Here is a 72,089-nt window from a genome sequence, read left to right on the forward strand (position 1 = left end):
AGAAGAGGGGAAGAAAGGGGAAAACAACGAAACTCGACCATAGCTCGAAATAAATGGGAATAGCTCGAATAAAATCAGAGTGTCTCAACAATCAACAACTTGAAAAGAATATTATCTCAACAGTACAAGAACTCAAAAGAAAGATAACTACTCAGCGGAAGCATTCGAGAGAAGGAATATGCCACGTGTGAAGGCATGACACATTCTGAACACTTATATTTCCTGCACATTTTTAAAACATATGCAGGGCTGAGTACCTGATGTACCCAGTGAACACGTGCCAAAATAATTCAACAAAATATTGTGTCAGCATTTAAAAGTGAACTCGGTGTTTTACAAAAGACCAAGTCACCAAAACATTTCTCGCTCAAAAGTATGGCTGAAGCCCATTTTTCTCTCTCCTCATACCATATCTGAACCTCATATGTGAAACGAGAACGTGGCCACATTCTCGATCACCGCACCGGCCAACTCGAAAGCTAGCGCACGATCCCCTCTGTTTACACTAGCTTGAATAGGGACTCACTCCCTAGACAAACCCGAATTCGATTAAACTCAAAACTTCTAGTAGGGACTCACTCCCCACTAGGGCGATTAGATAGTGGCACATCCTTAAAAACAAAATACGGCATGACACAACATATTTGAATTTTAAGCACATAACTCATACTTGAAAGATATTGCGTAAATTTAAAAGTTAGCCTACACAACAATGTAGGATAGAAAGGCCACCTCGTTCTCTTAATATTCTTAACTTGAAATTCTCACTCTGCCTTAACTCGCTTGCGAAAATAAACCCTGCAGAAAAATCTTGGTCTCTACTCACGGCTTTCTCCCTACTCCTCTATTTTCTCTCTCTCAGATTTGAATGTGATGAAACGTGAAATCGTGTGGAGAGTATATATATATAAAACGGATTGCTATTGTTGGGGGAAAGATATATCAAAAAGATCCGATTTTTAGTTGGAGATATTTAAGGCGGTGGGATAAGGATGAAGCCGTTTAGAATTGGGAGTGGAAGAAAGATTTGAAGGAAATTTGGGCTTCTCCCAGAATACACTCAAAAGGATTGGGCTCGGATGTATTACTAAAATAAACATAGATAGGCCCTAAATTTTATTCTTTGACCACTAATTTATATTTGAGAAAAAAATATAATTTCTAATTTCTCCTCAAGAATCGTTTATCATTCCTCGATAAAAGAAAACAAAGGTGCAAAAATTTCCCGGTGCTCAAACGACATCCCTTTAAGAACAAAAAGAAAGGTGGAAAAAGTCGGGGCGTTATAATCTACCCATCTTAACAAAAATTTCATCCCGAAATTTGGTTACGTCCTTCGAATAGCATTATTCTCCATCATCTTGTCTTTCCATTTCCAAGCAGCTTCCTCGTATTGATAAAACTAATAACTATAGTTAAAGGTTGTATCTTCATAATATTTTTGTAATGTCACAAATGTCATTCTCGTAGAATATTTTAATCATCCCCGTGCATGCTCTAAAGGTTCCCTCTGTCGTGTCGCCACTTTTAGCAAATTACGCAAGATTAGCCTATACAAATTTAAATCGCGAGTACGATCTCTCGTCGTTGCATGGTTACATCACTTGGCATCTCCTCTTGTCTCACACTCTTTCTCGTCTGAATTTTTTTTTCATTTTGAACTTCTTTTCTTCTTGAACTCCTTATCACACGCAACATCGTTTTGTATTCTCCTTGTTTTTAAGGTTCAGGGAAAATGATAGGAAATTGTAACTACCCATCTTAACTCGAGCTCAACTACAGATTTTAGTTAATCTTATCACTCAGGAAAGTGGGGTTGCAGCTGAAACTTCTTAACAAAATTCGAGCATGTTCATCCTAGCCTATCTCTTAGTTACTCTATGTTCGCACGCAAAGCTCATTGTCTCATACTTCACTTCCATCAACAATTTCATAATCTACCTCATACCTCAACATCTACAAACCATTACATAAAAACGTCATTCATATCTCACATAATTAAACATGCATAAACACATAACACCTCGCATCCTATGTCGCAGCACCTTCGCGTTTCTCGTCCGCTTCCACAATCCAAGCTCTTCGAAAGAAACAAAAGTTACTCGTTTTCTCTTGAAACTCAAAATATATTTGAAACTCACACATTTTCTCCAAACTCAAAAGCCTTTACTTTCAAACTTTAAAAGGTTTTGACTCGAAACAAACATCATCATAAAACTCTCAACTTATCTTAAAAAATATTGAACTGTCTCTCTCACTTTCAAACTCAAAATTCAAACTCAACCCAAACTCAAACTCAAACTCATCATTCCTCTTCAAAACTCGCTCTTTTCTTAAACATAGCAAATACTCTTCTCAGTTTGAAATCAGTCCCTCACGGAAAGATTTTACTTCCTCATTCTTACAAAAAATTTCTCTTCTTTCTTTCTCAAAAATTTTCTACTTCCTTTTCTCATTAAAATAAATTACCTCTTTCTCGGTTGAGCGTGGTGAGCCTTCAATACTAAAACTGTTTAGTCTAGTGAAACGAAACTAGACTAACGCTGAAAAAGACTCTCGGGTCCAGAGCGGAAAGAAAAATTGCTCTGATACCAATTTGTCACGACCGCATTTTCTAAGGATAGAAAACACGGTTGAATCGCGACTAGGGGAGGATTAAAGAAGAGGGGAAGAAAGGGGAAAACAACGAAACTCGACCATAGCTCGAAATAAATGGGAATAGCTCGAATAAAATCAGAGTGTCTCAACAATCAACAACTTGAAAAGAATATTATCTCAACAGTACAAGAACTCAAAAGAAAGATAACTACTCAGCGGAAGCATTCGAGAGAAGGAATATGCCACGTGTGAAGGCATGACACATTCTGAACACTTATATTTCCTGCACATTTTTAAAACATATGCAGGGCTGAGTACCTGATGTACCCAGTGAACACGTGCCAAAATAATTCAACAAAATATTGTGTCAGCATTTAAAAGTGAACTCGGTGTTTTACAAAAGACCAACTCACCAAAACATTTCTCGCTCAAAAGTATGGCTGAAGCCCATTTTTCTCTCTCCTCATACCATATCTGAACCTCATATGTGAAACGAGAACGTGGCCACATTCTCGATCACCGCACCGGCCAACTCGAAAGCTAGCGCACGATCCCCTCTGTTTACACTAGCTTGAATAGGGACTCACTCCCTAGACAAACCCGAATTCGATTAAACTCAAAACTTCTAGTAGGGACTCACTCCCCACTAGGGCGATCAGATAGTGGCACATCCTTAAAAACAAAATACGGCATGACACAACATATTTGAATTTTAAGCACATAACTCATACTTGAAAGATATTGCGTAAATTTAAAAGTTAGCCTACACAACAATGTAGGATAGAAAGGCCACCTCGTTCTCTTAATATTCTTAACTTGAAATTCTCACTCTGCCTTAACTCGCTTGCGAAAATAAACCCTGCAGAAAAATCTTGGTCTCTACTCACGGCTTTCTCCCTACTCCTCTATTTTCTCTCTCTCAGATTTGAATGTGATGAAACGTGAAATCGTGTGGAGAGTATATATATATAAAACGGATTGCTATTGTTGGGGGAAAGATATATCAAAAAGATCCGATTTTTAGTTGGAGATATTTAAGGCGGTGGGATAAGGATGAAGCCGTTTAGAATTGGGAGTGGAAGAAAGATTTGAAGGAAATTTGGGCTTCTCCCAGAATACACTCAAAAGGATTGGGCTCGGATGTATTACTAAAATAAACATAGATAGGCCCTAAATTTTATTCTTTGACCACTAATTTATATTTGAGAAAAAAATATAATTTCTAATTTCTCCTCAAGAATCGTTTATCATTCCTCGATAAAAGAAAACAAAGGTGCAAAAATTTCCCGGTGCTCAAACGACATCCCTTTAAGAACAAAAAGAAAGGTGGAAAAAGTCGGGGCGTTATAATCTACCCATCTTAACAAAAATTTCATCCCGAAATTTGGTTACGTCCTTCGAATAGCATTATTCTCCATCATCTTGTCTTTCCATTTCCAAGCAGCTTCCTCGTATTGATAAAACTAATAACTATAGTTAAAGGTTGTATCTTCATAATATTTTTGTAATGTCACAAATGTCATTCTCGTAGAATATTTTAATCATCCCCGTGCATGCTCTAAAGGTTCCCTCTGTCGTGTCGCCACTTTTAGCAAATTACGCAAGATTAGCCTATACAAATTTAAATCGCGAGTACGATCTCTCGTCGTTGCATGGTTACATCACTTGGCATCTCCTCTTGTCTCACACTCTTTCTCGTCTGAATTTTTTTTTCATTTTGAACTTCTTTTCTTCTTGAACTCCTTATCACACGCAACATCGTTTTGTATTCTCCTTGTTTTTAAGGTTCAGGGAAAATGATAGGAAATTGTAACTACCCATCTTAACTCGAGCTCAACTACAGATTTTAGTTAATCTTATCACTCAGGAAAGTGGGGTTGCAGCTGAAACTTCTTAACAAAATTCGAGCATGTTCATCCTAGCCTATCTCTTAGTTACTCTATGTTCGCACGCAAAGCTCATTGTCTCATACTTCACTTCCATCAACAATTTCATAATCTACCTCATACCTCAACATCTACAAACCATTACATAAAAACGTCATTCATATCTCACATAATTAAACATGCATAAACACATAACACCTCGCATCCTATGTCGCAGCACCTTCGCGTTTCTCGTCCGCTTCCACAATCCAAGCTCTTCGAAAGAAACAAAAGTTACTCGTTTTCTCTTGAAACTCAAAATATATTTGAAACTCACACATTTTCTCCAAACTCAAAAGCCTTTACTTTCAAACTTTAAAAGGTTTTGACTCGAAACAAACATCATCATAAAACTCTCAACTTATCTTAAAAAATATTGAACTGTCTCTCTCACTTTCAAACTCAAAATTCAAACTCAACCCAAACTCAAACTCAAACTCATCATTCCTCTTCAAAACTCGCTCTTTTCTTAAACATAGCAAATACTCTTCTCAGTTTGAAATCAGTCCCTCACGGAAAGATTTTACTTCCTCATTCTTACAAAAAATTTCTCTTCTTTCTTTCTCAAAAATTTTCTACTTCCTTTTCTCATTAAAATAAATTACCTCTTTCTCGGTTGAGCGTGGTGAGCCTTCAATACTAAAACTGTTTAGTCTAGTGAAACGAAACTAGACTAATGCTGAAAAAGACTCTCGGGTCCAGAGCGGAAAGAAAAATTGCTCTGATACCAATTTGTCACGACCGCATTTTCTAAGGATAGAAAACACGGTTGAATCGCGACTAGGGGAGGATTAAAGAAGAGGGGAAGAAAGGGGAAAACAACGAAACTCGACCATAGCTCGAAATAAATGGGAATAGCTCGAATAAAATCAGAGTGTCTCAACAATCAACAACTTGAAAAGAATATTATCTCAACAGTACAAGAACTCAAAAGAAAGATAACTACTCAGCGGAAGCATTCGAGAGAAGGAATATGCCACGTGTGAAGGCATGACACATTCTGAACACTTATATTTCCTGCACATTTTTAAAACATATGCAGGGCTGAGTACCTGATGTACCCAGTGAACACGTGCCAAAATAATTCAACAAAATATTGTGTCAGCATTTAAAAGTGAACTCGGTGTTTTACAAAAGACCAACTCACCAAAACATTTCTCGCTCAAAAGTATGGCTGAAGCCCATTTTTCTCTCTCCTCATACCATATCTGAACCTCATATGTGAAACGAGAACGTGGCCACATTCTCGATCACCGCACCGGCCAACTCGAAAGCTAGCGCACGATCCCCTCTGTTTACACTAGCTTGAATAGGGACTCACTCCCTAGACAAACCCGAATTCGATTAAACTCAAAACTTCTAGTAGGGACTCACTCCCCACTAGGGCGATCAGATAGTGGCACATCCTTAAAAACAAAATACGGCATGACACAACATATTTGAATTTTAAGCACATAACTCATACTTGAAAGATATTGCGTAAATTTAAAAGTTAGCCTACACAACAATGTAGGATAGAAAGGCCACCTCGTTCTCTTAATATTCTTAACTTGAAATTCTCACTCTGCCTTAACTCGCTTGCGAAAATAAACCCTGCAGAAAAATCTTGGTCTCTACTCACGGCTTTCTCCCTACTCCTCTATTTTCTCTCTCTCAGATTTGAATGTGATGAAACGTGAAATCGTGTGGAGAGTATATATATATAAAACGGATTGCTATTGTTGGGGGAAAGATATATCAAAAAGATCCGATTTTTAGTTGGAGATATTTAAGGCGGTGGGATAAGGATGAAGCCGTTTAGAATTGGGAGTGGAAGAAAGATTTGAAGGAAATTTGGGCTTCTCCCAGAATACACTCAAAAGGATTGGGCTCGGATGTATTACTAAAATAAACATAGATAGGCCCTAAATTTTATTCTTTGACCACTAATTTATATTTGAGAAAAAAATATAATTTCTAATTTCTCCTCAAGAATCGTTTATCATTCCTCGATAAAAGAAAACAAAGGTGCAAAAATTTCCCGGTGCTCAAACGACATCCCTTTAAGAACAAAAAGAAAGGTGGAAAAAGTCGGGGCGTTATAATCTACCCATCTTAACAAAAATTTCATCCCGAAATTTGGTTACGTCCTTCGAATAGCATTATTCTCCATCATCTTGTCTTTCCATTTCCAAGCAGCTTCCTCGTATTGATAAAACTAATAACTATAGTTAAAGGTTGTATCTTCATAATATTTTTGTAATGTCACAAATGTCATTCTCGTAGAATATTTTAATCATCCCCGTGCATGCTCTAAAGGTTCCCTCTGTCGTGTCGCCACTTTTAGCAAATTACGCAAGATTAGCCTATACAAATTTAAATCGCGAGTACGATCTCTCGTCGTTGCATGGTTACATCACTTGGCATCTCCTCTTGTCTCACACTCTTTCTCGTCTGAATTTTTTTTTCATTTTGAACTTCTTTTCTTCTTGAACTCCTTATCACACGCAACATCGTTTTGTATTCTCCTTGTTTTTAAGGTTCAGGGAAAATGATAGGAAATTGTAACTACCCATCTTAACTCGAGCTCAACTACAGATTTTAGTTAATCTTATCACTCAGGAAAGTGGGGTTGCAGCTGAAACTTCTTAACAAAATTCGAGCATGTTCATCCTAGCCTATCTCTTAGTTACTCTATGTTCGCACGCAAAGCTCATTGTCTCATACTTCACTTCCATCAACAATTTCATAATCTACCTCATACCTCAACATCTACAAACCATTACATAAAAACGTCATTCATATCTCACATAATTAAACATGCATAAACACATAACACCTCGCATCCTATGTCGCAGCACCTTCGCGTTTCTCGTCCGCTTCCACAATCCAAGCTCTTCGAAAGAAACAAAAGTTACTCGTTTTCTCTTGAAACTCAAAATATATTTGAAACTCACACATTTTCTCCAAACTCAAAAGCCTTTACTTTCAAACTTTAAAAGGTTTTGACTCGAAACAAACATCATCATAAAACTCTCAACTTATCTTAAAAAATATTGAACTGTCTCTCTCACTTTCAAACTCAAAATTCAAACTCAACCCAAACTCAAACTCAAACTCATCATTCCTCTTCAAAACTCGCTCTTTTCTTAAACATAGCAAATACTCTTCTCAGTTTGAAATCAGTCCCTCACGGAAAGATTTTACTTCCTCATTCTTACAAAAAATTTCTCTTCTTTCTTTCTCAAAAATTTTCTACTTCCTTTTCTCATTAAAATAAATTACCTCTTTCTCGGTTGAGCGTGGTGAGCCTTCAATACTAAAACTGTTTAGTCTAGTGAAACGAAACTAGACTAACGCTGAAAAAGACTCTCGGGTCCAGAGCGGAAAGAAAAATTGCTCTGATACCAATTTGTCACGACCGCATTTTCTAAGGATAGAAAACACGGTTGAATCGCGACTAGGGGAGGATTAAAGAAGAGGGGAAGAAAGGGGAAAACAACGAAACTCGACCATAGCTCGAAATAAATGGGAATAGCTCGAATAAAATCAGAGTGTCTCAACAATCAACAACTTGAAAAGAATATTATCTCAACAGTACAAGAACTCAAAAGAAAGATAACTACTCAGCGGAAGCATTCGAGAGAAGGAATATGCCACGTGTGAAGGCATGACACATTCTGAACACTTATATTTCCTGCACATTTTTAAAACATATGCAGGGCTGAGTACCTGATGTACCCAGTGAACACGTGCCAAAATAATTCAACAAAATATTGTGTCAGCATTTAAAAGTGAACTCGGTGTTTTACAAAAGACCAACTCACCAAAACATTTCTCGCTCAAAAGTATGGCTGAAGCCCATTTTTCTCTCTCCTCATACCATATCTGAACCTCATATGTGAAACGAGAACGTGGCCACATTCTCGATCACCGCACCGGCCAACTCGAAAGCTAGCGCACGATCCCCTCTGTTTACACTAGCTTGAATAGGGACTCACTCCCTAGACAAACCCGAATTCGATTAAACTCAAAACTTCTAGTAGGGACTCACTCCCCACTAGGGCGATCAGATAGTGGCACATCCTTAAAAACAAAATACGGCATGACACAACATATTTGAATTTTAAGCACATAACTCATACTTGAAAGATATTGCGTAAATTTAAAAGTTAGCCTACACAACAATGTAGGATAGAAAGGCCACCTCGTTCTCTTAATATTCTTAACTTGAAATTCTCACTCTGCCTTAACTCGCTTGCGAAAATAAACCCTGCAGAAAAATCTTGGTCTCTACTCACGGCTTTCTCCCTACTCCTCTATTTTCTCTCTCTCAGATTTGAATGTGATGAAACGTGAAATCGTGTGGAGAGTATATATATATAAAACGGATTGCTATTGTTGGGGGAAAGATATATCAAAAAGATCCGATTTTTAGTTGGAGATATTTAAGGCGGTGGGATAAGGATGAAGCCGTTTAGAATTGGGAGTGGAAGAAAGATTTGAAGGAAATTTGGGCTTCTCCCAGAATACACTCAAAAGGATTGGGCTCGGATGTATTACTAAAATAAACATAGATAGGCCCTAAATTTTATTCTTTGACCACTAATTTATATTTGAGAAAAAAATATAATTTCTAATTTCTCCTCAAGAATCGTTTATCATTCCTCGATAAAAGAAAACAAAGGTGCAAAAATTTCCCGGTGCTCAAACGACATCCCTTTAAGAACAAAAAGAAAGGTGGAAAAAGTCGGGGCGTTATAATCTACCCATCTTAACAAAAATTTCATCCCGAAATTTGGTTACGTCCTTCGAATAGCATTATTCTCCATCATCTTGTCTTTCCATTTCCAAGCAGCTTCCTCGTATTGATAAAACTAATAACTATAGTTAAAGGTTGTATCTTCATAATATTTTTGTAATGTCACAAATGTCATTCTCGTAGAATATTTTAATCATCCCCGTGCATGCTCTAAAGGTTCCCTCTGTCGTGTCGCCACTTTTAGCAAATTACGCAAGATTAGCCTATACAAATTTAAATCGCGAGTACGATCTCTCGTCGTTGCATGGTTACATCACTTGGCATCTCCTCTTGTCTCACACTCTTTCTCGTCTGAATTTTTTTTTCATTTTGAACTTCTTTTCTTCTTGAACTCCTTATCACACGCAACATCGTTTTTTATTCTCCTTGTTTTTAAGGTTCAGGGAAAATGATAGGAAATTGTAACTACCCATCTTAACTCGAGCTCAACTACAGATTTTAGTTAATCTTATCACTCAGGAAAGTGGGGTTGCAGCTGAAACTTCTTAACAAAATTCGAGCATGTTCATCCTAGCCTATCTCTTAGTTACTCTATGTTCGCACGCAAAGCTCATTGTCTCATACTTCACTTCCATCAACAATTTCATAATCTACCTCATACCTCAACATCTACAAACCATTACATAAAAACGTCATTCATATCTCACATAATTAAACATGCATAAACACATAACACCTCGCATCCTATGTCGCAGCACCTTCGCGTTTCTCGTCCGCTTCCACAATCCAAGCTCTTCGAAAGAAACAAAAGTTACTCGTTTTCTCTTGAAACTCAAAATATATTTGAAACTCACACATTTTCTCCAAACTCAAAAGCCTTTACTTTCAAACTTTAAAAGGTTTTGACTCGAAACAAACATCATCATAAAACTCTCAACTTATCTTAAAAAATATTGAACTGTCTCTCTCACTTTCAAACTCAAAATTCAAACTCAACCCAAACTCAAACTCAAACTCATCATTCCTCTTCAAAACTCGCTCTTTTCTTAAACATAGCAAATACTCTTCTCAGTTTGAAATCAGTCCCTCACGGAAAGATTTTACTTCCTCATTCTTACAAAAATTTTCTCTTCTTTCTTTCTCAAACATTTTCTACTTCCTTTTCTCATTAAAATAAATTACCTCTTTCTCGGTTGAGCGTGGTGAGCCTTCAATACTAAAACTGTTTAGTCTAGTGAAACGAAACTAGACTAACGCTGAAAAAGACTCTCGGGTCCAGAGCGGAAAGAAAAATTGCTCTGATACCAATTTGTCACGACCGCATTTTCTAAGGATAGAAAACAGGGTTGAATCGCGACTAGGGGAGGATTAAAGAAGAGGGGAAGAAAGGGGAAAACAATGAAACTCGACCATAGCTCGAAATAAATGGGAATAGCTCGAATAAAATCAGAGTGTCTCAACAATCAACAACTTGAAAAGAATATTATCTCAACAGTACAAGAACTCAAAAGAAAGATAACTACTCAGCGGAAGCATTCGAGAGAAGGAATATGCCACGTGTGAAGGCATGACACATTCTGAACACTTATATTTCCTGCACATTTTTAAAACATATGCAGGGCTGAGTACCTGATGTACCCAGTGAACACGTGCCAAAATAATTCAACAAAATATTGTGTCAGCATTTAAAAGTGAACTCGGTGTTTTACAAAAGACCAAGTCACCAAAACATTTCTCGCTCAAAAGTATGGCTGAAGCCCATTTTTCTCTCTCCTCATACCATATCTGAACCTCATATGTGAAACGAGAACGTGGCCACATTCTCGATCACCGCACCGGCCAACTCGAAAGCTAGCGCACGATCCCCTCTGTTTACACTAGCTTGTATAGGGACTCACTCCCTAGACAAACCCGAATTCGATTAAACTCAAAACTTCTAGTAGGGACTCACTCCCCACTAGGGCGATCAGATAGTGGCACATCCTTAAAAACAAAATACGGCATGACACAACATATTTGAATTTTAAGCACATAACTCATACTTGAAAGATATTGCGTAAATTTAAAAGTTAGCCTACACAACAATGTAGGATAGAAAGGCCACCTCGTTCTCTTAATATTCTTAACTTGAAAATTCTCACTCTGCCTTAACTCGCTTGCGAAAATAAACCCTGCAGAAAAATCTTGGTCTCTACTCACGGCTTTCTCCCTACTCCTCTATTTTCTCTCTCTCAGATTTGAATGTGATGAAACGTGAAATCGTGTGGAGAGTATATATATATAAAACGGATTGCTATTGTTGGGGGAAAGATATATCAAAAAGATCCGATTTTTAGTTGGAGATATTTAAGGCGGTGGGATAAGGATGAAGCCGTTTAGAATTGGGAGTGGAAGAAAGATTTGAAGGAAATTTGGGCTTCTCCCAGAATACACTCAAAAGGATTGGGCTCGGATGTATTACTAAAATAAACATAGATAGGCCCTAAATTTTATTCTTTGACCACTAATTTATATTTGAGAAAAAAATATAATTTCTAATTTCTCCTCAAGAATCGTTTATCATTCCTCGATAAAAGAAAACAAAGGTGCAAAAATTTCCCGGTGCTCAAACGACATCCCTTTAAGAACAAAAAGAAAGGTGGAAAAAGTCGGGGCGTTATAATCTACCCATCTTAACAAAAATTTCATCCCGAAATTTGGTTACGTCCTTCGAATAGCATTATTCTCCATCATCTTGTCTTTCCATTTCCAAGCAGCTTCCTCGTATTGATAAAACTAATAACTATAGTTAAAGGTTGTATCTTCATAATATTTTTGTAATGTCACAAATGTCATTCTCGTAGAATATTTTAATCATCCCCGTGCATGCTCTAAAGGTTCCCTCTGTCGTGTCGCCACTTTTAGCAAATTACGCAAGATTAGCCTATACAAATTTAAATCGCGAGTACGATCTCTCGTCGTTGCATGGTTACATCACTTGGCATCTCCTCTTGTCTCACACTCTTTCTCGTCTGAATTTTTTTTTCATTTTGAACTTCTTTTCTTCTTGAACTCCTTATCACACGCAACATCGTTTTTTATTCTCCTTGTTTTTAAGGTTCAGGGAAAATGATAGGAAATTGTAACTACCCATCTTAACTCGAGCTCAACTACAGATTTTAGTTAATCTTATCACTCAGGAAAGTGGGGTTGCAGCTGAAACTTCTTAACAAAATTCGAGCATGTTCATCCTAGCCTATCTCTTAGTTACTCTATGTTCGCACGCAAAGCTCATTGTCTCATACTTCACTTCCATCAACAATTTCATAATCTACCTCATACCTCAACATCTACAAACCATTACATAAAAACGTCATTCATATCTCACATAATTAAACATGCATAAACACATAACACCTCGCATCCTATGTCGCAGCACCTTCGCGTTTCTCGTCCGCTTCCACAATCCAAGCTCTTCGAAAGAAACAAAAGTTACTCGTTTTCTCTTGAAACTCAAAATATATTTGAAACTCACACATTTTCTCCAAACTCAAAAGCCTTTACTTTCAAACTTTAAAAGGTTTTGACTCGAAACAAACATCATCATAAAACTCTCAACTTATCTTAAAAAATATTGAACTGTCTCTCTCACTTTCAAACTCAAAATTCAAACTCAACCCAAACTCAAACTCAAACTCATCATTCCTCTTCAAAACTCGCTCTTTTCTTAAACATAGCAAATACTCTTCTCAGTTTGAAATCAGTCCCTCACGGAAAGATTTTACTTCCTCATTCTTACAAAAATTTTCTCTTCTTTCTTTCTCAAACATTTTCTACTTCCTTTTCTCATTAAAATAAATTACCTCTTTCTCGGTTGAGCGTGGTGAGCCTTCAATACTAAAACTGTTTAGTCTAGTGAAACGAAACTAGACTAACGCTGAAAAAGACTCTCGGGTCCAGAGCGGAAAGAAAAATTGCTCTGATACCAATTTGTCACGACCGCATTTTCTAAGGATAGAAAACACGGTTGAATCGCGACTAGGGGAGGATTAAAGAAGAGGGGAAGAAAGGGGAAAACAATGAAACTCGACCATAGCTCGAAATAAATGGGAATAGCTCGAATAAAATCAGAGTGTCTCAACAATCAACAACTTGAAAAGAATATTATCTCAACAGTACAAGAACTCAAAAGAAAGATAACTACTCAGCGGAAGCATTCGAGAGAAGGAATATGCCACGTGTGAAGGCATGACACATTCTGAACACTTATATTTCCTGCACATTTTTAAAACATATGCAGGGCTGAGTACCTGATGTACCCAGTGAACACGTGCCAAAATAATTCAACAAAATATTGTGTCAGCATTTAAAAGTGAACTCGGTGTTTTACAAAAGACCAACTCACCAAAACATTTCTCGCTCAAAAGTATGGCTGAAGCCCATTTTTCTCTCTCCTCATACCATATCTGAACCTCATATGTGAAACGAGAACGTGGCCACATTCTCGATCACCGCACCGGCCAACTCGAAAGCTAGCGCACGATCCCCTCTGTTTACACTAGCTTGTATAGGGACTCACTCCCTAGACAAACCCGAATTCGATTAAACTCAAAACTTCTAGTAGGGACTCACTCCCCACTAGGGCGATCAGATAGTGGCACATCCTTAAAAACAAAATACGGCATGACACAACATATTTGAATTTTAAGCACATAACTCATACTTGAAAGATATTGCGTAAATTTAAAAGTTAGCCTACACAACAATGTAGGATAGAAAGGCCACCTCGTTCTCTTAATATTCTTAACTTGAAAATTCTCACTCTGCCTTAACTCGCTTGCGAAAATAAACCCTGCAGAAAAATCTTGGTCTCTACTCACGGCTTTCTCCCTACTCCTCTATTTTCTCTCTCTCAGATTTGAATGTGATGAAACGTGAAATCGTGTGGAGAGTATATATATATAAAACGGATTGCTATTGTTGGGGGAAAGATATATCAAAAAGATCCGATTTTTAGTTGGAGATATTTAAGGCGGTGGGATAAGGATGAAGCCGTTTAGAATTGGGAGTGGAAGAAAGATTTGAAGGAAATTTGGGCTTCTCCCAGAATACACTCAAAAGGATTGGGCTCGGATGTATTACTAAAATAAACATAGATAGGCCCTAAATTTTATTCTTTGACCACTAATTTATATTTGAGAAAAAAATATAATTTCTAATTTCTCCTCAAGAATCGTTTATCATTCCTCGATAAAAGAAAACAAAGGTGCAAAAATTTCCCGGTGCTCAAACGACATCCCTTTAAGAACAAAAAGAAAGGTGGAAAAAGTCGGGGCGTTATAATCTACCCATCTTAACAAAAATTTCATCCCGAAATTTGGTTACGTCCTTCGAATAGCATTATTCTCCATCATCTTGTCTTTCCATTTCCAAGCAGCTTCCTCGTATTGATAAAACTAATAACTATAGTTAAAGGTTGTATCTTCATAATATTTTTGTAATGTCACAAATGTCATTCTCGTAGAATATTTTAATCATCCCCGTGCATGCTCTAAAGGTTCCCTCTGTCGTGTCGCCACTTTTAGCAAATTACGCAAGATTAGCCTATACAAATTTAAATCGCGAGTACGATCTCTCGTCGTTGCATGGTTACATCACTTGGCATCTCCTCTTGTCTCACACTCTTTCTCGTCTGAATTTTTTTTTCATTTTGAACTTCTTTTCTTCTTGAACTCCTTATCACACGCAACATCGTTTTGTATTCTCCTTGTTTTTAAGGTTCAGGGAAAATGATAGGAAATTGTAACTACCCATCTTAACTCGAGCTCAACTACAGATTTTAGTTAATCTTATCACTCAGGAAAGTGGGGTTGCAGCTGAAACTTCTTAACAAAATTCGAGCATGTTCATCCTAGCCTATCTCTTAGTTACTCTATGTTCGCACGCAAAGCTCATTGTCTCATACTTCACTTCCATCAACAATTTCATAATCTACCTCATACCTCAACATCTACAAACCATTACATAAAAACGTCATTCATATCTCACATAATTAAACATGCATAAACACATAACACCTCGCATCCTATGTCGCAGCACCTTCGCGTTTCTCGTCCGCTTCCACAATCCAAGCTCTTCGAAAGAAACAAAAGTTACTCGTTTTCTCTTGAAACTCAAAATATATTTGAAACTCACACATTTTCTCCAAACTCAAAAGCCTTTACTTTCAAACTTTAAAAGGTTTTGACTCGAAACAAACATCATCATAAAACTCTCAACTTATCTTAAAAAATATTGAACTGTCTCTCTCACTTTCAAACTCAAAATTCAAACTCAACCCAAACTCAAACTCAAACTCATCATTCCTCTTCAAAACTCGCTCTTTTCTTAAACATAGCAAATACTCTTCTCAGTTTGAAATCAGTCCCTCACGGAAAGATTTTACTTCCTCATTCTTACAAAAAATTTCTCTTCTTTCTTTCTCAAAAATTTTCTACTTCCTTTTCTCATTAAAATAAATTACCTCTTTCTCGGTTGAGCGTGGTGAGCCTTCAATACTAAAACTGTTTAGTCTAGTGAAACGAAACTAGACTAACGCTGAAAAAGACTCTCGGGTCCAGAGCGGAAAGAAAAATTGCTCTGATACCAATTTGTCACGACCGCATTTTCTAAGGATAGAAAACACGGTTGAATCGCGACTAGGGGAGGATTAAAGAAGAGGGGAAGAAAGGGGAAAACAACGAAACTCGACCATAGCTCGAAATAAATGGGAATAGCTCGAATAAAATCAGAGTGTCTCAACAATCAACAACTTGAAAAGAATATTATCTCAACAGTACAAGAACTCAAAAGAAAGATAACTACTCAGCGGAAGCATTCGAGAGAAGGAATATGCCACGTGTGAAGGCATGACACATTCTGAACACTTATATTTCCTGCACATTTTTAAAACATATGCAGGGCTGAGTACCTGATGTACCCAGTGAACACGTGCCAAAATAATTCAACAAAATATTGTGTCAGCATTTAAAAGTGAACTCGGTGTTTTACAAAAGACCAACTCACCAAAACATTTCTCGCTCAAAAGTATGGCTGAAGCCCATTTTTCTCTCTCCTCATACCATATCTGAACCTCATATGTGAAACGAGAACGTGGCCACATTCTCGATCACCGCACCGGCCAACTCGAAAGCTAGCGCACGATCCCCTCTGTTTACACTAGCTTGAATAGGGACTCACTCCCTAGACAAACCCGAATTCGATTAAACTCAAAACTTCTAGTAGGGACTCACTCCCCACTAGGGCGATCAGATAGTGGCACATCCTTAAAAACAAAATACGGCATGACACAACATATTTGAATTTTAAGCACATAACTCATACTTGAAAGATATTGCGTAAATTTAAAAGTTAGCCTACACAACAATGTAGGATAGAAAGGCCACCTCGTTCTCTTAATATTCTTAACTTGAAATTCTCACTCTGCCTTAACTCGCTTGCGAAAATAAACCCTGCAGAAAAATCTTGGTCTCTACTCACGGCTTTCTCCCTACTCCTCTATTTTCTCTCTCTCAGATTTGAATGTGATGAAACGTGAAATCGTGTGGAGAGTATATATATATAAAACGGATTGCTATTGTTGGGGGAAAGATATATCAAAAAGATCCGATTTTTAGTTGGAGATATTTAAGGCGGTGGGATAAGGATGAAGCCGTTTAGAATTGGGAGTGGAAGAAAGATTTGAAGGAAATTTGGGCTTCTCCCAGAATACACTCAAAAGGATTGGGCTCGGATGTATTACTAAAATAAACATAGATAGGCCCTAAATTTTATTCTTTGACCACTAATTTATATTTGAGAAAAAAATATAATTTCTAATTTCTCCTCAAGAATCGTTTATCATTCCTCGATAAAAGAAAACAAAGGTGCAAAAATTTCCCGGTGCTCAAACGACATCCCTTTAAGAACAAAAAGAAAGGTGGAAAAAGTCGGGGCGTTATAATCTACCCATCTTAACAAAAATTTCATCCCGAAATTTGGTTACGTCCTTCGAATAGCATTATTCTCCATCATCTTGTCTTTCCATTTCCAAGCAGCTTCCTCGTATTGATAAAACTAATAACTATAGTTAAAGGTTGTATCTTCATAATATTTTTGTAATGTCACAAATGTCATTCTCGTAGAATATTTTAATCATCCCCGTGCATGCTCTAAAGGTTCCCTCTGTCGTGTCGCCACTTTTAGCAAATTACGCAAGATTAGCCTATACAAATTTAAATCGCGAGTACGATCTCTCGTCGTTGCATGGTTACATCACTTGGCATCTCCTCTTGTCTCACACTCTTTCTCGTCTGAATTTTTTTTTCATTTTGAACTTCTTTTCTTCTTGAACTCCTTATCACACGCAACATCGTTTTTTATTCTCCTTGTTTTTAAGGTTCAGGGAAAATGATAGGAAATTGTAACTACCCATCTTAACTCGAGCTCAACTACAGATTTTAGTTAATCTTATCACTCAGGAAAGTGGGGTTGCAGCTGAAACTTCTTAACAAAATTCGAGCATGTTCATCCTAGCCTATCTCTTAGTTACTCTATGTTCGCACGCAAAGCTCATTGTCTCATACTTCACTTCCATCAACAATTTCATAATCTACCTCATACCTCAACATCTACAAACCATTACATAAAAACGTCATTCATATCTCACATAATTAAACATGCATAAACACATAACACCTCGCATCCTATGTCGCAGCACCTTCGCGTTTCTCGTCCGCTTCCACAATCCAAGCTCTTCGAAAGAAACAAAAGTTACTCGTTTTCTCTTGAAACTCAAAATATATTTGAAACTCACACATTTTCTCCAAACTCAAAAGCCTTTACTTTCAAACTTTAAAAGGTTTTGACTCGAAACAAACATCATCATAAAACTCTCAACTTATCTTAAAAAATATTGAACTGTCTCTCTCACTTTCAAACTCAAAATTCAAACTCAACCCAAACTCAAACTCAAACTCATCATTCCTCTTCAAAACTCGCTCTTTTCTTAAACATAGCAAATACTCTTCTCAGTTTGAAATCAGTCCCTCACGGAAAGATTTTACTTCCTCATTCTTACAAAAATTTTCTCTTCTTTCTTTCTCAAACATTTTCTACTTCCTTTTCTCATTAAAATAAATTACCTCTTTCTCGGTTGAGCGTGGTGAGCCTTCAATACTAAAACTGTTTAGTCTAGTGAAACGAAACTAGACTAACGCTGAAAAAGACTCTCGGGTCCAGAGCGGAAAGAAAAATTGCTCTGATACCAATTTGTCACGACCGCATTTTCTAAGGATAGAAAACAGGGTTGAATCGCGACTAGGGGAGGATTAAAGAAGAGGGGAAGAAAGGGGAAAACAATGAAACTCGACCATAGCTCGAAATAAATGGGAATAGCTCGAATAAAATCAGAGTGTCTCAACAATCAACAACTTGAAAAGAATATTATCTCAACAGTACAAGAACTCAAAAGAAAGATAACTACTCAGCGGAAGCATTCGAGAGAAGGAATATGCCACGTGTGAAGGCATGACACATTCTGAACACTTATATTTCCTGCACATTTTTAAAACATATGCAGGGCTGAGTACCTGATGTACCCAGTGAACACGTGCCAAAATAATTCAACAAAATATTGTGTCAGCATTTAAAAGTGAACTCGGTGTTTTACAAAAGACCAAGTCACCAAAACATTTCTCGCTCAAAAGTATGGCTGAAGCCCATTTTTCTCTCTCCTCATACCATATCTGAACCTCATATGTGAAACGAGAACGTGGCCACATTCTCGATCACCGCACCGGCCAACTCGAAAGCTAGCGCACGATCCCCTCTGTTTACACTAGCTTGTATAGGGACTCACTCCCTAGACAAACCCGAATTCGATTAAACTCAAAACTTCTAGTAGGGACTCACTCCCCACTAGGGCGATCAGATAGTGGCACATCCTTAAAAACAAAATACGGCATGACACAACATATTTGAATTTTAAGCACATAACTCATACTTGAAAGATATTGCGTAAATTTAAAAGTTAGCCTACACAACAATGTAGGATAGAAAGGCCACCTCGTTCTCTTAATATTCTTAACTTGAAAATTCTCACTCTGCCTTAACTCGCTTGCGAAAATAAACCCTGCAGAAAAATCTTGGTCTCTACTCACGGCTTTCTCCCTACTCCTCTATTTTCTCTCTCTCAGATTTGAATGTGATGAAACGTGAAATCGTGTGGAGAGTATATATATATAAAACGGATTGCTATTGTTGGGGGAAAGATATATCAAAAAGATCCGATTTTTAGTTGGAGATATTTAAGGCGGTGGGATAAGGATGAAGCCGTTTAGAATTGGGAGTGGAAGAAAGATTTGAAGGAAATTTGGGCTTCTCCCAGAATACACTCAAAAGGATTGGGCTCGGATGTATTACTAAAATAAACATAGATAGGCCCTAAATTTTATTCTTTGACCACTAATTTATATTTGAGAAAAAAATATAATTTCTAATTTCTCCTCAAGAATCGTTTATCATTCCTCGATAAAAGAAAACAAAGGTGCAAAAATTTCCCGGTGCTCAAACGACATCCCTTTAAGAACAAAAAGAAAGGTGGAAAAAGTCGGGGCGTTATAATCTACCCATCTTAACAAAAATTTCATCCCGAAATTTGGTTACGTCCTTCGAATAGCATTATTCTCCATCATCTTGTCTTTCCATTTCCAAGCAGCTTCCTCGTATTGATAAAACTAATAACTATAGTTAAAGGTTGTATCTTCATAATATTTTTGTAATGTCACAAATGTCATTCTCGTAGAATATTTTAATCATCCCCGTGCATGCTCTAAAGGTTCCCTCTGTCGTGTCGCCACTTTTAGCAAATTACGCAAGATTAGCCTATACAAATTTAAATCGCGAGTACGATCTCTCGTCGTTGCATGGTTACATCACTTGGCATCTCCTCTTGTCTCACACTCTTTCTCGTCTGAATTTTTTTTTCATTTTGAACTTCTTTTCTTCTTGAACTCCTTATCACACGCAACATCGTTTTTTATTCTCCTTGTTTTTAAGGTTCAGGGAAAATGATAGGAAATTGTAACTACCCATCTTAACTCGAGCTCAACTACAGATTTTAGTTAATCTTATCACTCAGGAAAGTGGGGTTGCAGCTGAAACTTCTTAACAAAATTCGAGCATGTTCATCCTAGCCTATCTCTTAGTTACTCTATGTTCGCACGCAAAGCTCATTGTCTCATACTTCACTTCCATCAACAATTTCATAATCTACCTCATACCTCAACATCTACAAACCATTACATAAAAACGTCATTCATATCTCACATAATTAAACATGCATAAACACATAACACCTCGCATCCTATGTCGCAGCACCTTCGCGTTTCTCGTCCGCTTCCACAATCCAAGCTCTTCGAAAGAAACAAAAGTTACTCGTTTTCTCTTGAAACTCAAAATATATTTGAAACTCACACATTTTCTCCAAACTCAAAAGCCTTTACTTTCAAACTTTAAAAGGTTTTGACTCGAAACAAACATCATCATAAAACTCTCAACTTATCTTAAAAAATATTGAACTGTCTCTCTCACTTTCAAACTCAAAATTCAAACTCAACCCAAACTCAAACTCAAACTCATCATTCCTCTTCAAAACTCGCTCTTTTCTTAAACATAGCAAATACTCTTCTCAGTTTGAAATCAGTCCCTCACGGAAAGATTTTACTTCCTCATTCTTACAAAAATTTTCTCTTCTTTCTTTCTCAAACATTTTCTACTTCCTTTTCTCATTAAAATAAATTACCTCTTTCTCGGTTGAGCGTGGTGAGCCTTCAATACTAAAACTGTTTAGTCTAGTGAAACGAAACTAGACTAACGCTGAAAAAGACTCTCGGGTCCAGAGCGGAAAGAAAAATTGCTCTGATACCAATTTGTCACGACCGCATTTTCTAAGGATAGAAAACACGGTTGAATCGCGACTAGGGGAGGATTAAAGAAGAGGGGAAGAAAGGGGAAAACAATGAAACTCGACCATAGCTCGAAATAAATGGGAATAGCTCGAATAAAATCAGAGTGTCTCAACAATCAACAACTTGAAAAGAATATTATCTCAACAGTACAAGAACTCAAAAGAAAGATAACTACTCAGCGGAAGCATTCGAGAGAAGGAATATGCCACGTGTGAAGGCATGACACATTCTGAACACTTATATTTCCTGCACATTTTTAAAACATATGCAGGGCTGAGTACCTGATGTACCCAGTGAACACGTGCCAAAATAATTCAACAAAATATTGTGTCAGCATTTAAAAGTGAACTCGGTGTTTTACAAAAGACCAACTCACCAAAACATTTCTCGCTCAAAAGTATGGCTGAAGCCCATTTTTCTCTCTCCTCATACCATATCTGAACCTCATATGTGAAACGAGAACGTGGCCACATTCTCGATCACCGCACCGGCCAACTCGAAAGCTAGCGCACGATCCCCTCTGTTTACACTAGCTTGTATAGGGACTCACTCCCTAGACAAACCCGAATTCGATTAAACTCAAAACTTCTAGTAGGGACTCACTCCCCACTAGGGCGATCAGATAGTGGCACATCCTTAAAAACAAAATACGGCATGACACAACATATTTGAATTTTAAGCACATAACTCATACTTGAAAGATATTGCGTAAATTTAAAAGTTAGCCTACACAACAATGTAGGATAGAAAGGCCACCTCGTTCTCTTAATATTCTTAACTTGAAAATTCTCACTCTGCCTTAACTCGCTTGCGAAAATAAACCCTGCAGAAAAATCTTGGTCTCTACTCACGGCTTTCTCCCTACTCCTCTATTTTCTCTCTCTCAGATTTGAATGTGATGAAACGTGAAATCGTGTGGAGAGTATATATATATAAAACGGATTGCTATTGTTGGGGGAAAGATATATCAAAAAGATCCGATTTTTAGTTGGAGATATTTAAGGCGGTGGGATAAGGATGAAGCCGTTTAGAATTGGGAGTGGAAGAAAGATTTGAAGGAAATTTGGGCTTCTCCCAGAATACACTCAAAAGGATTGGGCTCGGATGTATTACTAAAATAAACATAGATAGGCCCTAAATTTTATTCTTTGACCACTAATTTATATTTGAGAAAAAAATATAATTTCTAATTTCTCCTCAAGAATCGTTTATCATTCCTCGATAAAAGAAAACAAAGGTGCAAAAATTTCCCGGTGCTCAAACGACATCCCTTTAAGAACAAAAAGAAAGGTGGAAAAAGTCGGGGCGTTATAATCTACCCATCTTAACAAAAATTTCATCCCGAAATTTGGTTACGTCCTTCGAATAGCATTATTCTCCATCATCTTGTCTTTCCATTTCCAAGCAGCTTCCTCGTATTGATAAAACTAATAACTATAGTTAAAGGTTGTATCTTCATAATATTTTTGTAATGTCACAAATGTCATTCTCGTAGAATATTTTAATCATCCCCGTGCATGCTCTAAAGGTTCCCTCTGTCGTGTCGCCACTTTTAGCAAATTACGCAAGATTAGCCTATACAAATTTAAATCGCGAGTACGATCTCTCGTCGTTGCATGGTTACATCACTTGGCATCTCCTCTTGTCTCACACTCTTTCTCGTCTGAATTTTTTTTTCATTTTGAACTTCTTTTCTTCTTGAACTCCTTATCACACGCAACATCGTTTTTTATTCTCCTTGTTTTTAAGGTTCAGGGAAAATGATAGGAAATTGTAACTACCCATCTTAACTCGAGCTCAACTACAGATTTTAGTTAATCTTATCACTCAGGAAAGTGGGGTTGCAGCTGAAACTTCTTAACAAAATTCGAGCATGTTCATCCTAGCCTATCTCTTAGTTACTCTATGTTCGCACGCAAAGCTCATTGTCTCATACTTCACTTCCATCAACAATTTCATAATCTACCTCATACCTCAACATCTACAAACCATTACATAAAAACGTCATTCATATCTCACATAATTAAACATGCATAAACACATAACACCTCGCATCCTATGTCGCAGCACCTTCGCGTTTCTCGTCCGCTTCCACAATCCAAGCTCTTCGAAAGAAACAAAAGTTACTCGTTTTCTCTTGAAACTCAAAATATATTTGAAACTCACACATTTTCTCCAAACTCAAAAGCCTTTACTTTCAAACTTTAAAAGGTTTTGACTCGAAACAAACATCATCATAAAACTCTCAACTTATCTTAAAAAATATTGAACTGTCTCTCTCACTTTCAAACTCAAAATTCAAACTCAACCCAAACTCAAACTCAAACTCATCATTCCTCTTCAAAACTCGCTCTTTTCTTAAACATAGCAAATACTCTTCTCAGTTTGAAATCAGTCCCTCACGGAAAGATTTTACTTCCTCATTCTTACAAAAATTTTCTCTTCTTTCTTTCTCAAACATTTTCTACTTCCTTTTCTCATTAAAATAAATTACCTCTTTCTCGGTTGAGCGTGGTGAGCCTTCAATACTAAAACTGTTTAGTCTAGTGAAACGAAACTAGACTAACGCTGAAAAAGACTCTCGGGTCCAGAGCGGAAAGAAAAATTGCTCTGATACCAATTTGTCACGACCGCATTTTCTAAGGATAGAAAACAGGGTTGAATCGCGACTAGGGGAGGATTAAAGAAGAGGGGAAGAAAGGGGAAAACAATGAAACTCGACCATAGCTCGAAATAAATGGGAATAGCTCGAATAAAATCAGAGTGTCTCAACAATCAACAACTTGAAAAGAATATTATCTCAACAGTACAAGAACTCAAAAGAAAGATAACTACTCAGCGGAAGCATTCGAGAGAAGGAATATGCCACGTGTGAAGGCATGACACATTCTGAACACTTATATTTCCTGCACATTTTTAAAACATATGCAGGGCTGAGTACCTGATGTACCCAGTGAACACGTGCCAAAATAATTCAACAAAATATTGTGTCAGCATTTAAAAGTGAACTCGGTGTTTTACAAAAGACCAAGTCACCAAAACATTTCTCGCTCAAAAGTATGGCTGAAGCCCATTTTTCTCTCTCCTCATACCATATCTGAACCTCATATGTGAAACGAGAACGTGGCCACATTCTCGATCACCGCACCGGCCAACTCGAAAGCTAGCGCACGATCCCCTCTGTTTACACTAGCTTGTATAGGGACTCACTCCCTAGACAAACCCGAATTCGATTAAACTCAAAACTTCTAGTAGGGACTCACTCCCCACTAGGGCGATCAGATAGTGGCACATCCTTAAAAACAAAATACGGCATGACACAACATATTTGAATTTTAAGCACATAACTCATACTTGAAAGATATTGCGTAAATTTAAAAGTTAGCCTACACAACAATGTAGGATAGAAAGGCCACCTCGTTCTCTTAATATTCTTAACTTGAAAATTCTCACTCTGCCTTAACTCGCTTGCGAAAATAAACCCTGCAGAAAAATCTTGGTCTCTACTCACGGCTTTCTCCCTACTCCTCTATTTTCTCTCTCTCAGATTTGAATGTGATGAAACGTGAAATCGTGTGGAGAGTATATATATATAAAACGGATTGCTATTGTTGGGGGAAAGATATATCAAAAAGATCCGATTTTTAGTTGGAGATATTTAAGGCGGTGGGATAAGGATGAAGCCGTTTAGAATTGGGAGTGGAAGAAAGATTTGAAGGAAATTTGGGCTTCTCCCAGAATACACTCAAAAGGATTGGGCTCGGATGTATTACTAAAATAAACATAGATAGGCCCTAAATTTTATTCTTTGACCACTAATTTATATTTGAGAAAAAAATATAATTTCTAATTTCTCCTCAAGAATCGTTTATCATTCCTCGATAAAAGAAAACAAAGGTGCAAAAATTTCCCGGTGCTCAAACGACATCCCTTTAAGAACAAAAAGAAAGGTGGAAAAAGTCGGGGCGTTATAATCTACCCATCTTAACAAAAATTTCATCCCGAAATTTGGTTACGTCCTTCGAATAGCATTATTCTCCATCATCTTGTCTTTCCATTTCCAAGCAGCTTCCTCGTATTGATAAAACTAATAACTATAGTTAAAGGTTGTATCTTCATAATATTTTTGTAATGTCACAAATGTCATTCTCGTAGAATATTTTAATCATCCCCGTGCATGCTCTAAAGGTTCCCTCTGTCGTGTCGCCACTTTTAGCAAATTACGCAAGATTAGCCTATACAAATTTAAATCGCGAGTACGATCTCTCGTCGTTGCATGGTTACATCACTTGGCATCTCCTCTTGTCTCACACTCTTTCTCGTCTGAATTTTTTTTTCATTTTGAACTTCTTTTCTTCTTGAACTCCTTATCACACGCAACATCGTTTTTTATTCTCCTTGTTTTTAAGGTTCAGGGAAAATGATAGGAAATTGTAACTACCCATCTTAACTCGAGCTCAACTACAGATTTTAGTTAATCTTATCACTCAGGAAAGTGGGGTTGCAGCTGAAACTTCTTAACAAAATTCGAGCATGTTCATCCTAGCCTATCTCTTAGTTACTCTATGTTCGCACGCAAAGCTCATTGTCTCATACTTCACTTCCATCAACAATTTCATAATCTACCTCATACCTCAACATCTACAAACCATTACATAAAAACGTCATTCATATCTCACATAATTAAACATGCATAAACACATAACACCTCGCATCCTATGTCGCAGCACCTTCGCGTTTCTCGTCCGCTTCCACAATCCAAGCTCTTCGAAAGAAACAAAAGTTACTCGTTTTCTCTTGAAACTCAAAATATATTTGAAACTCACACATTTTCTCCAAACTCAAAAGCCTTTACTTTCAAACTTTAAAAGGTTTTGACTCGAAACAAACATCATCATAAAACTCTCAACTTATCTTAAAAAATATTGAACTGTCTCTCTCACTTTCAAACTCAAAATTCAAACTCAACCCAAACTCAAACTCAAACTCATCATTCCTCTTCAAAACTCGCTCTTTTCTTAAACATAGCAAATACTCTTCTCAGTTTGAAATCAGTCCCTCACGGAAAGATTTTACTTCCTCATTCTTACAAAAATTTTCTCTTCTTTCTTTCTCAAACATTTTCTACTTCCTTTTCTCATTAAAATAAATTACCTCTTTCTCGGTTGAGCGTGGTGAGCCTTCAATACTAAAACTGTTTAGTCTAGTGAAACGAAACTAGACTAACGCTGAAAAAGACTCTCGGGTCCAGAGCGGAAAGAAAAATTGCTCTGATACCAATTTGTCACGACCGCATTTTCTAAGGATAGAAAACAGGGTTGAATCGCGACTAGGGGAGGATTAAAGAAGAGGGGAAGAAAGGGGAAAACAATGAAACTCGACCATAGCTCGAAATAAATGGGAATAGCTCGAATAAAATCAGAGTGTCTCAACAATCAACAACTTGAAAAGAATATTATCTCAACAGTACAAGAACTCAAAAGAAAGATAACTACTCAGCGGAAGCATTCGAGAGAAGGAATATGCCACGTGTGAAGGCATGACACATTCTGAACACTTATATTTCCTGCACATTTTTAAAACATATGCAGGGCTGAGTACCTGATGTACCCAGTGAACACGTGCCAAAATAATTCAACAAAATATTGTGTCAGCATTTAAAAGTGAACTCGGTGTTTTACAAAAGACCAAGTCACCAAAACATTTCTCGCTCAAAAGTATGGCTGAAGCCCATTTTTCTCTCTCCTCATACCATATCTGAACCTCATATGTGAAACGAGAACGTGGCCACATTCTCGATCACCGCACCGGCCAACTCGAAAGCTAGCGCACGATCCCCTCTGTTTACACTAGCTTGTATAGGGACTCACTCCCTAGACAAACCCGAATTCGATTAAACTCAAAACTTCTAGTAGGGACTCACTCCCCACTAGGGCGATCAGATAGTGGCACATCCTTAAAAACAAAATACGGCATGACACAACATATTTGAATTTTAAGCACATAACTCATACTTGAAAGATATTGCGTAAATTTAAAAGTTAGCCTACACAACAATGTAGGATAGAAAGGCCACCTCGTTCTCTTAATATTCTTAACTTGAAAATTCTCACTCTGCCTTAACTCGCTTGCGAAAATAAACCCTGCAGAAAAATCTTGGTCTCTACTCACGGCTTTCTCCCTACTCCTCTATTTTCTCTCTCTCAGATTTGAATGTGATGAAACGTGAAATCGTGTGGAGAGTATATATATATAAAACGGATTGCTATTGTTGGGGGAAAGATATATCAAAAAGATCCGATTTTTAGTTGGAGATATTTAAGGCGGTGGGATAAGGATGAAGCCGTTTAGAATTGGGAGTGGAAGAAAGATTTGAAGGAAATTTGGGCTTCTCCCAGAATACACTCAAAAGGATTGGGCTCGGATGTATTACTAAAATAAACATAGATAGGCCCTAAATTTTATTCTTTGACCACTAATTTATATTTGAGAAAAAAATATAATTTCTAATTTCTCCTCAAGAATCGTTTATCATTCCTCGATAAAAGAAAACAAAGGTGCAAAAATTTCCCGGTGCTCAAACGACATCCCTTTAAGAACAAAAAGAAAGGTGGAAAAAGTCGGGGCGTTATAATCTACCCATCTTAACAAAAATTTCATCCCGAAATTTGGTTACGTCCTTCGAATAGCATTATTCTCCATCATCTTGTCTTTCCATTTCCAAGCAGCTTCCTCGTATTGATAAAACTAATAACTATAGTTAAAGGTTGTATCTTCATAATATTTTTGTAATGTCACAAATGTCATTCTCGTAGAATATTTTAATCATCCCCGTGCATGCTCTAAAGGTTCCCTCTGTCGTGTCGCCACTTTTAGCAAATTACGCAAGATTAGCCTATACAAATTTAAATCGCGAGTACGATCTCTCGTCGTTGCATGGTTACATCACTTGGCATCTCCTCTTGTCTCACACTCTTTCTCGTCTGAATTTTTTTTTCATTTTGAACTTCTTTTCTTCTTGAACTCCTTATCACACGCAACATCGTTTTGTATTCTCCTTGTTTTTAAGGTTCAGGGAAAATGATAGGAAATTGTAACTACCCATCTTAACTCGAGCTCAACTACAGATTTTAGTTAATCTTATCACTCAGGAAAGTGGGGTTGCAGCTGAAACTTCTTAACAAAATTCGAGCATGTTCATCCTAGCCTATCTCTTAGTTACTCTATGTTCGCACGCAAAGCTCATTGTCTCATACTTCACTTCCATCAACAATTTCATAATCTACCTCATACCTCAACATCTACAAACCATTACATAAAAACGTCATTCATATCTCACATAATTAAACATGCATAAACACATAACACCTCGCATCCTATGTCGCAGCACCTTCGCGTTTCTCGTCCGCTTCCACAATCCAAGCACTTCGAAAGAAACAAAAGTTACTCGTTTTCTCTTGAAACTCAAAATATATTTGAAACTCACACATTTTCTCCAAACTCAAAAGCCTTTACTTTCAAACTTTAAAAGGTTTTGACTCGAAACAAACATCATCATAAAACTCTCAACTTATCTTAAAAAATATTGAACTGTCTCTCTCACTTTCAAACTCAAAATTCAAACTCAACCCAAACTCAAACTCAAACTCAAACTCATCATTCCTCTTCAAAACTCGCTCTTTTCTTAAACATAGCAAATACTCTTCTCAGTTTGAAATCAGTCCCTCACGGAAAGATTTTACTTCCTCATTCTTACAAAAATTTTCTCTTCTTTCTTTCTCAAACATTTTCTACTTCCTTTTCTCATTAAAATAAATTACCTCTTTCTCGGTTGAGCGTGGTGAGCCTTCAATACTAAAACTGTTTAGTCTAGTGAAACGAAACTAGACTAACGCTGAAAAAGACTCTCGGGTCCAGAGCGGAAAGAAAAATTGCTCTGATACCAATTTGTCACGACCGCATTTTCTAAGGATAGAAAACACGGTTGAATCGCGACTAGGGGAGGATTAAAGAAGAGGGGAAGAAAGGGGAAAACAATGAAACTCGACCATAGCTCGAAATAAATGGGAATAGCTCGAATAAAATCAGAGTGTCTCAACAATCAACAACTTGAAAAGAATATTATCTCAACAGTACAAGAACTCAAAAGAAAGATAACTACTCAGCGGAAGCATTCGAGAGAAGGAATATGCCACGTGTGAAGGCATGACACATTCTGAACACTTATATTTCCTGCACATTTTTAAAACATATGCAGGGCTGAGTACCTGATGTACCCAGTGAACACGTGCCAAAATAATTCAACAAAATATTGTGTCAGCATTTAAAAGTGAACTCGGTGTTTTACAAAAGACCAACTCACCAAAACATTTCTCGCTCAAAAGTATGGCTGAAGCCCATTTTTCTCTCTCCTCATACCATATCTGAACCTCATATGTGAAATGAGAACGTGGCCACATTCTCGATCACCGCACCGGCCAACTCGAAAGCTAGCGCACGATCCCCTCTGTTTACACTAGCTTGAATAGGGACTCACTCCCTAGACAAACCCGAATTCGATTAAACTCAAAACTTCTAGTAGGGACTCACTCCCCACTAGGGCGATCAGATAGTGGCACATCCTTAAAAACAAAATACGGCATGACACAACATATTTGAATTTTAAGCACATAACTCATACTTGAAAGATATTGCGTAAATTTAAAAGTTAGCCTACACAACAATGTAGGATAGAAAGGCCACCTCGTTCTCTTAATATTCTTAACTTGAAAATTCTCACTCTGCCTTAACTCGCTTGCGAAAATAAACCCTGCAGAAAAATCTTGGTCTCTACTCACGGCTTTCTCCCTACTCCTCTATTTTCTCTCTCTCAGATTTGAATGTGATGAAACGTGAAATCGTGTGGAGAGTATATATATATAAAACGGATTGCTATTGTTGGGGGAAAGATATATCAAAAAGATCCGATTTTTAGTTGGAGATATTTAAGGCGGTGGGATAAGGATGAAGCCGTTTAGAATTGGGAGTGGAAGAAAGATTTGAAGGAAATTTGGGCTTCTCCCAGAATACACTCAAAAGGATTGGGCTCGGATGTATTACTAAAATAAACATAGATAGGCCCTAAATTTTATTCTTTGACCACTAATTTATATTTGAGAAAAAAATATAATTTCTAATTTCTCCTCAAGAATCGTTTATCATTCCTCGATAAAAGAAAACAAAGGTGCAAAAATTTCCCGGTGCTCAAACGACATCCCTTTAAGAACAAAAAGAAAGGTGGAAAAAGTCGGGGCGTTATAATCTACCCATCTTAACAAAAATTTCATCCCGAAATTTGGTTACGTCCTTCGAATAGCATTATTCTCCATCATCTTGTCTTTCCATTTCCAAGCAGCTTCCTCGTATTGATAAAACTAATAACTATAGTTAAAGGTTGTATCTTCATAATATTTTTGTAATGTCACAAATGTCATTCTCGTAGAATATTTTAATCATCCCCGTGCATGCTCTAAAGGTTCCCTCTGTCGTGTCGCCACTTTTAGCAAATTACGCAAGATTAGCCTATACAAATTTAAATCGCGAGTACGATCTCTCGTCGTTGCATGGTTACATCACTTGGCATCTCCTCTTGTCTCACACTCTTTCTCGTCTGAATTTTTTTTTCATTTTGAACTTCTTTTCTTCTTGAACTCCTTATCACACGCAACATCGTTTTGTATTCTCCTTGTTTTTAAGGTTCAGGGAAAATGATAGGAAATTGTAACTACCCATCTTAACTCGAGCTCAACTACAGATTTTAGTTAATCTTATCACTCAGGAAAGTGGGGTTGCAGCTGAAACTTCTTAACAAAATTCGAGCATGTTCATCCTAGCCTATCTCTTAGTTACTCTATGTTCGCACGCAAAGCTCATTGTCTCATACTTCACTTCCATCAACAATTTCATAATCTACCTCATACCTCAACATCTACAAACCATTACATAAAAACGTCATTCATATCTCACATAATTAAACATGCATAAACACATAACACCTCGCATCCTATGTCGCAGCACCTTCGCGTTTCTCGTCCGCTTCCACAATCCAAGCTCTTCGAAAGAAACAAAAGTTACTCGTTTTCTCTTGAAACTCAAAATATATTTGAAACTCACACATTTTCTCCAAACTCAAAAGCCTTTACTTTCAAACTTTAAAAGGTTTTGACTCGAAACAAACATCATCATAAAACTCTCAACTTATCTTAAAAAATATTGAACTGTCTCTCTCACTTTCAAACTCAAAATTCAAACTCAACCCAAACTCAAACTCAAACTCAAACTCATCATTCCTCTTCAAAACTCGCTCTTTTCTTAAACATAGCAAATACTCTTCTCAGTTTGAAATCAGTCCCTCACGGAAAGATTTTACTTCCTCATTCTTACAAAAATTTTCTCTTCTTTCTTTCTCAAACATTTTCTACTTCCTTTTCTCATTAAAATAAATTACCTCTTTCTCGGTTGAGCGTGGTGAGCCTTCAATACTAAAACTGTTTAGTCTAGTGAAACGAAACTAGACTAACGCTGAAAAAGACTCTCGGGTCCAGAGCGGAAAGAAAAATTGCTCTGATACCAATTTGTCACGACCGCATTTTCTAAGGATAGAAAACAGGGTTGAATCGCGACTAGGGGAGGATTAAAGAAGAGGGGAAGAAAGGGGAAAACAATGAAACTCGACCATAGCTCGAAATAAATGGGAATAGCTCGAATAAAATCAGAGTGTCTCAACAATCAACAACTTGAAAAGAATATTATCTCAACAGTACAAGAACTCAAAAGAAAGATAACTACTCAGCGGAAGCATTCGAGAGAAGGAATATGCCACGTGTGAAGGCATGACACATTCTGAACACTTATATTTCCTGCACATTTTTAAAACATATGCAGGGCTGAGTACCTGATGTACCCAGTGAACACGTGCCAAAATAATTCAACAAAATATTGTGTCAGCATTTAAAAGTGAACTCGGTGTTTTACAAAAGACCAAGTCACCAAAACATTTCTCGCTCAAAAGTATGGCTGAAGCCCATTTTTCTCTCTCCTCATACCATATCTGAACCTCATATGTGAAACGAGAACGTGGCCACATTCTCGATCACCGCACCGGCCAACTCGAAAGCTAGCGCACGATCCCCTCTGTTTACACTAGCTTGAATAGGGACTCACTCCCTAGACAAACCCGAATTCGATTAAACTCAAAACTTCTAGTAGGGACTCACTCCCCACTAGGGCGATCAGATAGTGGCACATCCTTAAAAACAAAATACGGCATGACACAACATATTTGAATTTTAAGCACATAACTCATACTTGAAAGATATTGCGTAAATTTAAAAGTTAGCCTACACAACAATGTAGGATAGAAAGGCCACCTCGTTCTCTTAATATTCTTAACTTGAAAATTCTCACTCTGCCTTAACTCGCTTGCGAAAATAAACCCTGCAGAAAAATCTTGGTCTCTACTCACGGCTTTCTCCCTACTCCTCTATTTTCTCTCTCTCAGATTTGAATGTGATGAAACGTGAAATCGTGTGGAGAGTATATATATATAAAACGGATTGCTATTGTTGGGGGAAAGATATATCAAAAAGATCCGATTTTTAGTTGGAGATATTTAAGGCGGTGGGATAAGGATGAAGCCGTTTAGAATTGGGAGTGGAAGAAAGATTTGAAGGAAATTTGGGCTTCTCCCAGAATACACTCAAAAGGATTGGGCTCGGATGTATTACTAAAATAAACAAAGATAGGCCCTAAATTTTATTCTTTGACCACTAATTTATATTTGAGAAAAAAATATAATTTCTAATTTCTCCTCAAGAATCGTGTATCATTCCTCGATAAAAGAAAACAAAGGTGCAAAAATTTCCCGGTGCTCAAACGACATCCCTTTAAGAACAAAAAGAAAGGTGGAAAAAGTCGGGGCGTTATAATCTACCCATCTTAACAAAAATTTCATCCCGAAATTTGGTTACGTCCTTCGAATAGCATTATTCTCCATCATCTTGTCTTTCCATTTCCAAGCAGCTTCCTCGTATTGATAAAACTAATAACTATAGTTAAAGGTTGTATCTTCATAATATTTTTGTAATGTCACAAATGTCATTCTCGTAGAATATTTTAATCATCCCCGTGCATGCTCTAAAGGTTCCCTCTGTCGTGTCGCCACTTTTAGCAAATTACGCAAGATTAGCCTATACAAATTTAAATCGCGAGTACGATCTCTCGTCGTTGCATGGTTACATCACTTGGCATCTCCTCTTGTCTCACACTCTTTCTCGTCTGAATTTTTTTTTCATTTTGAACTTCTTTTCTTCTTGAACTCCTTATCACACGCAACATCGTTTTGTATTCTCCTTGTTTTTAAGGTTCAGGGAAAATGATAGGAAATTGTAACTACCCATCTTAACTCGAGCTCAACTACAGATTTTAGTTAATCTTATCACTCAGGAAAGTGGGGTTGCAGCTGAAACTTCTTAACAAAATTCGAGCATGTTCATCCTAGCCTATCTCTTAGTTACTCTATGTTCGCACGCAAAGCTCATTGTCTCATACTTCACTTCCATCAACAATTTCATAATCTACCTCATACCTCAACATCTACAAACCATTACATAAAAACGTCATTCATATCTCACATAATTAAACATGCATAAACACATAACACCTCGCATCCTATGTCGCAGCACCTTCGCGTTTCTCGTCCGCTTCCACAATCCAAGCTCTTCGAAAGAAACAAAAGTTACTCGTTTTCTCTTGAAACTCAAAATATATTTGAAACTCACACATTTTCTCCAAACTCAAAAGCCTTTACTTTCAAACTTTAAAAGGTTTTGACTCGAAACAAACATCATCATAAAACTCTCAACTTATCTTAAAAAATATTGAACTGTCTCTCTCACTTTCAAACTCAAAATTCAAACTCAACCCAAACTCAAACTCAAACTCAAACTCATCATTCCTCTTCAAAACTCGCTCTTTTCTTAAACATAGCAAATACTCTTCTCAGTTTGAAATCAGTCCCTCACGGAAAGATTTTACTTCCTCATTCTTACAAAAATTTTCTCTTCTTTCTTTCTCAAACATTTTCTACTTCCTTTTCTCATTAAAATAAATTACCTCTTTCTCGGTTGAGCGTGGTGAGCCTTCAATACTAAAACTGTTTAGTCTAGTGAAACGAAACTAGACTAACGCTGAAAAAGACTCTCGGGTCCAGAGCGGAAAGAAAAATTGCTCTGATACCAATTTGTCACGACCGCATTTTCTAAGGATAGAAAACAGGGTTGAATCGCGACTAGGGGAGGATTAAAGAAGAGGGGAAGAAAGGGGAAAACAATGAAACTCGACCATAGCTCGAAATAAATGGGAATAGCTCGAATAAAATCAGAGTGTCTCAACAATCAACAACTTGAAAAGAATATTATCTCAACAGTACAAGAACTCAAAAGAAAGATAACTACTCAGCGGAAGCATTCGAGAGAAGGAATATGCCACGTGTGAAGGCATGACACATTCTGAACACTTATATTTCCTGCACATTTTTAAAACATATGCAGGGCTGAGTACCTGATGTACCCAGTGAACACGTGCCAAAATAATTCAACAAAATATTGTGTCAGCATTTAAAAGTGAACTCGGTGTTTTGCAAAAGACCAAGTCACCAAAACATTTCTCGCTCAAAAGTATGGCTGAAGCCCATTTTTCTCTCTCCTCATACCATATCTGAACCTCATATGTGAAACGAGAACGTGGCCACATTCTCGATCACCGCACCGGCCAACTCGAAAGCTAGCGCACGATCCCCTCTGTTTACACTAGCTTGAATAGGGACTCACTCCCTAGACAAACCCGAATTCGATTAAACTCAAAACTTCTAGTAGGGACTCACTCCCCACTAGGGCGATCAGATAGTGGCACATCCTTAAAAACAAAATACGGCATGACACAACATATTTGAATTTTAAGCACATAACTCATACTTGAAAGATATTGCGTAAATTTAAAAGTTAGCCTACACAACAATGTAGGATAGAAAGGCCACCTCGTTCTCTTAATATTCTTAACTTGAAAATTCTCACTCTGCCTTAACTCGCTTGCGAAAATAAACCCTGCAGAAAAATCTTGGTCTCTACTCACGGCTTTCTCCCTACTCCTCTATTTTCTCTCTCTCAGATTTGAATGTGATGAAACGTGAAATCGTGTGGAGAGTATATATATATAAAACGGATTGCTATTGTTGGGGGAAAGATATATCAAAAAGATCCGATTTTTAGTTGGAGATATTTAAGGCGGTGGGATAAGGATGAAGCCGTTTAGAATTGGGAGTGGAAGAAAGATTTGAAGGAAATTTGGGCTTCTCCCAGAATACACTCAAAAGGATTGGGCTCGGATGTATTACTAAAATAAACAAAGATAGGCCCTAAATTTTATTCTTTGACCACTAATTTATATTTGAGAAAAAAATATAATTTCTAATTTCTCCTCAAGAATCGTGTATCATTCCTCGATAAAAGAAAACAAAGGTGCAAAAATTTCCCGGTGCTCAAACGACATCCCTTTAAGAACAAAAAGAAAGGTGGAAAAAGTCGGGGCGTTATAATCTACCCATCTTAACAAAAATTTCATCCCGAAATTTGGTTACGTCCTTCGAATAGCATTATTCTCCATCATCTTGTCTTTCCATTTCCAAGCAGCTTCCTCGTATTGATAAAACTAATAACTATAGTTAAAGGTTGTATCTTCATAATATTTTTGTAATGTCACAAATGTCATTCTCGTAGAATATTTTAATCATCCCCGTGCATGCTCTAAAGGTTCCCTCTGTCGTGTCGCCACTTTTAGCAAATTACGCAAGATTAGCCTATACAAATTTAAATCGCGAGTACGATCTCTGGTCGTTGCATGGTTACATCACTTGGCATCTCCTCTTGTCTCACACTCTTTCTCGTCTGAATTTTTTTTTCATTTTGAACTTCTTTTCTTCTTGAACTCCTTATCACACGCAACATCGTTTTGTATTCTCCTTGTTTTTAAGGTTCAGGGAAAATGATAGGAAATTGTAACTACCCATCTTAACTCGAGCTCAACTACAGATTTTAGTTAATCTTATCACTCAGGAAAGTGGGGTTGCAGCTGAAACTTCTTAACAAAATTCGAGCATGTTCATCCTAGCCTATCTCTTAGTTACTCTATGTTCGCACGCAAAGCTCATTGTCTCATACTTCACTTCCATCAACAATTTCATAATCTACCTCATACCTCAACATCTACAAACCATTACATAAAAACGTCATTCATATCTCACATAATTAAACATGCATAAACACATAACACCTCGCATCCTATGTCGCAGCACCTTCGCGTTTCTCGTCCGCTTCCACAATCCAAGCTCTTCGAAAGAAACAAAAGTTACTCGTTTTCTCTTGAAACTCAAAATATATTTGAAACTCACACATTTTCTCCAAACTCAAAAGCCTTTACTTTCAAACTTTAAAAGGTTTTGACTCGAAACAAACATCATCATAAAACTCTCAACTTATCTTAAAAAATATTGAACTGTCTCTCTCACTTTCAAACTCAAAATTCAAACTCAACCCAAACTCAAACTCAAACTCAAACTCATCATTCCTCTTCAAAACTCGCTCTTTTCTTAAACATAGCAAATACTCTTCTCAGTTTGAAATCAGTCCCTCACGGAAAGATTTTACTTCCTCATTCTTACAAAAATTTTCTCTTCTTTCTTTCTCAAACATTTTCTACTTCCTTTTCTCATTAAAATAAATTACCTCTTTCTCGGTTGAGCGTGGTGAGCCTTCAATACTAAAACTGTTTAGTCTAGTGAAACGAAACTAGACTAACGCTGAAAAAGACTCTCGGGTCCAGAGCGGAAAGAAAAATTGCTCTGATACCAATTTGTCACGACCGCATTTTCTAAGGATAGAAAACACGGTTGAATCGCGACTAGGGGAGGATTAAAGAAGAGGGGAAGAAAGGGGAAAACAATGAAACTCGACCATAGCTCGAAATAAATGGGAATAGCTCGAATAAAATCAGAGTGTCTCAACAATCAACAACTTGAAAAGAATATTATCTCAACAGTACAAGAACTCAAAAGAAAGATAACTACTCAGCGGAAGCATTCGAGAGAAGGAATATGCCACGTGTGAAGGCATGACACATTCTGAACACTTATATTTCCTGCACATTTTTAAAACATATGCAGGGCTGAGTACCTGATGTACCCAGTGAACACGTGCCAAAATAATTCAACAAAATATTGTGTCAGCATTTAAAAGTGAACTCGGTGTTTTACAAAAGACCAAGTCACCAAAACATTTCTCGCTCAAAAGTATGGCTGAAGCCCATTTTTCTCTCTCCTCATACCATATCTGAACCTCATATGTGAAACGAGAACGTGGCCACATTCTCGATCACCGCACCGGCCAACTCGAAAGCTAGCGCACGATCCCCTCTGTTTACACTAGCTTGAATAGGGACTCACTCCCTAGACAAACCCGAATTCGATTAAACTCAAAACTTCTAGTAGGGACTCACTCCCCACTAGGGCGATCAGATAGTGGCACATCCTTAAAAACAAAATACGGCATGACACAACATATTTGAATTTTAAGCACATAACTCATACTTGAAAGATATTGCGTAAATTTAAAAGTTAGCCTACACAACAATGTAGGATAGAAAGGCCACCTCGTTCTCTTAATATTCTTAACTTGAAAATTCTCACTCTGCCTTAACTCGCTTGCGAAAATAAACCCTGCAGAAAAATCTTGGTCTCTACTCACGGCTTTCTCCCTACTCCTCTATTTTCTCTCTCTCAGATTTGAATGTGATGAAACGTGAAATCGTGTGGAGAGTATATATATATAAAACGGATTGCTATTGTTGGGGGAAAGATATATCAAAAAGATCCGATTTTTAGTTGGAGATATTTAAGGCGGTGGGATAAGGATGAAGCCGTTTAGAATTGGGAGTGGAAGAAAGATTTGAAGGAAATTTGGGCTTCTCCCAGAATACACTCAAAAGGATTGGGCTCGGATGTATTACTAAAATAAACAAAGATAGGCCCTAAATTTTATTCTTTGACCACTAATTTATATTTGAGAAAAAAATATAATTTCTAATTTCTCCTCAAGAATCGTGTATCATTCCTCGATAAAAGAAAACAAAGGTGCAAAAATTTCCCGGTGCTCAAACGACATCCCTTTAAGAACAAAAAGAAAGGTGGAAAAAGTCGGGGCGTTATAATCTACCCATCTTAACAAAAATTTCATCCCGAAATTTGGTTACGTCCTTCGAATAGCATTATTCTCCATCATCTTGTCTTTCCATTTCCAAGCAGCTTCCTCGTATTGATAAAACTAATAACTATAGTTAAAGGTTGTATCTTCATAATATTTTTGTAATGTCACAAATGTCATTCTCGTAGAATATTTTAATCATCCCCGTGCATGCTCTAAAGGTTCCCTCTGTCGTGTCGCCACTTTTAGCAAATTACGCAAGATTAGCCTATACAAATTTAAATCGCGAGTACGATCTCTCGTCGTTGCATGGTTACATCACTTGGCATCTCCTCTTGTCTCACACTCTTTCTCGTCTGAATTTTTTTTTCATTTTGAACTTCTTTTCTTCTTGAACTCCTTATCACACGCAACATCGTTTTGTATTCTCCTTGTTTTTAAGGTTCAGGGAAAATGATAGGAAATTGTAACTACCCATCTTAACTCGAGCTCAACTACAGATTTTAGTTAATCTTATCACTCAGGAAAGTGGGGTTGCAGCTGAAACTTCTTAACAAAATTCGAGCATGTTCATCCTAGCCTATCTCTTAGTTACTCTATGTTCGCACGCAAAGCTCATTGTCTCATACTTCACTTCCATCAACAATTTCATAATCTACCTCATACCTCAACATCTACAAACCATTACATAAAAACGTCATTCATATCTCACATAATTAAACATGCATAAACACATAACACCTCGCATCCTATGTCGCAGCACCTTCGCGTTTCTCGTCCGCTTCCACAATCCAAGCTCTTCGAAAGAAACAAAAGTTACTCGTTTTCTCTTGAAACTCAAAATATATTTGAAACTCACACATTTTCTCCAAACTCAGCCTTTACTTTCAAACTTTAAAAGGTTTTGACTCGAAACAAACATCATCATAAAACTCTCAACTTATCTTAAAAAATATTGAACTGTCTCTCTCACTTTCAAACTCAAAATTCAAACTCAACCCAAACTCAAACTCAAACTCAAACTCATCATTCCTCTTCAAAACTCGCTCTTTTCTTAAACATAGCAAATACTCTTCTCAGTTTGAAATCAGTCCCTCACGGAAAGATTTTACTTCCTCATTCTTACAAAAATTTTCTCTTCTTTCTTTCTCAAACATTTTCTACTTCCTTTTCTCATTAAAATAAATTACCTCTTTCTCGGTTGAGCGTGGTGAGCCTTCAATACTAAAACTGTTTAGTCTAGTGAAACGAAACTAGACTAACGCTGAAAAAGACTCTCGGGTCCAGAGCGGAAAGAAAAATTGCTCTGATACCAATTTGTCACGACCGCATTTTCTAAGGATAGAAAACACGGTTGAATCGCGACTAGGGGAGGATTAAAGAAGAGGGGAAGAAAGGGGAAAACAATGAAACTCGACCATAGCTCGAAATAAATGGGAATAGCTCGAATAAAATCAGAGTGTCTCAACAATCAACAACTTGAAAAGAATATTATCTCAACAGTACAAGAACTCAAAAGAAAGATAACTACTCAGCGGAAGCATTCGAGAGAAGGAATATGCCACGTGTGAAGGCATGACACATTCTGAACACTTATATTTCCTGCACATTTTTAAAACATATGCAGGGCTGAGTACCTGATGTACCCAGTGAACACGTGCCAAAATAATTCAACAAAATATTGTGTCAGCATTTAAAAGTGAACTCGGTGTTTTACAAAAGACCAAGTCACCAAAACATTTCTCGCTCAAAAGTATGGCTGAAGCCCATTTTTCTCTCTCCTCATACCATATCTGAACCTCATATGTGAAACGAGAACGTGGCCACATTCTCGATCACCGCACCGGCCAACTCGAAAGCTAGCGCACGATCCCCTCTGTTTACACTAGCTTGAATAGGGACTCACTCCCTAGACAAACCCGAATTCGATTAAACTAAAAACTTCTAGTAGGGACTCACTCCCCACTAGGGCGATCAGATAGTGGCACATCCTTAAAAACAAAATACGGCATGACACAACATATTTGAATTTTAAGCACATAACTCATACTTGAAAGATATTGCGTAAATTTAAAAGTTAGCCTACACAACAATGTAGGATAGAAAGGCCACCTCGTTCTCTTAATATTCTTAACTTGAAAATTCTCACTCTGCCTTAACTCGCTTGCGAAAATAAACCCTGCAGAAAAATCTTGGTCTCTACTCACGGCTTTCTCCCTACTCCTCTATTTTCTCTCTCTCAGATTTGAATGTGATGAAACGTGAAATCGTGTGGAGAGTATATATATATAAAACGGATTGCTATTGTTGGGGGAAAGATATATCAAAAAGATCCGATTTTTAGTTGGAGATATTTAAGGCGGTGGGATAAGGATGAAGCCGTTTAGAATTGGGAGTGGAAGAAAGATTTGAAAGAAATTTGGGCTTCTCCCAGAATACACTCAAAAGGATTGGGCTCGGATGTATTACTAAAATAAACAAAGATAGGCCCTAAATTTTATTCTTTGACCACTAATTTATATTTGAGAAAAAAATATAATTTCTAATTTCTCCTCAAGAATCGTGTATCATTCCTCGATAAAAGAAAACAAAGGTGCAAAAATTTCCCGGTGCTCAAACGACATCCCTTTAAGAACAAAAAGAAAGGTGGAAAAAGTCGGGGCGTTATAATCTACCCATCTTAACAAAAATTTCATCCCGAAATTTGGTTACGTCCTTCGAATAGCATTATTCTCCATCATCTTGTCTTTCCATTTCCAAGCAGCTTCCTCGTATTGATAAAACTAATAACTATAGTTAAAGGTTGTATCTTCATAATATTTTTGTAATGTCACAAATGTCATTCTCGTAGAATATTTTAATCATCCCCGTGCATGCTCTAAAGGTTCCCTCTGTCGTGTCGCCACTTTTAGCAAATTACGCAAGATTAGCCTATACAAATTTAAATCGCGAGTACGATCTCTCGTCGTTGCATGGTTACATCACTTGGCATCTCCTCTTGTCTCACACTCTTTCTCGTCTGAATTTTTTTTTCATTTTGAACTTCTTTTCTTCTTGAACTCCTTATCACACGCAACATCGTTTTGTATTCTCCTTGTTTTTAAGGTTCAGGGAAAATGATAGGAAATTGTAACTACCCATCTTAACTCGAGCTCAACTACAGATTTTAGTTAATCTTATCACTCAGGAAAGTGGGGTTGCAGCTGAAACTTCTTAACAAAATTCGAGCATGTTCATCCTAGCCTATCTCTTAGTTACTCTATGTTCGCACGCAAAGCTCATTGTCTCATACTTCACTTCCATCAACAATTTCATAATCTACCTCATACCTCAACATCTACAAACCATTACATAAAAACGTCATTCATATCTCACATAATTAAACATGCATAAACACATAACACCTCGCATCCTATGTCGCAGCACCTTCGCGTTTCTCGTCCGCTTCCACAATCCAAGCTCTTCGAAAGAAACAAAAGTTACTCGTTTTCTCTTGAAACTCAAAATATATTTGAAACTCACACATTTTCTCCAAACTCAAAAGCCTTTACTTTCAAACTTTAAAAGGTTTTGACTCGAAACAAACATCATCATAAAACTCTCAACTTATCTTAAAAAATATTGAACTGTCTCTCTCACTTTCAAACTCAAAATTCAAACTCAACCCAAACTCAAACTCAAACTCAAACTCATCATTCCTCTTCAAAACTCGCTCTTTTCTTAAACATAGCAAATACTCTTCTCAGTTTGAAATCAGTCCCTCACGGAAAGATTTTACTTCCTCATTCTTACAAAAATTTTCTCTTCTTTCTTTCTCAAACATTTTCTACTTCCTTTTCTCATTAAAATAAATTACCTCTTTCTCGGTTGAGCGTGGTGAGCCTTCAATACTAAAACTGTTTAGTCTAGTGAAACGAAACTAGACTAACGCTGAAAAAGACTCTCGGGTCCAGAGCGGAAAGAAAAATTGCTCTGATACCAATTTGTCACGACCGCATTTTCTAAGGATAGAAAACACGGTTGAATCGCGACTAGGGGAGGATTAAAGAAGAGGGGAAGAAAGGGGAAAACAATGAAACTCGACCATAGCTCGAAATAAATGGGAATAGCTCGAATAAAATCAGAGTGTCTCAACAATCAACAACTTGAAAAGAATATTATCTCAACAGTACAAGAACTCAAAAGAAAGATAACTACTCAGCGGAAGCATTCGAGAGAAGGAATATGCCACGTGTGAAGGCATGACACATTCTGAACACTTATATTTCCTGCACATTTTTAAAACATATGCAGGGCTGAGTACCTGATGTACCCAGTGAACACGTGCCAAAATAATTCAACAAAATATTGTGTCAGCATTTAAAAGTGAACTCGGTGTTTTACAAAAGACCAAGTCACCAAAACATTTCTCGCTCAAAAGTATGGCTGAAGCCCATTTTTCTCTCTCCTCATACCATATCTGAACCTCATATGTGAAACGAGAACGTGGCCACATTCTCGATCACCGCACCGGCCAACTCGAAAGCTAGCGCACGATCCCCTCTGTTTACACTAGCTTGAATAGGGACTCACTCCCTAGACAAACCCGAATTCGATTAAACTCAAAACTTCTAGTAGGGACTCACTCCCCACTAGGGCGATCAGATAGTGGCACATCCTTAAAAACAAAATACGGCATGACACAACATATTTGAATTTTAAGCACATAACTCATACTTGAAAGATATTGCGTAAATTTAAAAGTTAGCCTACACAACAATGTAGGATAGAAAGGCCACCTCGTTCTCTTAATATTCTTAACTTGAAAATTCTCACTCTGCCTTAACTCGCTTGCGAAAATAAACCCTGCAGAAAAATCTTGGTCTCTACTCACGGCTTTCTCCCTACTCCTCTATTTTCTCTCTCTCAGATTTGAATGTGATGAAACGTGAAATCGTGTGGAGAGTATATATATATAAAACGGATTGCTATTGTTGGGGGAAAGATATATCAAAAAGATCCGATTTTTAGTTGGAGATATTTAAGGCGGTGGGATAAGGATGAAGCCGTTTAGAATTGGGAGTGGAAGAAAGATTTGAAGGAAATTTGGGCTTCTCCCAGAATACACTCAAAAGGATTGGGCTCGGATGTATTACTAAAATAAACATAGATAGGCCCTAAATTTTATTCTTTGACCACTAATTTATATTTGAGAAAAAAATATAATTTCTAATTTCTCCTCAAGAATCGTTTATCATTCCTCGATAAAAGAAAACAAAGGTGCAAAAATTTCCTGGTGCTCAAACGACATCCCTTTAAGAACAAAAAGAAAGGTGGAAAAAGTCGGGGCGTTATAATCTACCCATCTTAACAAAAATTTCATCCCGAAATTTGGTTACGTCCTTCGAATAGCATTATTCTCCATCATCTTGTCTTTCCATTTCCAAGCAGCTTCCTCGTATTGATAAAACTAATAACTATAGTTAAAGGTTGTATCTTCATAATATTTTTGTAATGTCACAAATGTCATTCTCGTAGAATATTTTAATCATCCCCGTGCATGCTCTAAAGGTTCCCTCTGTCGTGTCGCCACTTTTAGCAAATTACGCAAGATTAGCCTATACAAATTTAAATCGCGAGTACGATCTCTCGTCGTTGCATGGTTACATCACTTGGCATCTCCTCTTGTCTCACACTCTTTCTCGTCTGAATTTTTTTTTCATTTTGAACTTCTTTTCTTCTTGAACTCCTTATCACACGCAACATCGTTTTGTATTCTCCTTGTTTTTAAGGTTCAGGGAAAATGATAGGAAATTGTAACTACCCATCTTAACTCGAGCTCAACTACAGATTTTAGTTAATCTTATCACTCAGGAAAGTGGGGTTGCAGCTGAAACTTCTTAACAAAATTCGAGCATGTTCATCCTAGCCTATCTCTTAGTTACTCTATGTTCGCACGCAAAGCTCATTGTCTCATACTTCACTTCCATCAACAATTTCATAATCTACCTCATACCTCAACATCTACAAACCATTACATAAAAACGTCATTCATATCTCACATAATTAAACATGCATAAACACATAACACCTCGCATCCTATGTCGCAGCACCTTCGCGTTTCTCGTCCGCTTCCACAATCCAAGCTCTTCGAAAGAAACAAAAGTTACTCGTTTTCTCTTGAAACTCAAAATATATTTGAAACTCACACATTTTCTCCAAACTCAAAAGCCTTTACTTTCAAACTTTAAAAGGTTTTGACTCGAAACAAACATCATCATAAAACTCTCAACTTATCTTAAAAAATATTGAACTGTCTCTCTCACTTTCAAACTCAAAATTCAAACTCAACCCAAACTCAAACTCAAACTCAAACTCATCATTCCTCTTCAAAACTCGCTCTTTTCTTAAACATAGCAAATACTCTTCTCAGTTTGAAATCAGTCCCTCACGGAAAGATTTTACTTCCTCATTCTTACAAAAATTTTCTCTTCTTTCTTTCTCAAAAATTTTCTACTTCCTTTTCTCATTAAAATAAATTACCTCTTTCTCGGTTGAGCGTGGTGAGCCTTCAATACTAAAACTGTTTAGTCTAGTGAAACGAAACTAGACTAACGCTGAAAAAGACTCTCGGGTCCAGAGCGGAAAGAAAAATTGCTCTGATACCAATTTGTCACGACCGCATTTTCTAAGGATAGAAAACACGGTTGAATCGCGACTAGGGGAGGATTAAAGAAGAGGGGAAGAAAGGGGAAAACAATGAAACTCGACCATAGCTCGAAATAAATGGGAATAGCTCGAATAAAATCAGAGTGTCTCAACAATCAACAACTTGAAAAGAATATTATCTCAACAGTACAAGAACTCAAAAGAAAGATAACTACTCAGCGGAAGCATTCGAGAGAAGGAATATGCCACGTGTGAAGGCATGACACATTCTGAACACTTATATTTCCTGCACATTTTTAAAACATATGCAGGGCTGAGTACCTGATGTACCCAGTGAACACGTGCCAAAATAATTCAACAAAATATTGTGTCAGCATTTAAAAGTGAACTCGGTGTTTTACAAAAGACCAACTCACCAAAACATTTCTCGCTCAAAAGTATGGCTGAAGCCCATTTTTCTCTCTCCTCATACCATATCTGAACCTCATATGTGAAACGAGAACGTGGCCACATTCTCGATCACCGCACCGGCCAACTCGAAAGCTAGCGCACGATCCCCTCTGTTTACACTAGCTTGAATAGGGACTCACTCCCTAGACAAACCCGAATTCGATTAAACTCAAAACTTCTAGTAGGGACTCACTCCCCACTAGGGCGATCAGATAGTGGCACATCCTTAAAAACAAAATACGGCATGACACAACATATTTGAATTTTAAGCACATAACTCATACTTGAAAGATATTGCGTAAATTTAAAAGTTAGCCTACACAACAATGTAGGATAGAAAGGCCACCTCGTTCTCTTAATATTCTTAACTTGAAAATTCTCACTCTGCCTTAACTCGCTTGCGAAAATAAACCCTGCAGAAAAATCTTGGTCTCTACTCACGGCTTTCTCCCTACTCCTCTATTTTCTCTCTCTCAGATTTGAATGTGATGAAACGTGAAATCGTGTGGAGAGTATATATATATAAAACGGATTGCTATTGTTGGGGGAAAGATATATCAAAAAGATCCGATTTTTAGTTGGAGATATTTAAGGCGGTGGGATAAGGATGAAGCCGTTTAGAATTGGGAGTGGAAGAAAGATTTGAAGGAAATTTGGGCTTCTCCCAGAATACACTCAAAAGGATTGGGCTCGGATGTATTACTAAAATAAACAAAGATAGGCCCTAAATTTTATTCTTTGACCACTAATTTATATTTGAGAAAAAAATATAATTTCTAATTTCTCCTCAAGAATCGTGTATCATTCCTCGATAAAAGAAAACAAAGGTGCAAAAATTTCCCGGTGCTCAAACGACATCCCTTTAAGAACAAAAAGAAAGGTGGAAAAAGTCGGGGTGTTATAATCTACCCATCTTAACAAAAATTTCATCCCGAAATTTGGTTACGTCCTTCGAATAGCATTATTCTCCATCATCTTGTCTTTCCATTTCCAAGCAGCTTCCTCGTATTGATAAAACTAATAACTATAGTTAAAGGTTGTATCTTCATAATATTTTTGTAATGTCACAAATGTCATTCTCGTAGAATATTTTAATCTTCCCCGTGCTTCTCTGCATGCTCTAAAGGTTCTCTCTGTCGTGTCGCCACTTTTAGCAAATTACGCAAGATTAGCGTATACAAATTTAAATCGCGAGTACGATCTCTCGTCGTTCCATGGTTACATCACTTGGCATTTCCTCTTGTCTCACACTCTTTCTCGTCTGAAAATTCTTTTCATTTTGAACTTCTTTTCTTCTTGAACTCCTTATCACACGCAACATCGTTTTGTATTCTCCTTGTTTTTAAGGTTCAGGGAAAATGATAGGAAATCGTAACTACCCATCTTAACTCGAGCTCAACTACAGATTTTAGTTAATCTTATCACTCAGGAAAGTGGGGTTGCAGCTGAAACTTCTTAACAAAATTCGAGCATGTTCATCCTAGCCTATCTCTTAGTTACTCTATGTTCGCACGCAAAGCTCATTGTCTCATACTTCACTTCCATCAACAATTTCATAATCTACCTCATACCTCAACATCTACAAACCATTACATAAAAACGTCATTCATATCTCACATATTAAACATGCATAAACACATAACACCTCGCATCCTATGTCGCAGCACCTTCGCGTTTCTCGTCCACTTCCACAATCCAAGCTCTTCGAAAGAAACAAAAGTTACTCGTTTTCTCTTGAAACTCAAAATATATTTGAAACTCACACATTTTCTCCAAACTCAAAAGCCTTTACTTTCAAACTTTAAAAGGTTTTGACTCGAAACAAACATCATCATAAAACTCTCAACTTATCTTAAAAAAAATTGAACTGTCTCTCTCACTTTCAAACTCAAAATTCAAACTCAACCCAAACTCAAACTCAAACTCATCATTCCTCTTCAAAACTCGCTCTTTTTTCTTAAATATAGCAAATACTCTTCTCAGTTTGAAATCAGTCCCTCACGGAAAGATTTTACTTCCTCATTCTTACAAAAAATTTCTCTTCTTTCTTTCTCAAAAATTTTCTACTTCCTTTTCTCATTAAAGTAAATTACCTCTTTCTCGGTTGAGCGTGGTGAGCCTTCAATACTAAAACTGTTTAGTCTAGTGAAACGAAACTAGACTAACGCTGAAAAAGACTCTCGGGTCCAGAGCGGAAAGAAAAATTGCTCTGATACCAATTTGTCACGACCGCATTTTCTAAGTATAGAAAACACGGTTGAATCGCGACTAGGGGAGGATTAAAGAAGAGGGGAAGAAAGGGGAAAACAACGAAACTCGACCATAGCTCGAAATAAATGGGAATAGCTCGAATAAAATCAGAGTGTCTCAACAATCAACAACTTGAAAAGAATATTATCTCAACAGTACAAGAACTCAAAAGAAAGATAACTACTCAGCGGAAGCATTCGAGAGAAGGAATATGCCACGTGTGAACACATGACACATTCTGAACACTTATATTTCCTGCACATTTTTAAAACATATGCAGGGCTGAGTACCTGATGTACCCAGTGAACACGTGCCAAAATAATTCAACAAAATATTGTGTCAGCATTTAAAAGTGAACTCGGTGTTTTACAAAAGACCAAGTCACCAAAACATTTCTCGCTCAAAAGTATGGCTGAAGCCCATTTTTCTCTCTCCTCATACCATATCTGAACCTCATATGTGAAACGAGAACGTGGCCACATTCTCGATCACCGCACCGGCCAACTCGAAAGCTAGCGCACGATCCCCTCTGTTTACACTAGCTTGAATAGGGACTCACTCCCTAGACAAACCCGAATTTGATTAAACTCAAAACTTCTAGTAGGGACTCACTCCCCACTAGGGCGATCAGATAGTGGCACATCCTTAAAAACAAAATACGGCATGACACAACATATTTGAATTTTAAGCACATAACTCATACTTGAAAAATATTGCGTAAATTTAAAAGTTAGCCTACACAATAATGTAGGATAGAAAGGCCACCTTGTTCTCTTAACATTCTTAACTTGAAAATTCTCACTCTGCCTTAACTCGCTTGCGAAAATAAACCCTGCAGAAAAATCTTGGTCTCTACTCACGACTTTCTCCCTTCTCCTCTATTTTCTCTCTCTCAGATTTGAATGTGATGAAACGTGAAATCGTGTGGAGAGTATATATATATATAACGGATTGCTATTGTTGGGGGAAAGATATATCTAAAAGATCCGATTTTTAGTTGGAGATATTTAAGGCGGTGGGATAAGGATGAAGCCGTTTAGAATTGGGAGTGGAAGAAAGATTTGAAGGAAATTTGGGCTTCTCCCAGAATACACTCAAAAGGATTGGGCTCGGATGTATTACTAAAATAAACAAAGATAGGCCCTAAATTTTATTCTTTGACCACTAATTTATATTTGAGAAAAAAATATAATTTCTAATTTCTCCTCAAGAATCGTGTATCATTCCTCGATAAAAGAAAACAAAGGTGCAAAAATTTCCCGGTGCTCAAACGACATCCCTTTAAGAACAAAAAGAAAGGTGGAAAAAGTCGGGGTGTTACAATCTACCCATCTTAACAAAAATTTCATCCCGAAATTTGGTTACGTCCTTCGAATAGCATTATTCTCCATCATCTTGTCTTTCCATTTCCAAGCAGCTTCCTCGTATTGATAAAACTAATAACTATAGTTAAAGGTTGTATCTTCATAATATTTTTGTAATGTCACAAATGTCATTCTCGTAGAATACTTTAATCATCCCCGTGCATGCTCTAAAGGTTCCCTCTGTCGTGTCGCCACTTTTAGCAAATTACGCAAGATTAGCCTATACAAATTTAAATCGCGAGTACGATCTCTCGTCGTTGCATGGTTACATCACTTGGCATCTCCTCTTGTCTCACACTCTTTCTCGTCTGAATTTTTTTTTCATTTTGAACTTCTTTTCTTCTTGAACTCCTTATCACACGCAACATCGTTTTGTATTCTCCTTGTTTTTAAGGTTTAGGGAAAATGATAGGAAATTGTAACTACCCATCTTAACTCGAGCTCAACTACAGATTTTAGTTAATCTTATCACTCAGGAAAGTAGGGTTGCAGCTGAAACTTCTTAACAAAATTCGAGCATGTTCATCCTAGCCTATCTCTTAGTTACTCTATGTTCGCACGCAAAGCTCATTGTCTCATACTTCACTTCCATCAACAATTTCATAATCTACCTCATACCTCAACATCTACAAACCATTACATAAAAACGTCATTCATATCTCACATAATTAAACATGCATAAACACATAACACCTCGCATCCTATGTCGGAGTACCTTCGCGTTTCTCGTCCGCTTCCACAATCCAAGCTCTTCGAAAGAAACAAAAGTTACTCGTTTTCTCTTGAAACTCAAAATATATTTGAAACTCAAAAAGCCTTTACTTTCAAACTTTAAAAGGTTTTGACTCGAAACAAACATCATCATAAAACTCTCAACTTATCTTAAAAAAAATTGAACTGTCTCTCTCACTTTCAAACTCAACCAAACTCAAACTCAAACTCATCATTCCTCTTCAAAACTCGCTCTTTTCTTAAACATAGCAAATACTCTTCTCAGTTTGAAATCAGTCCCTCACGGAAAGATTTTACTTCCTCATTCTTACAAAAAATTTCTCTTCTTTCTTTCTCAAAAATTTTCTACTTCCTTTTCTCATTAAAGTAAATTACCTCTTTCTCGGTTGAGCGTGGTGAGCCTTCAGTACTAAAACTGTTTAGTCTAGTGAAACGAAACTAGACTAACGCTGAAAAAGACTCTCGGGTCCAGAGCGGAAAGAAAAATTGCTCTGATACCAATTTCTCACGACCGCATTTTCTAAGGATAGAAAACACGGTTGAATCGCGACTAGGGGAGGATTAAAGAAGAGGGGAAGAAAGGGGAAAACAACGAAACTCGACCATAGCTCGAAATAAATGGGAATAGCTCGAATAAAATCAGAGTGTCTCAACAATCAACAACTTGAAAAGAATATTATCTCAACAGTACAAGAACTCAAAAGAAAGATAACTACTCAGCGGAAGCATTCGAGAGGAATATGCCACGTGTGAAGACATGACACATTCTGAACACTTATATTTCCTGCACATTTTTAAAACATATGCAGGGCTGAGTACCTGATGTACCCAGTGAACACGTGCCAAAATAATTCAACAAAATATTGTGTCAGCATTTAAAAGTGAACTCGGTGTTTTACAAAAGACCAAGTCACCAAAACATTTCTCGCTCAAAAGTATGGCTGAAGCCCATTTTTCTCTCTCCTCATACCATATCTGAACCTCATATGTGAAAAGAGAACGTGGCCACATTCTCGATCACCGCACCGGCCAACTCGAAAGCTAGCGCACGATCCCCTCTGTTTACACTAGCTTGAATAGGGACTCACTCCCTAGACAAACCCGAATTCGATCAAACTCAAAACTTCTAGTAGGGACTCACTCCCCACTAGGGCGATCAGATAGTGGCACATCCTTAAAAACAAAATACGGCATGACACAACATATTTGAATTTTAAGCACATAACTCATACTTGAAAGATATTGCGTAAATTTAAAAGTTAGCCTACACAATAATGTAGGATAGAAAGGCCACCTTGTTCTCTTAACATTCTTAACTTGAAAATTCTCACTCTGCCTTAACTCGCTTGCGAAAATAAACCCTGCAGAAAAATCTTGGTCTCTACTCACGACTTTCTCCCTACTCCTCTATTTTCTCTCTCTCAGATTTGAATGTGATGAAACGTGAAATCGTGTGGAGAGTATATATATATAAAACGGATTGCTATTGTTGGGGGAAAGATATATCAAAAAGATCCGATTTTTAGTTGGAGATATTTAAGGCGGTGGGATAAGGATGAAGCCGTTTAGAATTGGGAGTGGAAGAAAGATTTGAAGGAAATTTGGGCTTCTCCCAGAATACACTCAAAAGGATTGGGCTCGGATGTATTACTAAAATAAACAAAGATAGGCCCTAAATTTTATTCTTTGACCACTAATTTATATTTGAGAAAAAAATATAATTTCTAATTTCTCCTCAAGAATCGTGTATCATTCCTCGATAAAAGAAAACAAAGGTGCAAAAATTTCCCGGTGCTCAAACGACATCCCTTTAAGAACAAAAAGAAAGGTGGAAAAAGTCGGGGTGTGTAATCTACCCATCTTAACAAAAATTTCATCCCAAAATTTGGTTACGTCCTTCGAATAGCATTATTCTCCATCATCTTGTCTTTCCATTTCCAAGCAGCTTCCTTGTATTGATAAAACTAATAACTATAGTTAAAGGTTGTATCTTCATAATATTTTTGTAATGTCACAAATGTCATTCTCGTAGAATATTTTAATCTTCCCCGTGCTTCTCTGCATGCTCTAAAGGTTCTCTCTGTCGTGTCGCCACTTTTAGCAAATTACGCAAGATTAGCGTATACAAATTTAAATCGCGAGTACGATCTCTCGTCGTTCCATGGTTACATCACTTGGCATCTCCTCTTGTCTCACACTCTTTCTCGTCTGAAAATTCTTTTCATTTTGAACTTCTTTTCTTCTTGAACTCCTTATCACACGCAACATCGTTTTGTATTCTCCTTGTTTTTAAGGTTTAGGGAAAATGATAGGAAATTGTAACTACCCATCTTAACTCGAGCTCAACTACAGATTTTAGTTAATCTTATCACTCAGGAAAGTGGGGTTGCAGCTGAAACTTCTTAACAAAATTCGAGCATGTTCATCCTAGCCTATCTCTTAGTTACTCTATGTTCGCACGCAAAGCTCATTGTCTCATACTTCACTTCCATCAACAATTTCATAATCTACCTCATACCTCAACATCTACAAACCATTACATAAAAACGTCATTCATATCTCACATAATTAAACATGCATAAACACATAACACCTCGCATCCTATGTCGCAGCACCTTCGCGTTTCTCGTCCACTTCCACAATCCAAGCTCTTCGAAAGAAACAAAAGTTACTCGTTTTCTCTTGAAACTCAAAATATATTTGAAACTCACACATTTTCTCCAAACTCAAAAGCCTTTACTTTCAAACTTTAAAAGGTTTTGACTCGAAACAAACATCATCATAAAACTCTCAACTTATCTTAAAAAAAATTGAACTGTCTCTCTCACTTTCAAACTCAAAATTCAAACTCAACCCAAACTCAAACTCAAACTCATCATTCCTCTTCAAAACTCGCTCTTTTTTCTTAAATATAGCAAATACTCTTCTCAGTTTGAAATCAGTCCCTCACGGAAAGATTTTACTTCCTCATTCTTACAAAAAATTTCTCTTCTTTCTTTCTCAAAAATTTTCTACTTCCTTTTCTCATTAAAGTAAATTACCTCTTTCTCGGTTGAGCGTGGTGAGCCTTCAATACTAAAACTGTTTAGTCTAGTGAAACGAAACTAGACTAACGCTGAAAAAGACTCTCGGGTCCAGAGCGGAAAGAAAAATTGCTCTGATACCAATTTGTCACGACCGCATTTTCTAAGTATAGAAAACACGGTTGAATCGCGACTAGGGGAGGATTAAAGAAGAGGGGAAGAAAGGGGAAAACAACGAAACTCGACCATAGCTCGAAATAAATGGGAATAGCTCGAATAAAATCAGAGTGTCTCAACAATCAACAACTTGAAAAGAATATTATCTCAACAGTACAAGAACTCAAAAGAAAGATAACTACTCAGCGGAAGCATTCGAGAGAAGGAATATGCCACGTGTGAACACATGACACATTCTGAACACTTATATTTCCTGCACATTTTTAAAACATATGCAGGGCTGAGTACCTGATGTACCCAGTGAACACGTGCCAAAATAATTCAACAAAATATTGTGTCAGCATTTAAAAGTGAACTCGGTGTTTTACAAAAGACCAAGTCACCAAAACATTTCTCGCTCAAAAGTATGGCTGAAGCCCATTTTTCTCTCTCCTCATACCATATCTGAACCTCATATGTGAAACGAGAACGTGGCCACATTCTCGATCACCGCACCGGCCAACTCGAAAGCTAGCGCACGATCCCCTCTGTTTACACTAGCTTGAATAGGGACTCACTCCCTAGACAAACCCGAATTCGATTAAACTCAAAACTTCTAGTAGGGACTCACTCCCCACTAGGGCGATCAGATAGTGGCACATCCTTAAAAACAAAATACGGCATGACACAACATATTTGAATTTTAAGCACATAACTCATACTTGAAAAATATTGCGTAAATTTAAAAGTTAGCCTACACAATAATGTAGGATAGAAAGGCCACCTTGTTCTCTTAACATTCGTAACTTGAAAATTCTCACTCTGCCTTAACTCGCTTGCGAAAATAAACCCTGCAGAAAAATCTTGGTCTCTACTCACGACTTTCTCCCTTCTCCTCTATTTTCTCTCTCTCAGATTTGAATGTGATGAAACGTGAAATCGTGTGGAGAGTATATATATATATAACGGATTGCTATTGTTGGGGGAAAGATATATCTAAAAGATCCGATTTTTAGTTGGAGATATTTAAGGCGGTGGGATAAGGATGAAGCCGTTTAGAATTGGGAGTGGAAGAAAGATTTGAAGGAAATTTGGGCTTCTCCCAGAATACACTCAAAAGGATTGGGCTCGGATGTATTACTAAAATAAACAAAGATAGGCCCTAAATTTTATTCTTTGACCACTAATTTATATTTGAGAAAAAAATATAATTTCTAATTTCTCCTCAAGAATCGTGTATCATTCCTCGATAAAAGAAAACAAAGGTGCAAAAATTTCCCGGTGCTCAAATGACATCCCTTTAAGAACAAAAAGAAAGGTGGAAAAAGTCGGGGTGTTACAATCTACCCATCTTAACAAAAATTTCATCCCGAAATTTGGTTACGTCCTTCGAATAGCATTATTCTCCATCATCTTGTCTTTCCATTTCCAAGCAGCTTCCTCGTATTGATAAAACTAATAACTATAGTTAAAGGTTGTATCTTCATAATATTTTTGTAATGTCACAAATGTCATTCTCGTAGAATACTTTAATCATCCCCGTGCATGCTCTAAAGGTTCCCTCTGTCGTGTCGCCACTTTTAGCAAATTACGCAAGATTAGCCTATACAAATTTAAATCGCGAGTACGATCTCTCGTCGTTGCATGGTTACATCACTTGGCATCTCCTCTTGTCTCACACTCTTTCTCGTCTGAATTTTTTTTTCATTTTGAACTTCTTTTCTTCTTGAACTCCTTATCACACGCAACATCGTTTTGTATTCTCCTTGTTTTTAAGGTTTAGGGAAAATGATAGGAAATTGTAACTACCCATCTTAACTCGAGCTCAACTACAGATTTTAGTTAATCTTATCACTCAGGAAAGTAGGGTTGCAGCTGAAACTTCTTAACAAAATTCGAGCATGTTCATCCTAGCCTATCTCTTAGTTACTCTATGTTCGCACGCAAAGCTCATTGTCTCATACTTCACTTCCATCAACAATTTCATAATCTACCTCATACCTCAACATCTACAAACCATTACATAAAAACGTCATTCATATCTCACATAATTAAACATGCATAAACACATAACACCTCGCATCCTATGTCGGAGTACCTTCGCGTTTCTCGTCCGCTTCCACAATCCAAGCTCTTCGAAAGAAACAAAAGTTACTCGTTTTCTCTTGAAACTCAAAATATATTTGAAACTCACACATTTTCTCCAAACTCAAAAAGCCTTTACTTTCAAACTTTAAAAGGTTTTGACTCGAAACAAACATCATCATAAAACTCTCAACTTATCTTAAAAAAAATTGAACTGTCTCTCTCACTTTCAAACTCAACCAAACTCAAACTCAAACTCATCATTCCTCTTCAAAACTCGCTCTTTTCTTAAACATAGCAAATACTCTTCTCAGTTTGAAATCAGTCCCTCACGGAAAGATTTTACTTCCTCATTCTTACAAAAAATTTCTCTTCTTTCTTTCTCAAAAATTTTCTACTTCCTTTTCTCATTAAAGTAAATTACCTCTTTCTCGGTTGAGCGTGGTGAGCCTTCAATACTAAAACTGTTTAGTCTAGTGAAACGAAACTAGACTAACGCTGAAAAAGACTCTCGGGTCCAGAGCGGAAAGAAAAATTGCTCTGATACCAATTTCTCACGACCGCATTTTCTAAGGATAGAAAACACGGTTGAATCGCGACTAGGGGAGGATTAAAGAAGAGGGGAAGAAAGGGGAAAACAACGAAACTCGACCATAGCTCGAAATAAATGGGAATAGCTCGAATAAAATCAGAGTGTCTCAACAATCAACAACTTGAAAAGAATATTATCTCAACAGTACAAGAACTCAAAAGAAAGATAACTACTCAGCGGAAGCATTCGAGAGGAATATGCCACGTGTGAAGACATGACACATTCTGAACACTTATATTTCCTGCACATTTTTAAAACATATGCAGGGCTGAGTACCTGATGTACCCAGTGAACACGTGCCAAAATAATTCAACAAAATATTGTGTCAGCATTTAAAAGTGAACTCGGTGTTTTACAAAAGACCAAGTCACCAAAACATTTCTCGCTCAAAAGTATGGCTGAAGCCCATTTTTCTCTCTCCTCATACCATATCTGAACCTCATATGTGAAAAGAGAACGTGGCCACATTCTCGATCACCGCACCGGCCAACTCGAAAGCTAGCGCACGATCCCCTCTGTTTACACTAGCTTGAATAGGGACTCACTCCCTAGACAAACCCGAATTCGATTAAACTCAAAACTTCTAGTAGGGACTCACTCCCCACTAGGGCGATCAGATAGTGGCACATCCTTAAAAACAAAATACGGCATGACACAACATATTTGAATTTTAAGCACATAACTCATACTTGAAAGATATTGCGTAAATTTAAAAGTTAGCCTACACAATAATGTAGGATAGAAAGGCCACCTTGTTCTCTTAACATTCTTAACTTGAAAATTCTCACTCTGCCTTAACTCGCTTGCGAAAATAAACCCTGCAGAAAAATCTTGGTCTCTACTCACGACTTTCTCCCTACTCCTCTATTTTCTCTCTCTCAGATTTGAATGTGATGAAACGTGAAATCGTGTGGAGAGTATATATATATAAAACGGATTGCTATTGTTGGGGGAAAGATATATCAAAAAGATCCGATTTTTAGTTGGAGATATTTAAGGCGGTGGGATAAGGATGAAGCCGTTTAGAATTGGGAGTGGAAGAAAGATTTGAAGGAAATTTGGGCTTCTCCCAGAATACACTCAAAAGGATTGGGCTCGGATGTATTACTAAAATAAACAAAGATAGGCCCTAAATTTTATTCTTTGACCACTAATTTATATTTGAGAAAAAAATATAATTTCTAATTTCTCCTCAAGAATCGTGTATCATTCCTCGATAAAAGAAAACAAAGGTGCAAAAATTTCCCGGTGCTCAAACGACATCCCTTTAAGAACAAAAAGAAAGGTGGAAAAAGTCGGGGTGTGTAATCTACCCATCTTAACAAAAATTTCATCCCGAAATTTGGTTACGTCCTTCGAATAGCATTATTCTCCATCATCTTGTCTTTCCATTTCCAAGCAGCTTCCTTGTATTGATAAAACTAATAACTATAGTTAAAGGTTGTATCTTCATAATATTTTTGTAATGTCACAAATGTCATTCTCGTAGAATATTTTAATCTTCCCCGTGCTTCTCTGCATGCTCTAAAGGTTCTCTCTGTCGTGTCGCCACTTTTAGCAAATTACGCAAGATTAGCGTATACAAATTTAAATCGCGAGTACGATCTCTCGTCGTTCCATGGTTACATCACTTGGCATCTCCTCTTGTCTCACACTCTTTCTCGTCTGAAAATTCTTTTCATTTTGAACTTCTTTTCTTCTTGAACTCCTTATCACACGCAACATCGTTTTGTATTCTCCTTGTTTTTAAGGTTTAGGGAAAATGATAGGAAATTGTAACTACCCATCTTAACTCGAGCTCAACTACAGATTTTAGTTAATCTTATCACTCAGGAAAGTGGGGTTGCAGCTGAAACTTCTTAACAAAATTCGAGCATGTTCATCCTAGCCTATCTCTTAGTTACTCTATGTTCGCACGCAAAGCTCATTGTCTCATACTTCACTTCCATCAACAATTTCATAATCTACCTCATACCTCAACATCTACAAACCATTACATAAAAACGTCATTCATATCTCACATAATTAAACATGCATAAACACATAACACCTCGCATCCTATGTCGCAGCACCTTCGCGTTTCTCGTCCACTTCCACAATCCAAGCTCTTCGAAAGAAACAAAAGTTACTCGTTTTCTCTTGAAACTCAAAATATATTTGAAACTCACACATTTTCTCCAAACTCAAAAGCCTTTACTTTCAAACTTTAAAAGGTTTTGACTCGAAACAAACATCATCATAAAACTCTCAACTTATCTTAAAAAAAATTGAACTGTCTCTCTCACTTTCAAACTCAAAATTCAAACTCAACCCAAACTCAAACTCAAACTCATCATTCCTCTTCAAAACTCGCTCTTTTTTCTTAAATATAGCAAATACTCTTCTCAGTTTGAAATCAGTCCCTCACGGAAAGATTTTACTTCCTCATTCTTACAAAAAATTTCTCTTCTTTCTTTCTCAAAAATTTTCTACTTCCTTTTCTCATTAAAGTAAATTACCTCTTTCTCGGTTGAGCGTGGTGAGCCTTCAATACTAAAACTGTTTAGTCTAGTGAAACGAAACTAGACTAACGCTGAAAAAGACTCTCGGGTCCAGAGCGGAAAGAAAAATTGCTCTGATACCAATTTGTCACGACCGCATTTTCTAAGTATAGAAAACACGGTTGAATCGCGACTAGGGGAGGATTAAAGAAGAGGGGAAGAAAGGGGAAAACAACGAAACTCGACCATAGCTCGAAATAAATGGGAATAGCTCGAATAAAATCAGAGTGTCTCAACAATCAACAACTTGAAAAGAATATTATCTCAACAGTACAAGAACTCAAAAGAAAGATAACTACTCAGCGGAAGCATTCGAGAGAAGGAATATGCCACGTGTGAAGACATGACACATTCTGAACACTTATATTTCCTGCACATTTTTAAAACATATGCAGGGCTGAGTACCTGATGTACCCAGTGAACACGTGCCAAAATAATTCAACAAAATATTGTGTCAGCATTTAAAAGTGAACTCGGTGTTTTACAAAAGACCAAGTCACCAAAACATTTCTCGCTCAAAAGTATGGCTGAAGCCCATTTTTCTCTCTCCTCATACCATATCTGAACCTCATATGTGAAACGAGAACGTGGCCACATTCTCGATCACCGCACCGGCCAACTCGAAAGCTAGCGCACGATCCCCTCTGTTTACACTAGCTTGAATAGGGACTCACTCCCTAGACAAACCCGAATTTGATTAAACTCAAAACTTCTAGTAGGGACTCACTCCCCACTAGGGCGGTCAGATAGTGGCACATCCTTAAAAACAAAATACGGCATGACACAACATATTTGAATTTTAAGCACATAACTCATACTTGAAAAATATTGCGTAAATTTAAAAGTTAGCCTACACAATAATGTAGGATAGAAAGGCCACCTTGTTCTCTTAACATTCTTAACTTGAAAATTCTCACTCTGCCTTAACTCGCTTGCGAAAATAAACCCTGCAGAAAAATCTTGGTCTCTACTCACGACTTTCTCCCTTCTCCTCTATTTTCTCTCTCTCAGATTTGAATGTGATGAAACGTGAAATCGTGTGGAGAGTATATATATATAAAACTCAACCCAAACTCAAACTCAAACTCATCATTCCTCTTCAAAACTCGCTCTTTTCTTAAACATAGCAAATACTCTTCTCAGTTTGAAATCAGTCCCTCACGGAAAGATTTTACTTCCTCATTCTTACAAAAAATTTCTCTTCTTTCTTTCTCAAAAATTTTCTACTTCCTTTTCTCATTAAAGTAAATTACCTCTTTCTCGGTTGAGCGTGGTGAGCCTTCAATACTAAAACTGTTTAGTCTAGTGAAACGAAACTAGACTAACGCTGAAAAAGACTCTCGGGTCCAGAGCGGAAAGAAAAATTGCTCTGATACCAATTTGTCACGACCGCATTTTCTAAGGATAGAAAACACGGTTGAATCGCGACTAGGGGAGGATTAAAGAAGAGGGGAAGAAAGGGGAAAACAACGAAACTCGACCATAGCTCGAAATAAATGGGAATAGCTCGAATAAAATCAGAGTGTCTCAACAATCAACAACTTGAAAAGAATATTATCTCAACAGTACAAGAACTCAAAAGAAAGATAACTACTCAGCGGAAGCATTCGAGAGGAATATGCCACGTGTGAAGACATGACACATTCTGAACACTTATATTTCCTGCACATTTTTAAAACATATGCAGGGCTGAGTACCTGATGTACCCAGTGAACACGTGCCAAAATAATTCAACAAAATATTGTGTCAGCATTTAAAAGTGAACTCGGTGTTTTACAAAAGACCAAGTCACCAAAACATTTCTCGCTCAAAAGTATGGCTGAAGCCCATTTTTCTCTCTCCTCATACCATATCTGAACCTCATATGTGAAAAGAGAACGTGGCCACATTCTCGATCACCGCACCGGCCAACTCGAAAGCTAGCGCACGATCCCCTCTGTTTACACTAGCTTGAATAGGGACTCACTCCCTAGACAAACCCGAATTCGATTAAACTCAAAACTTCTAGTAGGGACTCACTCCCCACTAGGGCGATCAGATAGTGGCACATCCTTAAAAACAAAATACGGCATGACACAACATATTTGAATTTTAAGCACATAACTCATACTTGAAAGATATTGCGTAAATTTAAAAGTTAGCCTACACAATAATGTAGGATAGAAAGGCCACCTTGTTCTCTTAACATTCTTAACTTGAAAATTCTCACTCTGCCTTAACTCGCTTGCGAAAATAAACCCTGCAGAAAAATCTTGGTCTCTACTCACGACTTTCTCCCTACTCCTCTATTTTCTCTCTCTCAGATTTGAATGTGATGAAACGTGAAATCGTGTGGAGAGTATATATATATAAAACGGATTGCTATTGTTGGGGGAAAGATATATCAAAAAGATCCGATTTTTAGTTGGAGATATTTAAGGCGGTGGGATAAGGATGAAGCCGTTTAGAATTGGGAGTGGAAGAAAGATTTGAAGGAAATTTGGGCTTCTCCCAGAATACACTCAAAAGGATTGGGCTCGGATGTATTACTAAAATAAACAAAGATAGGCCCTAAATTTTATTCTTTGACCACTAATTTATATTTGAGAAATAAATATAATTTCTAATTTCTCCTCAAGAATCGTGTATCATTCCTCGATAAAAGAAAACAAAGGTGCAAAAATTTCCCGGTGCTCAAACGACATCCCTTTAAGAACAAAAAGAAAGGTGGAAAAAGTCGGGGTGTGTAATCTACCCATCTTAACAAAAATTTCATCCCGAAATTTGGTTACGTCCTTCGAATAGCATTATTCTCCATCATCTTGTCTTTCCATTTCCAAGCAGCTTCCTTGTATTGATAAAACTAATAACTATAGTTAAAGGTTGTATCTTCATAATATTTTTGTAATGTTACAAATGTCATTCTCGTAGAATATTTTAATCTTCCCCGTGCTTCTCTGCATGCTCTAAAGGTTCTCTCTGTCGTGTCGCCACTTTTAGCAAATTACGCAAGATTAGCGTATACAAATTTAAATCGCGAGTACGATCTCTCGTCGTTCCATGGTTACATCACTTGGCATCTCCTCTTGTCTCACACTCTTTCTCGTCTGAAAATTCTTTTCATTTTGAACTTCTTTTCTTCTTGAACTCCTTATCACACGCAACATCGTTTTGTATTCTCCTTGTTTTTAAGGTTTAGGGAAAATGATAGGAAATTGTAACTACCCATCTTAACTCGAGCTCAACTACAGATTTTAGTTAATCTTATCACTCAGGAAAGTGGGGTTGCAGCTGAAACTTCTTAACAAAATTCGAGCATGTTCATCCTAGCCTATCTCTTAGTTACTCTATGTTCGCACGCAAAGCTCATTGTCTCATACTTCACTTCCATCAACAATTTCATAATCTACCTCATACCTCAACATCTACAAACCATTACATAAAAACGTCATTCATATCTCACATAATTAAACATGCATAAACACATAACACCTCGCATCCTATGTCGCAGCACCTTCGCGTTTCTCGTCCACTTCCACAATCCAAGCTCTTCGAAAGAAACAAAAGTTACTCGTTTTCTCTTGAAACTCAAAATATATTTGAAACTCACACATTTTCTCCAAACTCAAAAGCCTTTACTTTCAAACTTTAAAAGGTTTTGACTCGAAACAAACATCATCATAAAACTCTCAACTTATCTTAAAAAAAATTGAACTGTCTCTCTCACTTTCAAACTCAAAATTCAAACTCAACCCAAACTCAAACTCAAACTCATCATTCCTCTTCAAAACTCGCTCTTTTTTCTTAAATATAGCAAATACTCTTCTCAGTTTGAAATCAGTCCCTCACGGAAAGATTTTACTTCCTCATTCTTACAAAAAATTTCTCTTCTTTCTTTCTCAAAAATTTTCTACTTCCTTTTCTCATTAAAGTAAATTACCTCTTTCTCGGTTGAGCGTCGTGAGCCTTCAATACTAAAACTGTTTAGTCTAGTGAAACGAAACTAGACTAACGCTGAAAAAGACTCTCGGGTCCAGAGCGGAAAGAAAAATTGCTCTGATACCAATTTGTCACGACCGCATTTTCTAAGTATAGAAAACACGGTTGAATCGCGACTAGGGGAGGATTAAAGAAGAGGGGAAGAAAGGGGAAAACAACGAAACTCGACCATAGCTCGAAATAAATGGGAATAGCTCGAATAAAATCAGAGTGTCTCAACAATCAACAACTTGAAAAGAATATTATCTCAACAGTACAAGAACTCAAAAGAAAGATAACTACTCAGCGGAAGCATTCGAGAGAAGGAATATGCCACGTGTGAAGACATGACACATTCTGAACACTTATATTTCCTGCACATTTTTAAAACATATGCAGGGCTGAGTACCTGATGTACCCAGTGAACACGTGCCAAAATAATTCAACAAAATATTGTGTCAGCATTTAAAAGTGAACTCGGTGTTTTACAAAAGACCAAGTCACCAAAACATTTCTCGCTCAAAAGTATGGCTGAAGCCCATTTTTCTCTCTCCTCATACCATATCTGAACCTCATATGTGAAACGAGAACGTGGCCACATTCTCGATCACCGCACCGGCCAACTCGAAAGCTAGCGCACGATCCCCTCTGTTTACACTAGCTTGAATAGGGACTCACTCCCTAGACAAACCCGAATTTGATTAAACTCAAAACTTCTAGTAGGGACTCACTCCCCACTAGGGCGGTCAGATAGTGGCACATCCTTAAAAACAAAATACGGCATGACACAACATATTTGAATTTTAAGCACATAACTCATACTTGAAAAATATTGCGTAAATTTAAAAGTTAGCCTACACAATAATGTAGGATAGAAAGGCCACCTTGTTCTCTTAACATTCTTAACTTGAAAATTCTCACTCTGCCTTAACTCGCTTGCGAAAATAAACCCTGCAGAAAAATCTTGGTCTCTACTCACGACTTTCTCCCTTCTCCTCTATTTTCTCTCTCTCAGATTTGAATGTGATGAAACGTGAAATCGTGTGGAGAGTATATATATATAAAACGGATTGCTATTGTTGGGGGAAAGATATATCAAAAAGATCCAATTTTTAGTTGGAGATATTTAAGGCGGTGGGATAAGGATGAAGCCGTTTAGAATTGGGAGTGGAAGAATGATTTGAAGGAAATTTGGGCTTCTCCCAGAATACACTCAAAAGGATTGGGCTCGGATGTATTACTAAAATAAACAAAGATAGGCCCTAAATTTTATTCTTTGACCACTAATTTATATTTGAGAAAAAAATATAATTTTTAATTTCTCCTCAAGAATCGTGTATCATTCCTCGATAAAAGAAAACAAAGGTGCAAAAATTTCCCGGTGCTCAAACGACATCCCTTTAAGAACAAAAAGAAAGGTGGAAAAAGTCGGGGTGTTACAATCTACCCATCTTAACAAAAATTTCATCCCGAAATTTGGTTACGTCCTTCGAATAGCATTATTCTCCATCATCTTGTCTTTCCATTTCCAAGCAGCTTCCTCGTATTGATAAAACTAATAACTATAGTTAAAGGTTGTATCTTCATAATATTTTTGTAATGTCACAAATGTCATTCTCGTAGAATACTTTAATCATCCCCGTGCATGCTCTAATGGTTCCCTCTGTCGTGTCGCCACTTTTAGCAAATTACGCAAGATTAGCCTATACAAATTTAAATCGCGAGTACGATCTCTCGTCGTTGCATGGTTACATCACTTGGCATCTCCTCTTGTCTCACACTCTTTCTCGTCTGAATTTTTTTTTCATTTTGAACTTCTTTTCTTCTTGAACTCCTTATCACACGCAACATCGTTTTGTATTCTCCTTGTTTTTAAGGTTTAGGGAAAATGATAGGAAATTGTAACTACCCATCTTAACTCGAGCTCAACTACAGATTTTAGTTAATCTTATCACTCAGGAAAGTGGGGTTGCAGCTGAAACTTCTTAACAAAATTCGAGCATGTTCATCCTAGCCTATCTCTTAGTTACTCTATGTTCGCACGCAAAGCTCATTGTCTCATACTTCACTTCCAACAACAATTTCATAATCTACCTCATACCTCAACATCTACAAACCATTACATAAAAACGTCATTCATATCTCACATAATTAAACATGCATAAACACATAACACCTCGCATCCTATGTCGGAGTACCTTCGCGTTTCTCGTCCGCTTCCACAATCCAAGCTCTTCGAAAGAAACAAAAGTTACTCGTTTTCTCTTGAAACTCAAAATATATTTGAAACTCACACATTTTCTCCAAACTCAAAAAGCCTTTACTTTCAAACTTTAAAAGGTTTTGACTCGAAACAAACATCATCATAAAACTCTCAACTTATCTTAAAAAAAATTGAACTGTCTCTCTCACTTTCAAACTCAACCCAAACTCAAACTCAAACTCATCATTCCTCTTCAAAACTCGCTCTTTTCTTAAACATAGCAAATACTCTTCTCAGTTTGAAATCAGTCCCTCACGGAAAGATTTTACTTCCTCATTCTTACAAAAAATTTCTCTTCTTTCTTTCTCAAAAATTTTCTACTTCCTTTTCTCATTAAAGTAAATTACCTCTTTCTCGGTTGAGCGTGGTGAGCCTTCAATACTAAAACTGTTTAGTCTAGTGAAACGAAACTAGACTAACGCTGAAAAAGACTCTCGGGTCCAGAGCGGAAAGAAAAATTGCTCTGATACCAATTTGTCACGACCGCATTTTCTAAGGATAGAAAACACGGTTGAATCGCGACTAGGGGAGGATTAAAGAAGAGGGGAAGAAAGGGGAAAACAACGAAACTCGACCATAGCTCGAAATAAATGGGAATAGCTCGAATAAAATCAGAGTGTCTCAACAATCAACAACTTGAAAAGAATATTATCTCAACAGTACAAGAACTCAAAAGAAAGATAACTACTCAGCGGAAGCATTCGAGAGGAATATGCCACGTGTGAAGACATGACACATTCTGAACACTTATATTTCCTGCACATGTTTAAAACATATGCAGGGCTGAGTACCTGATGTACCCAGTGAACACGTGCCAAAATAATTCAACAAAATATTGTGTCAGCATTTAAAAGTGAACTCGGTGTTTTACAAAAGACCAAGTCACCAAAACATTTCTCGCTCAAAACTATGGCTGAAGCCCATTTTTCTCTCTCCTCATACCATATCTGAACCTCATACGTGAAAAGAGAACGTGGCCACATTCTCTCGATCACCGCACCGGCCAACTCGAAAGCTAGCGCACGATCCCCTCTGTTTACACTAGCTTGAATAGGGACTCACTCCCTAGACAAACCCGAATTCGATTAAACTCAAAACTTCTAGTAGGGACTCACTCCCCACTAGGGCGATCAGATAGTGGCACATCCTTAAAAACAAAATACGGCATGACACAACATATTTGAATTTTAAGCACATAACTCATACTTGAAAGATATTGCGTAAATTTAAAAGTTAGCCTACACAATAATGTAGGATAGAAAGGCCACCTTGTTCTCTTAACATTCTTAACTTGAAAATTCTCACTCTGCCTTAACTCGCTTGCGAAAATAAACCCTGCAGAAAAATCTTGGTCTCTACTCACGACTTTCTCCCTACTCCTCTATTTTCTCTCTCTCAGATTTGAATGTGATGAAACGTGAAATCGTGTGGAGAGTATATATATATAAAACGGATTGCTATTGTTGGGGGAAAGATATATCAAAAAGATCCGATTCTTAGTTGGAGATATTTAAGGCGGTGGGATAAGGATGAAGCCGTTTAGACTTGGGAGTGGAAGAAAGATTTGAAGGAAATTTGGGTTTCTCCCAGAATACACTCAAAAGGATTGGGCTCGGATGTATTACTAAAATAAACAAAGATAGGCCCTAAATTTTATTCTTTGACCACTAATTTATATTTGAGAAAAAAATATAATTTCTAATTTCTCCTCAAGAATCGTGTATCATTCCTCGATAAAAGAAAAAACAAAGGTGCAAAAATTTCCCGGTGCTCAAACGACATCCCTTTAAGAACAAAAAGAAAGGTGGAAAAAGTCGGGGTGTTACAATCTACCCATCTTAACAAAAATTTCATCCCGAAATTTGGTTACGTCCTTCGAATAGCATTATTCTCCATCATCTTGTCTTTCCATTTCCAAGCAGCTTCCTCGTATTGATAAAACTAATAACTATAGTTAAAGGTTGTATCTTCATAATATTTTTGTAATGTCACAAATGTCATTCTCGTAGAATACTTTAATCATCCCCGTGCATGCTCTAAAGGTTCCCTCTGTCGTGTCGCCACTTTTAGCAAATTACGCAAGATTAGCCTATACAAATTTAAATCGCGAGTACGATCTCTCGTCGTTGCATGGTTACATCACTTGGCATCTCCTCTTGTCTCACACTCTTTCTCGTCTGAAATTTTTTTTCATTTTGAACTTCTTTTCTTCTTGAACTCCTTATCACACGCAACATCGTTTTGTATTCTCCTTGTTTTTAAGGTTTAGGGAAAATGATAGGAAATTGTAACTACCCATCTTAACTCGAGCTCAACTACAGATTTTAGTTAATCTTATCACTCAGGAAAGTGGGGTTGCAGCTGAAACTTCTTAACAAAATTCGAGCATGTTCATCCTAGCCTATCTCTTAGTTACTCTATGTTCGCACGCAAAGCTCATTGTCTCATACTTCACTTCCATCAACAATTTCATAATCTACCTCATACCTCAACATCTACAAACCATTACATAAAAACGTCATTCATATCTCACATAATTAAACATGCATAAACACATAACACCTCGCATCCTATGTCGGAGTACCTTCGCGTTTCTCGTCCGCTTCCACAATCCAAGCTCTTCGAAAGAAACAAAAGTTACTCGTTTTCTCTTGAAACTCAAAATATATTTGAAACTCACACATTTTCTCCAAACTCAAAAAGCCTTTACTTTCAAACTTTAAAAGGTTTTGACTCGAAACAAACATCATCATAAAACTCTCAACTTATCTTAAAAAAAATTGAACTGTCTCTCTCACTTTCAAACTCAAAATTCAAACTCAACCCAAACTCAAACTCAAACTCATCATTCCTCTTCAAAACTCGCTCTTTTCTTAAACATAGCAAATACTCTTCTCAGTTTGAAATCAGTCCCTCATGGAAAGATTTTACTTCCTCATTCTTACAAAAAATTTCTCTTCTTTCTTTCTCAAAAATTTTCTACTTCCTTTTCTCATTAAAGTAAATTACCTCTTTCTCGGTTGAGCGTGGTGAGCCTTCAATACTAAAACTGTTTAGTCTAGTGAAACGAAACTAGACTAACGCTGAAAAAGACTCTCGGGTCCAGAGCGGAAAGAAAAATTGCTCTGATACCAATTTGTCACGACCGCATTTTCTAAGGATAGAAAACACGGTTGAATCGCGACTAGGGGAGGATTAAAGAAGAGGGGAAGAAAGGGGAAAACAACGAAACTCGACCATAGCTCGAAATAAATGGGAATAGCTCGAATAAAATCAGAGTGTCTCAACAATCAACAACTTGAAAAGAATATTATCTCAACAGTACAAGAACTCAAAAGAAAGATAACTACTCAGCGGAAGCATTCGAGAGGAATATGCCACGTGTGAAGACATGACACATTCTGAACACTTATATTTCCTGCACATTTTTAAAATATATGCAGGGCTGAGTACCTGATGTACCCAGTGAACACGTGCCAAAATAATTCAACAAAATATTGTGTCAGCATTTAAAAGTGAACTCGGTGTTTTACAAAAGACCAAGTCACCAAAACATTTCTCGCTCAAAACTATGGCTGAAGCCCATTTTTCTCTCTCCTCATACCATATCTGAACCTCATACGTGAAAAGAGAACGTGGCCACATTCTCGATCACCGCACCGGCCAACTCGAAAGCTAGCGCACGATCCCCTCTGTTTACACTAGCTTGAATAGGGACTCACTCCCTAGACAAACCCGAATTCGATTAAACTCAAAACTTCTAGTAGGGACTCACTCCCCACTAGGGCGATCAGATAGTGGCACATCCTTAAAAACAAAATACGGCATGACACAACATATTTGAATTTTAAGCACATAACTCATACTTGAAAGATATTGCGTAAATTTAAAAGTTAGCCTACACAATAATGTAGGATAGAAAGGCCACCTTGTTCTCTTAACATTCTTAACTTGAAAATTCTCACTCTGCCTTAACTCGCTTGCGAAAATAAACCCTGCAGAAAAATCTTGGTCTCTACTCACGACTTTCTCCCTACTCCTCTATTTTCTCTCTCTCAGATTTGAATGTGATGAAACGTGAAATCGTGTGGAGAGTATATATATATAAAACGGATTGCTATTGTTGGGGGAAAGATATATCAAAAAGATCCGATTCTTAGTTGGAGATATTTAAGGCGGTGGGATAAGGATGAAGCCGTTTAGACTTGGGAGTGGAAGAAAGATTTGAAGGAAATTTGGGTTTCTCCCAGAATACACTCAAAAGGATTGGGCTCGGATGTATTACTAAAATAAACAAAGATAGGCCCTAAATTTTATTCTTTGACCACTAATTTATATTTGAGAAAAAAATATAATTTCTAATTTCTCCTCAAGAATCGTGTATCATTCCTCGATAAAAGAAAAAACAAAGGTGCAAAAATTTCCCGGTGCTCAAACGACATCCCTTTAAGAACAAAAAGAAAGGTGGAAAAAGTCGGGGTGTTACAATCTACCCATCTTAACAAAAATTTCATCCCGAAATTTGGTTACGTCCTTCGAATAGCATTATTCTCCATCATCTTGTCTTTCCATTTCCAAGCAGCTTCCTCGTATTGATAAAACTAATAACTATAGTTAAAGGTTATATCTTCATAATATTTTTGTAATGTCACAAATGTCATTCTCGTAGAATACTTTAATCATCCCCGTGCATGCTCTAAAGGTTCCCTCTGTCGTGTCGCCACTTTTAGCAAATTACGCAAGATTAGCCTATACAAATTTAAATCGCGAGTACGATCTCTCGTCGTTGCATGGTTACATCACTTGGCATCTCCTCTTGTCTCACACTCTTTCTCGTCTGAAATTTTTTTTCATTTTGAACTTCTTTTCTTCTTGAACTCCTTATCACACGCAACATCGTTTTGTATTCTCCTTGTTTTTAAGGTTTAGGGAAAATGATAGGAAATTGTAACTACCCATCTTAACTCGAGCTCAACTACAGATTTTAGTTAATCTTATCACTCAGGAAAGTGGGGTTGCAGCTGAAACTTCTTAACAAAATTCGAGCATGTTCATCCTAGCCTATCTCTTAGTTACTCTATGTTCGCACGCAAAGCTCATTGTCTCATACTTCACTTCCATCAACAATTTCATAATCTGCCTCATACCTCAACATCTACAAACCATTACATAAAAACGTCATTCATATCTCACATAATTAAACATGCATAAACACATAACACCTCGCATCCTATGTCGGAGTACCTTCGCGTTTCTCGTCCGCTTCCACAATCCAAGCTCTTCGAAAGAAACAAAAGTTACTCGTTTTCTCTTGAAACTCAAAATATATTTGAAACTCACACATTTTCTCCAAACTCAAAAAGCCTTTACTTTCAAACTTTAAAAGGTTTTGACTCGAAACAAACATCATCATAAAACTCTCAACTTATCTTAAAAAAAATTGAACTGTCTCTCTCACTTTCAAACTCAAAATTCAAACTCAACCCAAACTCAAACTCAAACTCATCATTCCTCTTCAAAACTCGCTCTTTTCTTAAACATAGCAAATACTCTTCTCAGTTTGAAATCAGTCCCTCATGGAAAGATTTTACTTCCTCATTCTTACAAAAAATTTCTCTTCTTTCTTTCTCAAAAATTTTCTACTTCCTTTTCTCATTAAAGTAAATTACCTCTTTCTCGGTTGAGCGTGGTGAGCCTTCAATACTAAAACTGTTTAGTCTAGTGAAACGAAACTAGACTAACGCTGAAAAAGACTCTCGGGTCCAGAGCGGAAAGAAAAATTGCTCTGATACCAATTTGTCACGACCGCATTTTCTAAGGATAGAAAACACGGTTGAATCGCGACTAGGGGAGGATTAAAGAAGAGGGGAAGAAAGGGGAAAACAACGAAACTCGACCATAGCTCGAAATAAATGGGAATAGCTCGAATAAAATCAGAGTGTCTCAACAATCAACAACTTGAAAAGAATATTATCTCAACAGTACAAGAACTCAAAAGAAAGATAACTACTCAGCGGAAGCATTCGAGAGGAATATGCCACGTGTGAAGACATGACACATTCTGAACACTTATATTTCCTGCACATTTTTAAAATATATGCAGGGCTGAGTACCTGATGTACCCAGTGAACACGTGCCAAAATAATTCAACAAAATATTGTGTCAGCATTTAAAAGTGAACTCGGTGTTTTACAAAAGACCAAGTCACCAAAACATTTCTCGCTCAAAACTATGGCTGAAGCCCATTTTTCTCTCTCCTCATACCATATCTGAACCTCATACGTGAAAAGAGAACGTGGCCACATTCTCGATCACCGCACCGGCCAACTCGAAAGCTAGCGCACGATCCCCTCTGTTTACACTAGCTTGAATAGGGACTCACTCCCTAGACAAACCCAAATTCGATTAAACTCAAAACTTCTAGTAGGGACTCACTCCCCACTAGGGCGATCAGATAGTGGCACATCCTTAAAAACAAAATACGGCATGACACAACATATTTGAATTTTAAGCACATAACTCATACTTGAAAGATATTGCGTAAATTTAAAAGTTAGCCTACACAATAATGTAGGATAGAAAGGCCACCTTGTTCTCTTAACATTCTTAACTTGAAAATTCTCACTCTGCCTTAACTCGCTTGCGAAAATAAACCCTGCAGAAAAATCTTGGTCTCTACTCACGACTTTCTCCCTACTCCTCTATTTTCTCTCTCTCAGATTTGAATGTGATGAAACGTGAAATCGTGTGGAGAGTATATATATATAAAACGGATTGCTATTGTTGGGGGAAAGATATATCAAAAAGATCCGATTCTTAGTTGGAGATATTTAAGGCGGTGGGATAAGGATGAAGCCGTTTAGACTTGGGAGTGGAAGAAAGATTTGAAGGAAATTTGGGTTTCTCCCAGAATACACTCAAAAGGATTGGGCTCGGATGTATTACTAAAATAAACAAAGATAGGCCCTAAATTTTATTCTTTGACCACTAATTTATATTTGAGAAAAAAATATAATTTCTAATTTCTCCTCAAGAATCGTGTATCATTCCTCGATAAAAGAAAACAAAGGTGCAAAAATTTCCCGGTGCTCAAACGACATCCCTTTAAGAACAAAAAGAAAGGTGGAAAAAGTCGGGGTGTTACAATCTACCCATCTTAACAAAAATTTCATCCCGAAATTTGGTTACGTCCTTCGAATAGCATTATTCTCCATCATCTTGTCTTTCCATTTCCAAGCAGCTTCCTCGTATTGATAAAACTAATAACTATAGTTAAAGGTTGTATCTTCATAATATTTTTGTAATGTCACAAATGTCATTCTCGTAGAATACTTTAATCATCCCCGTGCATGCTCTAAAGGTTCCCTCTGTCGTGTCGCCACTTTTAGCAAATTACGCAAGATTAGCCTATACAAATTTAAATCGCGAGTACGATCTCTCGTCGTTGCATGGTTACATCACTTGGCATCTCCTCTTGTCTCACACTC

The sequence above is a fragment of the Salvia hispanica genome, chromosome 2 (assembly GCF_029641045.1).
Source record: "Salvia hispanica isolate PSC_SH4W2 chromosome 2, Shi_PSC_v1, whole genome shotgun sequence".
Classification (NCBI taxonomy): Eukaryota; Viridiplantae; Streptophyta; class Magnoliopsida; order Lamiales; family Lamiaceae; genus Salvia; species Salvia hispanica.